At 47.0% G+C, this 68,917-nt stretch overlaps 5 protein-coding genes across 9 annotated transcripts; 2 read left to right on the top strand and 3 right to left on the bottom strand.

Moving 5' to 3' along the window:
- The first annotated feature begins 565 nt into the window (after positions 1-565).
- Positions 566-4,698, top strand: LOC120703952 (RNA-binding protein 38-like). Of its 2 annotated transcripts, none has more exons than XM_039988167.1 (8): positions 566-1,141; positions 1,756-1,879; positions 2,929-3,055; positions 3,289-3,325; positions 3,420-3,645; positions 3,764-3,880; positions 3,955-4,054; positions 4,171-4,698. In XM_039988167.1, the coding sequence occupies exons 1-6, from the start codon at positions 902-904 to the stop codon at positions 3,850-3,852; spliced, it is 843 nt and encodes a 280-aa protein (XP_039844101.1). In that variant the 5' UTR covers positions 566-901; the 3' UTR covers positions 3,853-3,880; positions 3,955-4,054; positions 4,171-4,698. The 2 variants fall into 2 exon arrangements, with proteins under 2 accessions (XP_039844101.1, XP_039844100.1); XM_039988166.1 differs by having other exon boundaries at positions 571-1,141; positions 2,926-3,055.
- Positions 4,649-14,600, bottom strand: LOC120703951 (brefeldin A-inhibited guanine nucleotide-exchange protein 1-like). Of its 2 annotated transcripts, XR_005687326.1 has the most exons (12): positions 13,427-14,599; positions 12,454-12,771; positions 11,422-11,755; positions 10,909-11,331; positions 10,548-10,840; positions 10,194-10,467; positions 8,695-9,197; positions 8,265-8,586; positions 7,814-8,159; positions 7,036-7,679; positions 5,051-5,809; positions 4,649-4,951 (listed from the first exon to the last, which is right to left on the bottom strand). XR_005687326.1 is itself a non-coding variant. In XM_039988164.1 (11 exons), exons 1-11 carry the CDS (start codon positions 14,452-14,454, stop codon positions 5,201-5,203), a joined length of 5,094 nt encoding a protein of 1,697 aa, XP_039844098.1. In that variant the 5' UTR covers positions 14,455-14,600; the 3' UTR covers positions 4,677-5,200. The 2 variants fall into 2 exon arrangements, 1 of the variants encoding a protein (XP_039844098.1); XM_039988164.1 differs by having other exon boundaries at positions 4,677-5,809; positions 13,427-14,600.
- Positions 14,601-27,267: 12,667 nt separating this feature from the next.
- LOC120703950 (bZIP transcription factor 50-like) lies at positions 27,268-29,004 on the bottom strand. Its single transcript, XM_039988163.1, has 3 exons — positions 28,566-29,004; positions 28,115-28,335; positions 27,268-27,865 (listed from the first exon to the last, which is right to left on the bottom strand). The coding sequence occupies exons 1-3, from the start codon at positions 28,934-28,936 to the stop codon at positions 27,618-27,620; spliced, it is 840 nt and encodes a 279-aa protein (XP_039844097.1). The 5' UTR covers positions 28,937-29,004; the 3' UTR covers positions 27,268-27,617.
- Positions 29,005-29,363: 359 nt separating this feature from the next.
- On the top strand, positions 29,364-52,786 carry LOC120703948 (cell division cycle protein 27 homolog B-like). 2 transcript variants are annotated; one of them, XM_039988162.1, is made up of 16 exons: positions 29,364-29,688; positions 30,547-30,619; positions 31,116-31,225; positions 32,188-32,234; positions 32,322-32,419; positions 32,897-33,195; positions 38,647-38,793; positions 39,728-39,866; positions 49,017-49,231; positions 49,316-49,381; positions 49,965-50,084; positions 50,166-50,242; positions 50,592-50,711; positions 51,126-51,345; positions 51,564-51,845; positions 52,093-52,513. In XM_039988162.1, the coding sequence occupies exons 1-16, from the start codon at positions 29,584-29,586 to the stop codon at positions 52,144-52,146; spliced, it is 2,172 nt and encodes a 723-aa protein (XP_039844096.1). In that variant the 5' UTR covers positions 29,364-29,583; the 3' UTR covers positions 52,147-52,513. The 2 variants fall into 2 exon arrangements, with proteins under 2 accessions (XP_039844096.1, XP_039844095.1); XM_039988161.1 differs by having other exon boundaries at positions 29,421-29,688; positions 39,728-39,974; positions 52,093-52,786.
- Positions 52,787-57,197: 4,411 nt separating this feature from the next.
- On the bottom strand, positions 57,198-63,602 carry LOC120703947 (AT-rich interactive domain-containing protein 6-like). 2 transcript variants are annotated; one of them, XM_039988159.1, is made up of 13 exons: positions 62,849-63,602; positions 62,719-62,758; positions 61,554-61,606; positions 61,356-61,401; positions 60,628-60,720; positions 60,252-60,374; positions 60,131-60,179; positions 59,980-60,052; positions 59,469-59,535; positions 59,137-59,187; positions 58,920-59,012; positions 58,700-58,830; positions 57,198-57,639 (listed from the first exon to the last, which is right to left on the bottom strand). In XM_039988159.1, the coding sequence occupies exons 1-12, from the start codon at positions 63,445-63,447 to the stop codon at positions 58,729-58,731; spliced, it is 1,389 nt and encodes a 462-aa protein (XP_039844093.1). In that variant the 5' UTR covers positions 63,448-63,602; the 3' UTR covers positions 57,198-57,639; positions 58,700-58,728. The 2 variants fall into 2 exon arrangements, with proteins under 2 accessions (XP_039844093.1, XP_039844094.1); XM_039988160.1 differs by lacking the exon at positions 57,198-57,639 and having other exon boundaries at positions 58,600-58,830; positions 62,849-63,447.
- Between the last annotated feature and the right edge of the window lie 5,315 nt (positions 63,603-68,917).

Raw genomic sequence — 68,917 nt, 5'->3', positions numbered from 1 at the left:
ATATATGCCAGAACCATTTTGGCGTAGGCCATATCTTCTCGAATAACCTTACAGATAAAACCACACACTTTCAGGCGCCGCATTCGATCCCTTTCCAGCTCCAGCCGCCACCGCTGGCTCGCGGCTCGCAAAGAGTGCTTTAGCCCGGCCACTACGGATAAAACCACATACTTTCAGGCGCCGCATGCGATCACTTTCCAGCTCCATCCGCCATCACGCCTCAAAAAGAGTGGTTCGCGGCCATTACAGATAAAACCACGCATTTTTTCAGACACCACGTGCGATCACTTTCTAGCTCCAGCCGCCGTCCCCGCTCACCAAGAGCGGTTTAGCGACCATTGAAACAAAGAAACACCAATAATTCTAAAAATCACAATAAACAAAACCGCTCTTATACAATAATAAAACAGCGACAGCTGCAGATGGTAATATACAGTTTGGGTTGTATATATAGCCGTGGGGCCGGAGCGAGGAAGCATACCCCAGTTGCAGTGGTGCCCTCTCTAGGTCTCCCCCTCCCTTCCCCCAGTTCCCCTTCCCGTCGTCCTCCCGTCCGGCCGTCCCCACCGCTAGTCCCCTCTCTGTCGCGCGCGCTCTTTCGCGAGCAGCCCGCCCGCGCGGGTTCCTCACCAACATCCGGCTTCCCCCCGCGCCCCCTCTCTCCCGCGTAATCCAACCGCTAATAATAACCGCTCCTCCGATTAGCGCCATCCCCACCGCTATAATTACGCCCCCGCCTGCGCGCGCGGGCCTATCAGCCCTAGCTGAGCTAACCCGGCCGCCTCCGCTGCTCGCGCGCGTGTCGTCGTGGTCGTGTCTAGTCAGCTGCAAGCTAGGGTTAGGGTTTGCTGCTGTTGCTGCGCGCGCGCGCGTGCATGCGCGCGGGCTGGGCGCGGCAGGCATGACGCCGCAGCGGTCGCCGGCGGGGGGCGGAGGAGGGGGAGGGGGAGGGGGCACGCCGGCGCTGCACTACCTGAGCGCGCCGTACGGGGACACCACCTTCACCAAGATCTTCGTGGGGGGCCTCGCGTGGGAGACGCGCAGCGAGGGGCTGCGCGCGCACTTCGAGGCCTACGGGGACATCCTGGAGGCCGTCGTCATCACCGACCGCACCACGGGACGCTCCAAGGGCTACGGATTCGTGAGAACGCCTTCCTCCTCTTCTTTTTTTCTTGTCCGTATCTGCTGTGCTGGCTTTGGGGGGTGCTTGGCCCGTACGTCTTTTTCCTTTTCTGTTGGGGATCAGGGGTCTGGTTCGGTTCTGGAGCTAGAGGTTGCGATTCTCTGTGCGAGGATGGAGTTTGTGGGTTGAATTTGGAGGTTCTGGGATCAGCGGTGGCTGTGGCTGCTGCTGCAATTGGCGGCGAAGGTCTTAGAATTTGGCAATTTTGCATTCCGTGCCCGGAAATTTGGTGGATTGTTGACTCATTAGTGATAGAAAATAGAATCGAGCGGAGGAGTTAGATTCTGTTACAGAGAGGAGTGAAAAGTTCCCCTGTTAAGCATTTCTAGGGTTTATGTTGGTTTTTTTTTTCAATCACTTGGTTCAATTCTGACTTGTCGGAACTGGAATGAAATTTAGTATCCCCCCAACCCCCTGTGATTCAGGGAACTATTTGTATTTTGATAGGGGTATGCTGAAATCAGTGCAACCCTTGGGGTTTCCAAATTCAGCTCAGATATTTCGTCTTTTTCCTACTTTTGATTTTGATTTTGATTGGGTTTCATCTTAATTATGTTTGGAGGTGTGTACAGGTAACCTTCCGAGACCCAGAATCCGCGAGGATGGCCTGCATGGACCCGTACCCGGTTATTGATGGGCGGCGAGCTAATTGCAATCTTGCCATCTTAGGGAGGCCTGGTCCAGCTGTGCCTTTCGGTAGGTCTGCTAACTTGGTTCCCTGTTTTCCTCTATATATTTTTCTGGACACCCTATTTTCCTAATTGCACAGCTGTCAAATGCACATACGATTCTTTCCAGCTGCTTAAGCTCTTGGTGGAATCTAATTTCTTAATCAATGCCCAATTCCCAATGTATTGGAGTCATCACAATCATACATTTTCAATGATTTCGTAGTTACAAAACTTGATGCGTAGGTTTATGCACTGCCCCTTCTTTTCAACTAGTACTAACTAATAGTCTTGTCACTAGTTCTAAAATAAGGAAAAGGACTTGTCAGCAGAGGTGCAGTAGATATTTAATTCCTTGCCTGCACATTCATAGCACCAAAGAAGGCCGTAGGATCTTCTACAAGCTCATGTATTATAAAGAAGCATTAGCTGTTATATAAACAAACCAATACAGCCAGTAGTGCCCTCTGGCAACTATGTTTGGGCCTTTGGGGTTAGTGTTGGACTTGATGAAGGGAATAATTGGTAGCAGAAAGAGTATGAGCTGGTGGGTGGTAGAAAGGGTTGGGGATCATCACTGCTTTTAGATACAAATTGGCTACTTACATGTCAGACATATATTTCATAGTCTGCAACTTGGAATGGCAGATATTAATCATCAGAAGATAAACATCTTTGCTTGTGATGGAATGCAAAGCTTTTGAGATGTTTACTGTTTATTTATGGGCCTAAGTGGATATTTTTCTATACACACTGTCACACACAAAGAGAGAGGGTAGTAAAGTAGCAATGGTTTCTTAAGTTTACTAGAAAATTATTGGCTTGCACCTTTTCTCTCAGAAGATTACTGACCAAACCCATCAGTAGAAAGTCTAAATTGCAATATAACTACACGATCCATGCACCAACAAATTTCCCTTATACTGGATACCTCTGCTAGTCTCTACTGCAAAAGCTTATTGCTAAGAAACTTTCTAATTGCTTAATGTAATGTATGCATGTTTACCATTTTAGCATGTGTTTGTGTGTATTCAATTGTTGTGATAAAATTTCCCCTGCTTTTCAATGTGGTAGTAGCACCTGTAAGGCCGGTCATCCCATACAATGGAGGTGTGGCGGTTCCAGGGGGCATGTATGTGCAAAGCCCAACATATCAGCAACCCCCTTACAACTACTCACAGGCCTTTGTATATCCTTCTTATGGGTAGGTTAACAGTTCATTCGATGCATTGTTGGCAAAGATCATGCACAGCTATGAATTTGATCTCCTGTTAACCTGTGAATATCTGGCATGATGATTAAAGTTGTAGCTAGCCTGGAACTTATGATTGGCAGGATGTAGTGTAGAAAATTTCCCCACTTGCAAGAATACTTTTTTTTTATTTCCAAGTCATCAGCTTAGCTGTTTAAATACTGACCAATTGTTTTTTGATGCAGGCCATCAACATATGGACCTGAATACTTATATCAGCAGGTGGAAAACTCCAGAACCATTAAACCATATTTTTTTCTTGTATAATATAAAGAAATGAAATTGTTGCTCATTTGTTTTGTTTTTAGCTTTGTAGAATGCATATGGTCAATATGTTGGACAACAGTATGTTCCAGTTTATGGTGGCCCCAGGACAGTAGGCCCAGCAGTCTACCCGTATGGGCAGTTTGGCCAACCGGTACCAAGTGATCATGCTTATTCTCCTGGTTATGCGCCAAGTCATGTTCTCCCACTATCGAATCAGAATGTTAATGCTGCAAATGTTGTTCGCATGCCACCTGTTCAGCAACAATTTCCTCCAGGTAAGAAGTCCACTGTTGTGTTCCATCAAACATACTTGTCCAAGAATATCTGTTATATTGCTCAGGACCATCTTATCATGCTCTTCCTATAATTTGTAAAGTACTTTTGTGAAAACAGGAGGCCCACGCCCTCAGCAACAGATTTTGGTCCCTGCTCGTGCACCACCATTCCCACAGAACAACATTTCTGAACAAGCATCGGGCTGACAAGGATGCCAGAAAGTGACAATTTGAGGTGTGTTTACCTCTCAAGTACTCCAACACATGTTCCCATTATTCTGTTGTAACATCTTGTTTCCTTCTCTGTAGGTATCCTATACTCTGCAGCAGGACTAAGAACAGCAGAACCGCTAAATTGGGCGGCATGCTTCTTTTTCTTGCAAAAACTGTTTTCTTTTGCACTCTAAAGGTTAGTTATTGCATTTATCTAACATCTAAAACATGCCCTTCTGTTAAAGAAACTAGGGCATCATATCCTGTTGCATCAGTACTAAATCAATCTATCTGTTTCTCACTATATTCCAGGTTGTCCTTATCCATGGTTACCTGAATTCTTATAATGTGAACGTCTCTGATCTGTCCCGCTGGATGGGGCAGTTAAGTGCTGAGAAACTGAAGATGAAGCCTCTCTTTGCTCAGCTTCTGTCAGTGTCTGTACATTCCCCATCTCCTGCCAGAAATTCTGATAGCTGGTGGTCTGTGCCCGGACCAAGTGGATGCCGGAATTGGAGTCCGGCTTCCAACCTGTGTATAATATAGGTCATGTAGGTCCAAATCGTAGAACAGGTCCATTCTTTCGAACATCTGGTTGTGTATATACATTCCTTTTCTGTCCTTTTTCCGTATCTTTAGTGCATGTTTTCATGTCGTATTAGGGTATAGGTTTTTCAGCGTCACTGTATCGTTGGTGGGTCTTGTACATTATTATCCTGAAACTGTAAAATTATATATCACCTATGTTAACTGTAATCAAATAATGACAGCCCTATCCTGGGAAAGAATGTGATTTGTTGCAAGGATGCAACGACGAAAAAACAGGGGAATATTTCACTATATTGTCAGTCCGTTTCTCTATGAATAAAATACACACATATGACCAATATATGTTACGAAGTAGCGAGCCAGTAACTTAAAACGATTTCGATCATCTGATGTTATGTACACTCAATCTCGGCCACCAGCATTTTGGGTTAAAATTTGCCTCGGTGCAGAACATTGGTTCCATATCCATCAGTCTGCCCTCGGTACTCATTGAAATGAATGCTGCTTAGACTTATCCCAGAATCTGCAGCATTTTTATGGAAGCCTGCGAAGCAAGAGAAACAGCTCAATTCACAATTGACATTCAGATGTTACAGGCTTACAGCACGTTAAGAGAGCACCTAGAACCAAAGAGAGATTCAACCTTGTATTCGATCGTTCCAAATGTATAACCAGTTGCACCTGGGGTGTGCCGGCCTATTGGTTAATCCCTTTTCAGGTGATGGGCTGAACTACAGCATCAAAATGAGTCACAAAACTGTACATTCTGCAATCTGCATGTGACAATCTTCCATTATACTCGTATCATGGGGCCTATAACTGATTGGAAGATATTGTAGAGTGCGAGTTGAACTTCTCCCGAGCTATGCTCGCAGCGGACCAGATCAACAAACAATGGGAAAAAGCAGGGTAATATTTTGCCAAAAGACTCCCTCTCCAGATCGCCCAGCAATTTCATGACTTGAAGGGTTAGCAAAGCCCTAGCGGCCAGTTCCTCTTTCTTAGTAGTACTCAGTGGCACGGCACAATTTAGAGATGGATTTCTTTGAGATGATTCATCACATGGTTCGTGTCTTGCGCACTTCAGATAGGTTTGCAGTATTTTCTTGCAGGTATTAAGTACTTGTGATTCTATGTCCATTTCTTCCGACAGGGAAGGATAGTCATGTTGCAGAGCTTGTAGAAGTTTGAGGTAACTCTGGTAGGATTCATTCTCAAAATGGACAGTAGCTGGCTCAGATACCTCCAAAAGGGAACATGCTTTATGGAATTTCATCTGCAAAGAAGATTCAGAGCTCACTTCACTTGAATATGTCGCAATATCTGACACCATTTCCAAAAGAATGCTCATATGCTCAGCACGAAGATATTTTCTGTGCTCCTCGTATAATTTAGTAATGCTCTGCGTGAAAGAAAACAAAATACTGTCATGTTACTATTGTCTGACAATTTAGTGTAGGAAAGGTAAGATGCGTATAATATGATCGATTGTATTGCAATGAGCCCCTTGGGCGGTATATATAGGAGTACAAGGCTTGGAGGGCAAGGCACCTCACCTAGAGATAAAGGAAAGCTATCACGGGATTACATCAATCCTAAACTACCATATCTGGAGTTGCCTAATATACTCTAACATTTAGAAACTGTCATGTTACTATTGTCTGACAATTTAGAAACAAAGATTGACACTTCCAGATTATATGGACAAATCGTCTAGTCGAACCTAGTCGCCATGGGACCGATCAGACGACTAGTCGCGATTAGTCGTCGATCAGGCCGATTAGTCGAGCTTAGTCGGTCCTAGTCGTCTGCCTAGTCGTCCTATGTGTCCCAGGACCGATATGATATATGTACTACGTATTACTTAATAAAAAGCAAGTATGAAGGCAACAATAATAGTCAATTTTTCACTTATTTGTGAGAGATGATTTGTGAACTGTCCAAACTCTGTATTCCTGTCCCATAGTCCATATTCCTGTCTCTCAGCCTCTATATACCAAAAACCTAATGGGCCACCTTGCCAGCCCATCACCGGCCGAGGCCCACAACTCAAACAGCCCACAAAACAATCTCAAGTCTGATCGTTTTCCAACCTGATCGTGCGACTAATCGCGACTAGTCGGACGACTAGAAAACTAGTCGCCCAGACCTACTCGGTGTCCTTTATCGGGGTCACCGGACCGATAAGCCTGACTAATCGCGACTAATCGCGATTAGTCGGACGACTAGATAACATGGTTGTCCATTAGTTAAAAAGTTTTATTGTGTGACCTTAAAATCAAAATCTAGAATAATGACATGCATAGTGGCATCTTAACAGAGACAAACAGCCCTATAGAGGCAACCGGGGAAGGTTCAGTTAAAAAAGTAATCAGGATATGCCAATGCTTGCAGTTGGACTGCATTGCCACCACCATCACAAAAAGGCCCAGTCAGTCACAGCTGATAGCCTGACAGCCTGAAACCAAGGGCGATTAGGACGTACTCAGCGGCTTTAAACCAAAATCTGTTAGTTTAATTACGCCATTCTATCTCCAAAAGTTTGGTTCTTATTCCTAGATCAATTTTATTAAAGCCAACCGGTACATAAGGGTATGCATGGCACTTTTGAAAAAAAAAAATCAATACCTGAATCACTACAAGCAGTAGGGCCATATGATTCTTCAGTTTGACAATAGCATAAGAAGCCGTCTCCATATTTGCTTCCTCTTCATCATTACTGTACATTTCATGATCCAAATATTGCTCAGTTTCTGAATAAGAATCAAGTCTATCTGGGATTTCAATATCTTGCATCATCCTTAAAATTTTAGATAATATGACAAAGGTATGTTTCACCGATTCTTTGAAGCAAACCAATATCTCTTTCCATTCCTCCCCAGAAAGTTTGTTACCAACCCCCTCCGTTAAACGCATAATTGCAGATACACCAGCGGTAGCACAATGCTTGTAGGGGCTTCTGACAAAATTTGTGACGATGGATGCAGTTCTAGCAAGTTCTGGTCGTACCAGATCAAAGAAATTAACAAACAAACCGACCAAGCATTTCATTGCCAACGTTTGTGTTTCAAGATCAGGTAAATTAGATGTTGAAATCTGATCATTGGGAGTGGACATTTCACTGTTAAATAGAGGATAAACAATACGTTCAAAGATATCGATCCAGATCGTCTGTGAAAACAAGTGTCCATGATCCTTTAAAATATCAAAAAGTACTCCTACAGCACCCTTCTTAATAGTCATTCTTGGATCAGTTGTCAACTTGGCTAAACCTGAAATGGGAAAAAAAAGGGAGGGTATCGATTTAAAATGTTCATGTGCTTCAGAGTATCATCATCAAGAAGATTCAACCTGCACGATAAATAAACCAAATATTATAATTTCAAGGTGCAAAAGAATGCTGTACCCGCAAGGAGAGGCACCCAGAGGGAAACAAAACCATCTTTGTGCACAGTGGCATTTCCACCCAACATGTCTGAATTCCTGGGTCGTTCAGCACCTCTATCTTGACAAACAAATCCTTCCTCAGCAAGTTTTACAGCACAGAATCGGAGAAATGCGATAGCATTGAGATTGGCATCACTGTTAAACTGGCTACTTGTAAATGCAATAAGACAAGTAACACAATCAGTGAATGTTGTAGTCTCCGTTTCAGTTATGTGATGAAAATAATCTCGAATAATTTTTTCTACAGTCTCAAATGCCAATAGAACTGTGCTTCTTGTATCATCAGCAGCAGCAGAAGTAAAAACCTGTAAGTCGATGAAATTTTAAAAGACAGGACACAGCAGCACTAACTTGCAGATAATTTTGAACAAAAATATCAGAATGAACTAAGCATAAAGATCAATACGTACCATAAAAACACCTTTCCACCCAGACTTTATGTTATGAACTCGACTCAGAACCATCTGTGAGACACACCTAACAATAAGCTCTCGTACTTCTGGAGCATTACTCCTCTGCATGACAACCACAAAAGGTCTAAGGAACTCATTTTGAAAGTTGTAATTTGCCAATTCCTCCCTTTCTAGAAACTTCATGGCCAGCTGCCTCAGAGAGTCCATCACAAATATAGAGACAGAAAGATTTTCCAACAACCCAACAGACACAAAAAAGTCTGACAAAACTTTCCAAATCCGTGACCACACCAGACGTATGCGGTTCATATTGTAGTGCCTGCAAAAACAAAGTTTGGAATTAGAGTAGCCAAAAGGCATCAAGTCACGGCTGCTGTTGCCATAAGTGAAGATATGATCTTGTAGGTGGGTCTGAGAAATTTCTTACGCAATCTCTACTATTTTTGTAAGGCAGAAGATACGAGGGTCCATTGGAGACTGCAACTCAGTCATTGAGACCTTGCAAAGAGCATTCACAAAAGCAACAATAGCATCACTGTTTAATCTTCGGCTGTGGGCAAAGATATGATTTAACTCAACAATGCCAATCTGATCCAACAAATTTATGTTTGATAGGAAATTATTGATCTGCTCAGGAGTGACCAATGCTGACACACTGGCTTTTGCTACTGTGCTGTCATAAGTGCCTCCTCTAACAGCAGCCATCACAGCAGGATTCTGAAGAGCATTGGTTTTCTTGGAAGATAAAACAGAAGCAGACTTCTGACTTTTATCTTCTGATTCAATCAGAGGAACTGTCAGAAATGAAGCATCAGTAGGAACCCCTTCTCCAAGCAGATGTAAATGCTCAAACCGTGATAAACAAGTCAAGACATGCTCCCAAGCTTCCTGCAAGTAATTGCCATCTTCGATTGCAATAGATATTATAGCCTGTTTTCATGAACACAAGGAAAAAATTATCATCCCACTACTTTGAAACAGCCAGATCTGCTAAACAAATGTCTCAATAAAGTATAGCATAAAGAACTATTGCAGTAGTTCAACAATTATGTATCACAAATATTGGATAGTATTGAGTTGCATGCACCAACCAATTCAACCCAAAAGCTTAAGCTGATGGGAAGAGGTGGGCAATTCACTTATACTTCAACACCCCCCCCCCCCCCCCCCTCATGTGCAGGCTACCTCAAGCCTCAAACGTGGAAATTAGGAGTTGGCTGCAATTATTTTATTTAATCGTGCCCGCTAGGATTACAACTCTAGACCTTTGGCCCTGATACCATATTGAGTTGCATGCGCCAACCAATTCAACCCAAAAGCTTATGCTTATGGGAAGAGGTGGGCAATTCACTTATACTTCAACAGATAGATCCTCGACAAAATAAAAGGAACCCCCAAATAATTATGAGTCTGCCCCTACTTTGAGGCCTACTATGAGTTTGCCCTCCTTTCTTCACTTTGCCCAATCACTCCTGCTGTTTCTGAAATGTTTGAACCATTGCCCCTGCAGAAACAACAGGGACAATGGTGCAAAGTGGGAAAAAAATTCCAAAAAAGGAGGGCAAATTCATAATTAGGCCCCAAAGTTGGGGTAGCATGCAAATGCTCCGAGGAACATTCAATAAGTTCAAGATTCAGCAGATTCATCTCTCTTTTTTTTCTTTTGAGACATGAATAAGCATATTTGTTGATAGCCATTCATTACATATTGGAGAGAACATCAGAAAAATCCAGAATATCACTTTTTCGATGGTTTGAACCCCCACTGTGCTAGAAAGTAAAGCATCATTAATTCATTATATTTTGCAACAAAATCTTACGGGGACAAATAAGCCTTAATACACCTTACTAAAAATAGACTGCTCAGCAACAAATTATCAGAAACCTTTAAATTAGAAAAGCAATATGCTTTGTGTGGCCTCTTACCTTCATAGCATCAACATTTTTTTGCTTCATGTCTGCAGCAGAATGGAGGGATGTGAATTTAGCTATGGATGTTAAGAAAGCATCCCTCTCTGTCTGCATGCACATAACAGAAGTGATATGCACAGAAAATCTTAATCCCTTCAAACATTGTGATGTGGCAGCCTTATCGTCACACTGATCAATAAGGACACTGAATGCAGCCATCATAGGAGCCCAACACGACTCCATCATGAATCTTAAAATGGTTGCATCAGAAACAACATAAAATGTGGACCTGTATTATGCACAACCTCAAATTAATAAATGCCGCTAAGGGCATAAGTACTTGAAATGACAAAATCATAGTGATCTTACTCTAATTTCCCACGCTTTGCTTTGAATTTTTCCTGTATGTGCTTGATGAGCAAGTCATTGGCTCCTACAGCCTTGTCTTCCACTGGTCTCCAGTTGACAAAGTTGATAATATTGTCCAAGCCTAGAAGCCTACTTACACTATTGGATTGCTTGGTTTGTGCAACTGATGAATCAGCACTCATTTTGATTTCATTGTTGACAATCTGGTCATAAAGTGCACTCAGATAATCTTCTGGCAAATCCTTCCCATCATTTATTCCTCTGTTGTTGCGCATAAAATCTGCCTTGGACATCTGCACAAGAAAATGTAAATTACTTCATGAATCATTGCCAGATGCTAGAAAAATTACCATTAACTCACCTTGTTCTTCACCATTGGATTATGAGCATCAGTGTTTAGCAAGATCACAGAATAAGCAAGAACATATGCTGTATCTGCACTAGTAAAAGCATTTGGATTGCATTTACAGTAGCATTGAGCAAATTTCTCCATGATCCGATCAATTTTTTGAGCTTCTCCTGGTAATCTGAAACCTTGTAAGAAGAACCTAATTGCCTGACCAAAGTCCATCCCTTCGAAGTTTAATGCGTCCACATAAGCATGCATAACTTTGAGGGGAAAGTCATCTCTTTCACCCAAATAGTCGCCTACCATTGTTGCATTTAAGCCAGCAGTATTTCTCAAGAAAGAAGCCACATCTTCTGGAGACTGGCCTATCTTCTTGCTCCGCATGAGAAAATCAATACCTTTCGAAGGTTTTTTATTGAACAGGGCGATTCCTTTCTGCAAAATGAAAATTTAGACCTATCAGTAATCTCAAAGACAGACATAGTTTAATTGAGGAGAAAGCCAAATTCAAGTAAGCAAGCAAACCTGAAGTTCCATCTTGTAAGCACGTCGCTGCTCAAGCGAGGAAGAGTCAGTTACGTCTGAATTACTAGTGTCAAACTGCAGTTCATAATCCATCCCACTCCCTTCTTCTCCATTATGGATATTTTGGCTGTCCATTGAATTTAGATTTTCAGAACTGCCGGGAGAAAATTCACCAATTCGAAGTTGTTGGTCCATCCATGCGCTCATCGACTTCATAATAGTTGCAAGGCACTTGACAGACCCAATCCTAAATGTTTGGTCTTGTGCAACAGTTAATGTTGTTGTAGATCCAGCAGGGACACCTAAAGCAGTCTTTAGCAGTCCATTGACAATCCTGTGAAGATCTGATAGAATTAGCATGCTTCACCGTATACATAGGGAATAGCAATTGTGGTATAGCAGTAGTAGAAGAGAACTATGCTCATTGTCAATCTATTATCTTATTATTTGGCCAACAAAAGGAGCCTCCACGTTCGCTCTCAAGGCCTACAAATTATCACGTTAATCGGAGAAAAATAGCAAAATAAAAATTACCCACCACTGCCATTACGATAAAAATTAGCCTAAAATACCCTTGTGCCTAATTAAAAATCACCCACCAATGCCATTATGAAAAATTAAATATAAAATACCATTTAGCTATGTATCAGTTACAAATATATACTATTAATAAAAACTAAAGCTAACAACAATCAATCAAAATAAAATGAAAATAAGAATAATTATCTGCATAATATTATTAAAGCTCAACAAATCAAATTGTTATTATAGGTAGATCATAGTTGAATTGTTTTAATCAACAATAAGACATAATTTACAATAATAAACAGGATGATGTATGGTAAAAAAATAGTATAACCTTTAAGTAAGGATACAACGACATGCAAATTTTTGAATTTTCAATACTAGCCGCGCAAATGCGCGGGCTATACGCCTATTTCGTTATATTTGATAAGAAACTTAACGAGTAATACTGATCATAAAAAAGAAACTGAAGGAGAATGCCCATCTGGAAAAAAAATTATAACGTACCTTTCAAAAATATTTGGTGCATCGACATCACAATCGAAGTTCACAAAAATATCAATAATAACCTGAGGTTCTTTACATATCTTCTCCAGAAAGTTTAGGACTGTCATCTTCTGCAAAAAACTAGGCTGGAGGACATTTTCAAGAACTCTTAAGATAAGCATAGGAAAAAACATTCCAATTTCCTCTTTCAAACCAGATCTAAACCTTGATATTAGACTCATAAAAATGGAACACAATAACTGAAAGACACTCATTGCAGACAAGGCACTGTTCTTCAACAAGGATAAGCAAAGGTACTGCTTAACAGCTTCAAGGTACCTGCATTAATAGGATAAAAAAAACTGTATCAGTGATCTGTACTCTGTTAGTGCCCATCAGTACTTGCAGTTCTCATTCTAGTCATATGACAAAACTAGTTGAGTATCAATAGCTGGAAGCTTTAGCATGTACATGAGTACATCAAGGGTATCTGATATAGACACTAAATCTGTCCTTGGAAAACACAATCATTGCTCCTTTACCAGCTAGATCCTTGCCGGAACAACATTTATGACAGCTAATTGATGGAACACCGTCCCGATACTCCCAGATAGTTGATGGAACAATGACCTTGCTAACACTCTCTTATTACCTGACCCAGTGACTAAGTGAAAATCATAGACCTTGCTAACACTCTCATGTGTATGCTGGGAAGGGCTGGGATTCAAATCATAAGGGTTTACTTCAAATTCAAGCCCTAATTTCCTGGACAATGCATCTTGTTCAAACAGGCCATCTGATCATTGTTGTTATTATAGATAGCAGTAAAATGTTTCTACATATTCCACTTTACCCTTCCTGGCTTCCACAGTTCTACCCTTATCATTTGCACTCTTCAAGACTCATTGCAGCAATAACACAAAAGAAGATAGTTGATGGAACATTGCAATAAAATAGAAATCGATGATCAGAACTGTCTTGGTATGGTACATACTTTTCATTTGTCTTCCAGAACGGTCCTGCATTGTCAACAACCATCCTAACCAGCTCGAGTGACAAAACCTTCCCCCGCAATAGCATTGGATCATCAGGGCTATCAGGTGTACCAAACTTCATCGACAACTTGCAGATGTTCTTGAACAAAGCCAGGCCGTCCTCCCTAATTTTGCTCATTCCACCATCCTCCCCACCGCCTTCCCCCTCAATTGGTGCCGCATCCACAGGGGGTGCCTCCTCTGGCAGGTCGCTCCCCTCCATGGCCTCATTTATGAACACCTGCGCCGCCTGGACGACGCTGGAGTCGTTGAGGCTGCGGTCGGAGAGGTCCATCATGTCGGCGGCGGAGACAGTGCGCACGCGCACGTCCATGGCGTCGGCCTCGACGCGCGCGAACACGATGGCCAGCACCTGCGCGATGGCCAGCTTGGCGCAGAGCTGGTTGCCTCCGCTGGCGCTCCCGAGGTAGACGTTGTAGCACGCCTTGACCACCTGGCCCAGGCACTCCCCGCTGACGGAGACGGCCGGGCACCGCGCGAACGCGACGAGCACGCGCAGCCCGGCGAGCTCGAGCGCGTCGTCGCCGCCGCCGCCGAGTGAGACGCAGGAGAGCACCGCGGCGAAGAGCCTGGAGACCGGGGAGGGCGGCGAGGGGGCGGAGGGGTCCGCGGCGTCGACGTCGCCGTGGAGGAGGCGGAGGGAGAGGAGCCCCGCGACGCACTCGAGCGCGGGCTCGGCCACCTTCGGGGACCCCGGGTCGAGCGCGAGCAGCAGCGCGGCGAGGGCGGCGTCGGCGGCGGGCGCGGGGAGGCCCGGGACGGGGGAGGCGGGATCCGAGGGCTCGCCGGGCCCCGGCACGGGCGCGGAGGAGAGGAGGTCGAGCGCGGACTTGGAGGCGGCCACGAGCGCGGCGTGCCGGCGCCAGGAGGAGTGCTTGATGACCTTGTCGAGCGCGCGGGCGAGCACGCGGGAGCCCGGGGAGGCGCCGCCCGGGGCGCCCTCGGCGTCGGGCTCCGACGACGACATTGGGGGCGGTGACTGCGGCGCGACTAGGCGGCGGTGGCGGGCGGGCTCATCGGAGGCGGGGGTGGGAGTACGGGAGATCTGGTGGCCGGTGACGCGTTGCTCTGCTCTGCTCTGCTCGGCTGCTGTTTGGTGCCCGGTTCTGGAAAGAGCGTGGAAGCGGAAGGGAAGCAGCGGAGGTGACTTGGAACGGATCAACGGAGTCGGAGTACGCTGCGAGTATTCGGGATGGTGTCGTGCTGTCGCCCCCTGCTTGCTTCGGGGCGAGGGCTCTCCGATCTCTTGTTGACAGAGTTTCCTCCAGGTTCATTTTGATCTGCTAGTATTATAATCTGGCCCAGTTTAAGTTCCAGCGCAAAAAAAAATTTGCGTTCGAATCTTACTAATTTCAAGTATTAAATAAAATCTATTTATAAAACTTTTTTACACAAATGGATTGTAAATCGCAAAACGAATCTAATGATTTTTCCACCAAGGACTGCGCCCGAACTTCATTACTTCAAGAAGTAACGAAATTACAGAAGTACCAGTTTATAGGTTCTGCAAAGAAAAGGAATGGAGTAACCAGCAGATTGCTAGCCCGACCAAAAGTCTAAGGAGCCAGAGTCTACCAAGCGGGGGACACAGCCACCCAAACCGAAACAAGACCAAAACCTAAGCCAACAAAGACTACCACCAGCCGGGAATGCAGAGGGCAAAAAGTACTGAAACTATCTCCTGCAGAAAGAGGGAAGCCAGCTCGCGTCTACCGAAGAAGAACCAAACCCGCGTCTTCAGGGGGAGCTTCCTGTGGGTGGAAGGACATAGCAGTGTTCTTTAGAGCTTCAGCACCCATCATCAGCTCCAACTTGCCTTGGAGCTTTTGCAATCCTGCCCAATAAGAGAGAAAAGATGATGCCAAGCAGATGATCTCAGTAGGAGATCGACATTTCTTATCTTCAAAACAAATAGAGTTTCTTGTTCTCCATAAAGCCCAACAAATGGCTGCCAGACCGACCATGAAAATCTTTTTATGATGAGGCATGTATTTAGCAGCCCACACCCAAAATTGTGAGAAGGAGGATGGTCTACAATCAGCTCCAATTACAATAGAAACTAGACTCCAACAGTATCTGGCCATTGCACAACCAAAGAAAAGATGCTCAATAGTTTCTGGAGTACTGCAAAAGGAGCAAGTTTGATCTCCCTGCCACCCTTTTTTGGACAAATTGTCCTTAGTGAGAATAGCATTAGACTTCACTAGCCACATAAATACTTTAATTTTCAGAGGGATTTTTGCCTTCCAAAGATTTTTATTTTTATCTTCAGTATCAGCTGCCCATAGAGAACCATATTGGGATTTGACTGAGAATTTACCATCTCTTTCACCCAGCCACTTGGGATAGTCTCTTTCACTTGACAACGCACAGGGAGCCAACATATCCCTCAGCTTTCTCACGCTCTCCTGTTGTCTCTCATCTAGCCATCTTCTAAATGACAGGTTCCAACCTCTATTTGCAAAAAGGGCTACTGATCCTGTAGTCTCATTACATATGTCAAATAAATCTGGGAATTTCTCTTTGAGAGAGATCATGCCACACCAAGAATCCCTCCAAAAAATCAGTAAACTGTCTATTTCCCACACACATTACTCTTCCTTTCAAATAAATGTCCTTTATTTTCAACAGATCGTTCCAGACCGGCGAGTTCACTGGTTTTACTTTCAGCTGTGCTATATTTTTATCCTTCACATATTTTTTCATAACAATTGTCTGCCAAATTCCCTGGCAAGCCTCCAACTTCCACCACCACTTACACAGAAGGCTGATATTCAATTTCCAGAGATCTTGGATGCCCAACCCGCCTTTATTTTTTGGTCGGGCTGCTTTTGTCCATTTCACTAGATAGTATTTCTTTTTTATTCCACCTCCCTGCCAAAATAAACATTTTCTTGTTTTGTCTAACCTCTTGTGAATTGTTTTTGGTAGCATATACAAGGACATACTATAAATTGGTATACTGCTAAGACAAGAATTCAGCAGGGTTAACCTCCCCCCAAAGGACAGTGAATTCCCCTGCCAACCTCCCAATCTTTTAGTAAGTTTTTCATCAAGAGGCAGCCAATCCTTTATGTGAAGGCAAGAACCACACACTGGAACCCCCAAGTATTTCATAGGCCACTGTCCAACTGCACAGTTGAATAGCTCTGCATATCTCAAGGATTTTCCTTCATCTTGCGATATCATAAGCACTTCACTTTTTTCAAAGTTGATCTTAAGACCAGACAACTGTTCATAGAGATAAAGCAAAAGTTTCATATTTTGAGCTGTGTCGTCCTCATCTTGCAGACATAGAATTGTATCGTCCACATATTGGAGAATTGCAATGCCTTTATCAACATAATCAGGTACCAGGCCTTGGATTAGATCGTTTTTTTGGGCCTGTTGTATCATTTTTGCTAATGCATCAGCTGCAAGGTTAAACAGTAAGGGAGATAGAGGATCCCATTGTCTCACACCTTTGCCACTTTGAAAGTAACTTCCCACAAGATCATTTGCTTTTACACTCAGAGTACCCCCAGTAACCACCAGCTTAATCCAACGACACCACTTTTCACAAAAACCTCTCTGCCGCAGGCAGCTAAACAGGAAGTCTCAATTTAATTTATCATAAGCTTTCTCGAAGTCTAACTTCAAAATAAGCCCATCTTTCTTTTTAATTTTGGTATCATGCAACACCTCATGAAGTGCCATTACTCCATCCATAATGTTTCTTCCTTTAATAAACGCTGATTGGCAGACGTTTGTAATTCTACTCATACAATTTTCAAACTGAAGCATCAAGGCTTTGGTAAAGATCTTGAAAGTCACATTTAGTAAGCAAATGGGTCTATACTGTTGAATTTTGGTTGCTTCTTTCAGCTTGGGTATGAGGGTGGTAACTTCATAATTGAGTCTCCCCAAGTCTAAATTGTGAATTTCAAACTCCAAGAACATATCTATAATATCCTCTTTGATAATCTCCCAGCAGTTTTGATAAAACTCCAATGGAATATGATCTGGTCCAGGTGCAGAATTTTTTTCCAAAGAGAAAATGACTGTTTGTATCTCATCTAAAGTGAAAGGTCTACAGAGGAGATCATTCTCTTCCTGTGTCACTTTATCTTGTTCATCCCAACATAATGAGTCTAGCTTAAAGGTAGGATTTTCTGAGGGATCAAAGAGATCTTTATAGTACATAGTAGCATGTTCCAAAATCTTTTCATCTTCCACTATGGATTTCTCATCTTTTTGTAAGCAAAAAAATTTATTTTTCCTCTTTTTTTCATTAGCCACTTTCTTAAAGAAGGTTGTATTGTTATCACCTTAAAGCAGTCAATTCAGATTGGACCTTTTATGCCAGTATTCTTCCTCTTCTTCCAATAATTTTTGCAATTCGGTTTGAATAAAAGTTTTCTTGTCTAATAAATCTGCAGGTAAACTAGAACTTTCCTCCCTCTTCTCTAGTTTGGTTAATTCATCCTGTAAGAGATGTTTGTATCGTCGGACTTGTCCTTTCAAATTCAGTCCCCACCCTTTGAGGAATTTTTTAACTCTATTTATTTTTATGTACCATCTCTTTACTGCAGAGCTAGCTATGACTTTTCTCCCCCAAATTTCCTGTATTTTGATAGAAAGTCCTCCTGTTTAAACCAGGAATTCTCAAAACTGAAGGTTTTGTTCTTCTTGATTTTGTCTTGATCTGTACACAACAACAGAGGGTTGTGATCAGAAAGGTATCTTGGGATCTTTCTCAGATTGGACAGAGGGAAGAGAGATTCCCAGTTCTCGCTCATCAAACATCTATCAAGTTTTTCCAGTGTAGGATCCTCATGATTGTTGCTCCAAGTATATAACCCACCATTCAAAGTCAAGTCCCTTAAAGTATAGGAGTTGATAATTAAATTAAACATGTCAGAGTAACTATTGGGTCGAAAGTTTTTATTTTTCTCATCACTGAATCTTAAAATGTTAAAGTCTCCCCCTAGCAACATAGGGTCTTTGTTTTCATAACAAATTTGAGCCAATTCAGTCAAAAAAACTTCCTTTCCTTCATCTTGAGCTGGTCCATAGACATTTACCAGGCAAAGGTTTTTCCTCATTTTTTGTCAAAAACTTTCACCATTATAAAATAAGTGCCTGTTTTAGAGGAGAGAATATCAAATCTTTCTGTTTTTATTCCACTTAAGATTCCTCCAGATCTACCTCTAGATGGAATCCAGTGCCAGATATATTTTTGTTGAGGATCAATTTTTCTAAAAAAGCTCAGAGGGTATCTTTTTTTGATGGTCTCCTGGAAGCCCACAAAATCAGCCTGGTGATCACATAGTAAATCTTTCACAAAAGTCTGTATACCTTTTTTTGCCACCCCCCTACAATTCCACGTAATGCCTATCATTTTGGATAATTGGTTTCTTTTCGAGCCACTCCTTGCCTAAGGTTATAGCCAGAGCTAGTCATGGCTATTCCTTCTTCAGGATGGAGATCACCATCAGGAGGATTGGTTTTCCCATTCCTGGCTTTCGTAACTTTCCTTTTCCTAAGTTTTCTCTTTGATTTTTTATTCTCAACTAAAGTGAAGCCTTCCTGATCAGAGCAATCTGATTCCCAATCTAAAAGTTTAATTTCTCCTAGGGGAAGATTTTCCTCTAGGTTTACCTCTGTAACAGCCTCATCATTTCTATCCTTATTTTCCAGACACATTCTAACATGTTCTAAATCTTTGATAATATCGAATTGTTCTAAAGCCAACTCTTTAGTATCAACACCCATCTTATTAGATCTAAGCATTAAATCTAAATTACTGAGAACAGAAAAAGAGTTTTTAGAGTTGAGTTTAGTACCTTCTAGATTCTTTTTAATCATGGTAGCCTCTGCTTTATCAGCAATTTTGATATCCCCCAGTCCTTGTTTCTTCAATCTCTCACTTTGTCGCATGTAGTTTTGTTTCATATCAGGTGTCACAGAGTTGACCACATCAATATGGGTCTGTCCAGACTCAAAAGCATTTGGAATATGACCAATACTAGCTGCATTTGGGTCTACTGTGTGAACAACATTTGTTACAGCTGCCACCAGATTAACCACAACCTTCTCAACCAGCTCAGAGTTGATGTCTAGCTCAATAGGGAGGGATGGTTCACCATGAATTATCTCTTCAGTCACAGTAACTTCTTTTTCAGTCACAGATTCAGCAGGTTCCCTATGAATGGTGAATTCTTGAATTTCTTGTTCTTCTTGGCTAGACACACCTAACGTAGGAGGCTCTTGTGTCCCAGTAGGAAGGGCTAGGACAGACTGCATTCTCCTGTAATTGTTGGCTGAAACAGCCCTCAATTTCTGTGATTTTGTCATCCCCTTTTGTCATCCCAGCCTCCATAGGCTCATGGAGTTTACCAGTTTTCAAAGCAAATTTAGCTTCAATGGCAGCTAGAGGGTCAAATTTGGAGCCAAACAAGTTTGTCCCATACTCATTGATAGGTACTATAGAGTTGTCAGCAAGTTGCATGTGCCAAATATTCTTGATCTCCATGTTTTCAAAGGTCCCAAAATTCAGATGTTGTCCACCAGGAGAAATGATGTCGTCGAAACTGAGCCCCTGATCCTCACTTTCCTCTTCACTCACATCTTGTGATTTTCCTTTGTTTGTATCAACAGATTGCTTGTAGTTTTCTTTTTGGGAAAGATTTTCTTCAGATAGGGTAGGCATTTTCCCCAATGTTACCCAGATTGTTTTGTTGATGAAACGGGAGAGAGTTTGCTGACTTTTTCCCTTCATTTCTATCCCTTTTCTGAGTAGGTCGCTCTCTTGGTTCCTCATCAGTTTTTGGCTCACCATTTACAGCTTGAGATTTATGTTGCCTTCCTTGGTGATAATCTGAAGGACCAGCACCAGCATCACTTTTACCACTTAAGTTATCTTGCCTAGCACCACCATCACCCCATCTTGGTTTTTTGGGAGAGGGATTGTCATCATTAGCCCTATCAGATTTCCTTATCCATTGTGTGCCAGCAGAATTAGTAATGCCCTCCACTGGAACCTCTCTTTGGAAAGTGAAGTCATAGAAATGAAAATCCATTAATCCTTCTACAACTGTTGGTACTTCAGTCACATCTTTGCATCCTATCTTGACTCTGACAAATTCCCTCCTCTTGAGATTGATTGAGTCTACCTCCAAAGGAATTCCCACCAGAGAGCCAATTAAACTCACTCTTTTAACAGATCTTCCAAAGGAATCCCAAAGATTCTGAACCAAGCTGAGTCGATTTCAGATTTAGCCCCAGCATTGGAATTCCACTTTTCAACTTTGAAAAACACCTCAGGCACTGTTCTCATTTGCATACCAGAGAAAAAGGAGAGTTCCTCAACTTTTTTTGCAGTAGGAAATCTGAGTTGGTACACATTTTCAGCAATTTTCTTAGCAAACCACCTCCAGGTGGATTGAGGACCAACTTGAGCCTTAAATTCATTTTCAATCTGTTTGGAGTTAACTTCTCCTTTGGTAATTGTGATCAAGGCACAGTTTGCCATATCTTTCTCTCTGTCTCCACAATCATCTTCCTGAATGATGTGGAAACCCTGTCCATGTGCAGCAAAACCACAAAAAGGAGCAATATACTCCCAGGGTATAGTTTCTGAACAAACCCTTTGAAGGTGACCTTCCTTACTGCATCTGTTACAGACCACTGGTTTTAGACAATCTTCAGATTTGTGACCAAATCTCCCACATCTAGTGCAGCTACCCAACTCTCCAGATTTTCCTTCCCCTTGTCTATTCATGGTATTTTTTCCCCAGAAGTCTCCTTCAACTCAGCATCTTCATTTTCCTTAGTTTCAGAGTGAGTAGTGTCCTGCAATTTCTCATCTCCTTTCCTTCTCAGCTCGTCCTGGAATCTATTATCCCTTTCCCTGTCACGACCATGATTAAGATTGTTTCTTCAGATCAAACTGCGGGTCAACGTTCTGCTGATGGAAATCTCCCCTACCAGGGGCTCTCTGCCTCCACTGAAAGTTAGGGAATCTACCACCTCTGAAACCTCCTCTTCTATCATCCTAGTGCCCTTGATTGAAACTCCCCTCATACTGAAAGTCTTCTCTCCTACCTCTTCCACCCCCAAAGTTTTCTCTCTCGTTAGGGTGCTGGGGTTTGCGAGTACCGAAATTTCTAGAGTCCCCCATCCCTCCTGTACGAGAAATATTTGATTTAAGAACTTGCGCGAAAGAACGAGTATCTCCCCCAATGGTGGAGAAACTCACAGACCTAGCATCACGGAGGGATGCAGGCTTCAGAGAACAGCTTGGGGAAAACTTACCGGAATCGAAGAGCAGACCCCCACGGACACGCTGCATTTCCAGAGGTGCTCTAGTCGGTCCGCCAGCACCGGATTCTCCTCCCAGACTCTAGATCACCGAGGGTTCCGAGAGGAAGGAGCCCCCTCCTGAATCTTCGCCGATGAACACGGAGGGTTCACCGGATCCCCAACCCTAGAGATGGAAGGCGGCGCAGGGAAGAAAGGGGATGCCCCTTTGCCGAAGCAGAGACAGGAGGCGAAACCCCTGGTCGACCCCCCTCCCGTTCAGGACTCGGGCAGCTCTCTGACTGTAACACCCGGTTTATAAAAGAACATAAACCGAGCAATCATATACGTGCCAGGATCAAGTCACACGTATATACAACAGAATGAACAGTATATCACAGCACATATCACGAATAAGACATAATAAATCGAAATACGAATGTTATTTATTACATTAATGACAAAAATGTCTGATATAGTGGAAGCGAAGTACAAATACGATAAAACTCTCCGAAGCTGAGCAGGGCGCCACAGGGACGTCGACTGGGAGACGAACGCCTAGAAGTCCTCGTAGTCCTGGTAGCTCTGAGTGAACTCCCTCGCCTCGGCAGGAACTGAGCAGCAGTAGAGTATCCCAAGAGGAAAAAGTATAGAAGAGGCAAGAGTGAGTACACAACCGTACTCAACAAGTATAACACAAACTATGAGGCTCTAAGGTTGGCTGACTCAACTGCATTAGCTTTTAAGTCTTGGCAAAATTTTATTAAAGCTATTTACTACAAGTTGGTGAATTACCATGAACCCAGTTACATAGTAATTAATCAGAATTAAACATGAACTACTGAGAACCAAACCGAACCAAGCCACCCGGGGAACCTGCCTCGCCAAAGGAAGATAACCCCACTAATCAAAAGGAGGATTTGGGCCGCTCATGACCGTGAGCACGGCTAGTATATCGGTTTTACACTCTGCAGAGGTTGCACATCTTTACCCACAAGTCGTGAGCTACGCCAGTTGTTCATCACACTTCCTTAGGTGAGATGACTAGCGACTCACTACGAGGCCTTTACAAAGAATCTCGTTGGTAAGGAGTAACCGCGAGGGTCGGATCGGCGACTATGGAGCAGGTCTAGTGGGCGTCAAGCACAAATCACAGACGAGGCCACTCAGTATGAGGGCCATAGAAGCTTACCACCCTTGCCCCGTCGGTAAGTTACTCCCGACCAAAAAAGACCTAATTAGTCATCCAAGACCGTCCCATTCCAGTCTTGTGGTAGCGCTGTTGTCCCAGGTTGTCGCTCTATGAACCAGTCCTTATGGAGAGTGGCCAATCAGGCAGTAAGCATCGTGCTGGCCCCCTAAACCATGTTTCTAACAAAGCATAATTTTAACGAGACGTGAGCCCCTCAAGCGAGCCACTCTCAGGATTAAGTTGCATAAACCATTAATCAAATTAATTAAAAAGGACCATTATGTGTGAGAGCGCAACAACCTAGCATAACTAACCAAAATGTAACCCAAGGGATATATACAGGATATAAAGTGGCTAGGAAAGTCCTTATAGGCATACAATATTAAAATGCAGTATGAAATTGTATTTAAAGGTGATAGGTGGTGTTCATGTTATACTTGCCTTCCTCAAAAGTTCTCCTGCTGCTCAAACTGCTCTGAAGATGGCTCTTGGCTCTGGTATTGATGCTCCTCCGGTAGCTCAACGTCTACTCACGTTCGCAACGCCAAAACAAGTCCACAACATATACATACATGCAAACAATAGCAAAAACAAAGAAACAATACAACAATACATGAAAACAGCGCACAAAACTAGTCTAGAACTATTCTATGCGTTACAACGATCGCGTGGACATAAAGAACGCCTAAAACGGAGCTAAAACGCAAAATCTAGGCTAAAAATAAGATCCAGGGACCTATTTGTAAGAAAACTGGAGATTCCAGGGGTTTCTGGGCAAAACTGAGGACTAAAACATAATTAAAGGTTAGCTGCAGGGGTTAGCACGCAAAACTGCCAAGGGTGGGCTGCGGGTTCTAATTTAAAGGAACTCAGGGTGTTAAGTGCTAAAAACAGGACCTAAATCTAATTTCTTTTGAACTGGTCGGAGCTCGGGTTGAATCTAGGAAAGATGGGGGTGTCTTTAGCAAAACCGCCACGGCTGACCGGTACACAGGCAGTCAAACCGCATCTGGACCGTCTGATCTTGATCGAACGGATCTGGACCAAGAGGTACGCTAGATCTAATCGAGGCCGCTGGTCTTTGATTGAGCGGTGCGGGTTGATTCGCACGCGGGGAGCGGCGGCGAGCAGGGCGGTGGTAGCTTGCCGGACTTCACCGCAAAAAGTGCTCTGGAGCTTGTATCGAGGGAGTTTTAGGTCGGGGGTGGCCAACGCGACCTGGGTAATCCACCAGTGGCCGTAACACGGGCCTACAGCACGGCGGAGCGGCAGCCCGACGGCGGGGCGGATCAGGGCCGCGCCGGTGAGCAAAAACGGGCAGGACCGGGAAAGAACCGAAGGGTAAGGGACATAGTGAAGTTCTTCACCTCTTCGCGTGGCGCAGATGACGGCAGAGGGAAGGGCGTCGGTGCAGGGGTTCCACGGCGGCGTCGCAGCGGGTCCAAGCTCGGCAAGTCGATGGCGCACGGGGAGAGGCCGCGTGGACGGCTCCTTGAGCGTCTGCTCCGATGGCAGCGACACGGGGTCGTTCTGCGAAGTGACCAAACGGGTCAGTATGGCTGGTTTAGGGTTGACGGCGTGGAGCATCGGCGAGGAACTCACCGTGGGGCGGCCGGGCAGAGCTCGAAGGTGGGGCAGCGTTGCGCTAGATTCTAGGGGAAATTGAGGTGGGGTAGGGTTTGGGGAGGTGCAGGGCGCGTTAAGAAGGCGATGGGGGGATCCTCAGCGTGCGAACCACGGGAATTGCGGCGCGAGGATTTCGCGGCGGACGCGGGATAGAGCAGAGCAGATCAGATTCCCGGTTTGGCTTCTAGAAGGAGGATGCGGCTAAGTTGGCGTAGTTTTCGGAAGGCTAGTGCGCAGGGTGTAGCGGGGCCAGCAGCAGGGGGAGAGGCACGGAGCGGCGGAGGCCCAGAGAGCAGAGGGGGTCCGGCGAAGATGGTGGCAGAGGAAGGGGATAGCTCTGTAGGGTGGGACCAAGTCGTCAGCGAGCGGGGCGTGCGAGTGTGCTGGGGCGAGCGCACGGTGACTCGGGCCGACGCGCGGAGCGGTGGAACGCAGGCCAGCGCGTGGGAGAGGAGTGGAAAGCTGGGCCGAGCTGACGGCTGGGCCGTGAGGGAAAAGGAGAGAGAGAGGTGGAGCGGGCCGGGCGGAGCCGAGCGAGCGGGCCGCGCGGGGTCGAGCGCGGGGAGGCGGGGTTGATGGGGCGCTGGGCTGCGGCAATGTGGGCCGCGCGCGGGGGCAGGTGCGTGTGCTGGGCCGGCTCGGGCTGAGCGGGAGAGGTGGGCCGCAGGGGAGAGTGGGTGGGCCGTGGAGAGAGGGAGAGGGAAGCCGGGTTGGGCTGCTTTGGGCTGAGGGTTGGGTTTGGGTTTCTTTTTCTTTTCCTTTTTTTTTCAAACTCACTCAAATCTAAATGAATTCAAATCAAATTTGAATTCAAACCCTATGCACTCAACCAATAAAACTTATGCACCAGCATGAATGCACAAACAAATTGAACCTAAGAAAATTTTAAATTACTTGTGAAACAAAATTAGATTAAATGTAAGACTAAGCAAATTAAATCCTAGAAAATTAAATAAAGCCAATTAAATTTATTATTAATTAGGAAATTTAAATTAGGGTGTTACACTGACCGCCATGGCCCAGGAGCAAGATGGTTACCTGATGATGGAAGCGGGTTTGGATCGCCAACCCGTGCCCGAACTGGAACCCGAAGCGGAAGGGAGCCCTCAGACAGACGTGGAGATGAGAACGAAGCCTGAGAGGAGTCGCTCCAGCGGCGCGTCGACGGCGTGGTCGCCACACCGGTCTCCGGGCTCCAGAAGGGAGACAAGCGGACCATCCCTCGAACCTCATTCATTCAAAAAGCAGTGGCATATGGTATGCGACTAGACTTATTTTCTTCTAATGTTTAAAAAATAACTTGCTAAAATTTATTTAAAAATGAACATGTGAAATCATTTGGACAAAAATGCTAGGAGCAGACGAATCTAATGATGCTAATTAATCCATGATTAATCAATAATTAGCGGATAATTACTGTAGCATCACTGTTGCAAATCATGGATTAAGTAGGCTCATTAGATTCGTCTCGCGATTTACAGCCCATCTATGCAAAAATTTTTGTAAATAGACTTCATTTAGTACTCCATGCATGTGTCGAAACATTCGATGTGATGGTTTTTTGCGTTTACGGGGTTTATGGGGTGGGAACTAAACAGGGCCTTTGTCTGAAATGCATGAATTCTTATGGGAAAACAGCTTAATTTTGTCCGTGAGTCATAGAATGGTGCAAAGTCATCGCGTTCAGAATAGGACTAGCTTGAAATGTTTGTAATTTGCACCGAGCGCTCACCAAATCAGTTGTCCGAAGACCAGCTTAGCCTACATGGGAATCACAAAGCGATTCCCTTGTCTCAAAATCTAACTAAACTACACTAGTAGTATAGATATATACTGGGCATGTAAAATCCCTGCTTGATTCCCAGCTATAAGCCTAAGTTGTAGAAAAATACCAATAGATTCGCGCGTTATTATGGTCATGTTTGAATCCAAACGCTAATAGATGAAAGTGCTAAACTTTAGCGATAGGAGAGCTAATGGGTGGGCTGAATTTTAACGAAGACTCAAAAACTTTAGCAAGAATGAGTACTGGATGCTAAAGTTTAACACTCAAACTTTAGTTCATCGTAGATCGAATGTCATACTCTAATCATTGATTTGTTTTTTTTAAAAAAATACTCTAATCGTTGATCATTGCTTGCTAGTCTCGCGGGAGTTGGTTGCCCCAACTCTGACGTCTGAAGTACTCAAATTCATCCACAAAAAAAAAACTCTAATCGTTGATCATTGCTTGCCAGTCTCGCGGGAGTTGGTTGCCCCAACTCTGACGTCTGAAGTACTCAAATTCATCCACCTAATGTATTTAAAATAAACTAATTGGTTCGTACAAATTGTTGCATATTTATTATTTAAAATGCAACTAGGGTAAAAATTTACCCAAGTGCACAAAGATATGTTCCAAAAAACAGAGAAGGGGAATTTGTTTGTAGTCACCTTTTCCTGCCGTGTAAAACAAAAACTTTTAAAACGGAGGAACTAGATTGCAAGCCGCATGCGGGTGACGCACTAGGCGCTCGTTTGCGCAAGGATGCTCGGATACAAGAATAAATGGGTTTGGATTTTGAATGTTGAATTTGTGTAGACAGCAAAGTTCATTAAAATAGTGGTTGTACCGGTAAACGAACCAGCCCATACTGAAGAGTGAAGACAGTCATGAGTCAATTAAGCAGAAGCATAGATTCATGATTTTCTTTTTGGTCCGGATTACTGTCAACTAAACCATAGACCTCAACGAGCTTCCCTGGTCTTGATAATTTTATTACATCATATCATACTGCACTAACACTTCCAAAGATTCACGATCACAGGAACTTCAGATCCAGGAACAAGATGCTAATATACGAACACAAAAGCCCATATTTAAGAATTACTACGGAATCTCCAAAAAAGAACAAAAGAAAAAATCCAAATAGAAAAGAAAAGATATTCCATGGATATCAACTGGCTGCTGCATGACACATATATTAGCAGGCATGCTAAGGTTGGCAAGTACACTACATACTGGATGCTTGCAAAATAGGCCTATGGAAAGGCTAGCAAGCAGCTACTGCATGAAATGGTACTGTATCTAGCTTGATTTTTGCCCTTGTGCTCTTGCAGCGCCTTCCATGGAGGATGAGTTCCAATATCTCTGGGTTTTCACTGCTTGTCTTTCCGGCTACCATCCCGAGACCTCTTCCGGCGCTGCTTGGAGCAGCTGGACTTCGGTTGGGCAGACCGGGCATCAGGAACAGGCACACGATGCTCACTAGCCAAAGCAGGGAAACCAACGGCAGGGTTTCTGCAAATATGAGATTGTATCAGCATCAGGATTTATGAACCAATCTGCATATATAGCAAAATTCTAATAAAAATCCGGTGGCACTTGTACTTCCAAAAGATCCCTTGCTTTAGTAATTATCAACCGTGTTCGAGGAAAAATAGTAGTTATTGACTGATCACTAGAGCCACAGAGAGGACCAATATGGTAACAATGCAATTCATATTCCTCAGAGAACGATAAGAGGATGGAAGGCTTGATGTGTCTTACCCGTGAGTACGGCAGACTCCTGCATGGCTGTGGGAGCACCAACAGGCCTATCCTTCAACAAGCTCTGGCGCAGTACCATGTTCTCAGTTGCATAGCACTGGAGTGCATAGCTGAGCCGGCGGCACTCTGCCTCCAAATACTTGCTCTTCGTCTCCAAGTCCTTTATGTACGACTTCTTCCTCTCCCTCGATTTCATGGCGGAATCTCTGTTCCTCATTTGCCTGATAAATTCACAAGGCAGATCCCCTTTTATATACGAGACAAAATGCACAACTAGACAAACCTTCTACTGAAATCAATCACAGAAATCTTTTCCATTATGTACAGTTCACAATAAACACCCATATATACCTAAGCAATAATCCACACGGATCTATAGCATACTCCTAATTTCACAGGAAGCCGAATAAGAAGGATACACAACATAATAGGGAGCAGGATAATAACATACCTCATCTTCTTCTTGCTGACGGGATCATCGCCGTCCACCTCCGGCGTTACAACCTCCACCACCTCATCCCTTCCGGAATCCTCATCCGTGCTTCCACCCGCCTCGCCCTCCTTCCCCTCCCCGCCGTCGTAGAGCGCGTCGAAGAACTCCTCCACGTTGATGCCCTCTGCCTCCCCGCCCAGCTCCGCCTCCCCCTCCTGCATCAGGAACCTCTCGATCTCCATCAGCGCCTCCCCCCCGGGCGGGCTTGCCCGGGAGGTCACCGACTCCGGCGACCCCGCCTCCGCATCGCGCGCCGGCGCCGGCGGAGGCGGGGACGGTACGATGAGGTCGGAGACTCCGGCGGGCTCCCCGAAGAGGTCGAGGTCCATGGGGATAGCGAGATATTTTTGTCGCCGTGATGCGGCTTTATAAAACGGACCCTCGCGTTCGGATGTTTTGCTTCGCGAGGAAGGAGAAGAAGGTTCCTCGAAGTTTAACGGGTGGGGCCCACGCGGGGTGGTGCCGTGGCCTGGCCAATGGGAGAGGCGGAACGCGCCAGGTCAGCCTGCGGGTTCCTTTGAGAAGGCCCGGGTTGGGTTCGTGGAATGGGCTTCCTGTTGATGGGCCGAGGGATAAGAAGAAGTAGCTGCTGCGGCCCGTATGAGAAGGCCCAATCTTCTCGCAAATATGGCCGAAGCTGATCCAATCCAACGTTCACATCGCACGCGGCCTGCCACTGACACCCGGTCCCGCTGATCCAATCCTCGGCGCCTGCCAACTCATCACACGCCGCCGCTCGCGACGCCAGAGAGGCACGCCGTTCAAACGCCACGGCTCCAGAAGCACACCCACGCGACGCACTCGTTCGAACCGAATCCCCAATTCAAATCGCATCACACCCATCATCAACCCAACCAAGAGCCTGCCGGATTCAAACCTCCGATTCAAACGACCCCTCCCCTGCTGCCTGCGCAAGCGCTTCGGCCACCGCGGCCTCCCCTCGCCCGCCCGCCCGCGCTCGCTGCCGGCGGCGGCGATGGAAACCCTAATGGTGGACCGCGTCCACGGCAGCCTGCGCCTCTTCATGCACCGCAACGCCGTCTTCCTCTGCGAGCGCCTCTGCGCGCAGTTCCCCTCCGAGGTAGCTGCCCCGCCCCGCCCCTCCCCTCGCCCCCCGCACCTCAGCTTGGCTAGTGAGGCTAGATTCGGCGTGATTGCTGGTGGGAATGGTTCGGTGCGGGTTAGATCGGGACTGTGGTCGGCGTGAGGCCGCGATTTGGCGCGGGGTCTCACCTGCGGCGCTTCGATTTACTGTCCTTTCGTGTGTGTGTGTGTGTGTGTTTTTTTTTACGTGACTAGGGATGCATTTGAGCTAAAGCGGTGGGATTTGGGTGTAGTACGGTATATGGGGGACTTGAATCAGGCGGCTCTCTCTAGCTGTTTTCTAGAGTGGTTTGAGTTGTAAGGAATTGGAGTATCTGTCCGCGATTCGTCTAAGGGTTATGGAGAATTTTGCTGGAGAGTAGAGTGAAACCCCAAATTGGGAGCAATTTTAGGTACCAGCTCCAGTGGTGTTAGTCTGTAATGACTATATGCTCTGCTGGCCGCTTGGTGTGTTAACTTATATCTGAATCTTTAGGTGTCCATCATTGAAGCCATTCTAATTGATGACCCTCTTTTCTATCTTCTTAATCCTATAGTTGCCCGAGCCGGCTTTAACTTTTTATTGGGTTCTCACAGTTGTTCTCGGTAATTGATGAGGGGTGAGGTTAGTCAAACTCTTATCCACTAATTTTGCTGTGTCGAGTGTTGTGTGTGTTTGGTTTCTTAGCAGTTGTTAGCCTAAAGGTAGACAATGAGTGCTAACGTTAACTTTCCTGTTATAGGACATTTCTTTACTAATTTTCCACATTAAGTTAGAGTGTATTTTATTTTGTAAGCTTGTTTACTTCCATGGCTGATACACTAAATGTTATCTTGCTCTGTACCTTTTGTGCAGACCAATGTGCAGTTGTTAGCAACATGTTACCTCCACAACAACCAGCCATATGCTGCATACCATATTTTGAAAGGTAATAGAATCTGCTCACCATATTACCACTCTACAGTTCATGTTTACTACTGTGTAGTAATGTCCTTAAGGTTTGACTTTTTGTGTTTGAGAATCTAAACAATTGGAATGTTGGCCCAAATGAAATCTATTTCTCTCAACCCAAAGGCCCAAAGGGCAGTCTTACACACACACACACGCACACGCACACGCACACGCGCGCGCGCACACACACACAGCCAAGTCACCTTTTTAACCCTATTACTACCTAAGCAGCCACAGGAGGCCAGTAAATCCGCCGTGTGATCCAATTGACGGTCGAGATGCTATACCTAGCCCTATGTAGTAGTATAGATAGATACAGGGGCGCACTAATGTGAGACTTTTCTAACATGGAACATATTTTCCATCTTGTGGGGATATTTCTTATTTTGCATTTTAGACTATTTTTCTCCTTTTATGTTGGCGTTAAAGTAGTGTGGATGATTTATGGATTTTGTTTCTACTGTACTATGAAGGGAAGAAGCTGCCAGAGTCCCGGTACTTGTTTGCTATGTCATGCTTTCGGATGAACCTCTTGCGTGAAGCAGAAGATACACTATGTCCAGTCAATGAACCAAACATTGAGGTATGCAGCGTATTTGTTAAACGATTTGTTTATGTTGTTGCAAATTAATGTATAAAGTCTTAGTGTTGTTTTTGTGTAGAGGGTAATACAGGTATTGTTCATGCAGTACCCTAGGAACTGCACATTACTCATGTGGGACCCACTATTTTAGTCAGAAAATATAGACATAATTTTCCATCGTTGGGTTTGCTTCTCATTAAACACATGCATTATTCATTTATTTGTATGTATTTCTGAAGTTTATATATTACATATAGGGATAGCATTTGGTAAACCTAAGAAAACTAGTTTCTAAAACATGCAATGCGTGTATAAGAACCTAGCCTCAACTATTAACAAAAAGAAAAACCAAGTTAGTGTCTCTGGGTCCCACATGAACAATGCCTGGCTGCTATGGTGTTATGAGAACAACACATTCCTGCTAAATACCCCTCTAGTACATTCGATATTAATTGTCGCTGTAGACAATGAGTTTCACAAAGTAGCTTGTTCTAAGAGAATATTTGCTCGATGATGTTGTGTGGGCTTGTTTATGTAAACTAAAAATTCCATAGCTAGAGTAGCACACATATTTCCTATTTTTACTAAGCCTGGTTGATCTTCCTTGCCGGCTACGTCATATCTAAAAATTATGTTCTTAAGTTCAGACCATGTGTATGTCCATTCTCCTATTGTGCTTCTTTCTTGAGTGTTGTGCCAAAGCCCAAAGGAGCTTTAAGCCATTAACATTACAGAATTAATGCTTGTTGCTGCATGGATTGGGGAGGCAACTTCTTTTCCTTATCATTTTCTCTTATGGGCCATGGCATATTGATATTCATGTGAAGTTTCCTACTATTATTGATTCTACAGAGGTGAAGTATTAAGTGAGAAAATAAAAGCGATCACATCTGTGTTTGCTGTTAATCCTGTTATTCCTTTAGGGTGATTTGTTAGTTCTACTGGTTTTATCCTTTATGCAGGTTCCCAATGGAGCTACAGGACATTACCTCCTTGGAATGATTTACAGGTTCATTATTCATGGTTACTGAATCTGTGCTGCTACAAATTCTCATATTGGCAGAGTTCACTATATTTGTCTCATATATGATTGCAGGTGCACAGGCAGAATGTCAGCTGCAGCTGAACAATTTACACAAGCGTTGACTCTAGATCCTCTTTTATGGGCAGCATACGAGGAATTGTGTATACTTGGTTGGTTCGTTGTCACTCATCTTTGAAGTTCTGTACTAGGTCTATACTAAATGTGTTTTATTACAGTATCAGAAGTACTTAAGTGTTACCTCATCATATTATAACTTTTGAAAGGTTTAGAAGAAGAAATGAAAACAATGGTGATTTTGCAGGATGTATCTTCCAAAATATGCTACTTCTAGTGAATATTGAATATTTCCTTCATGTACATCACCTCATAGATGACTGTCTTCTATGTTAACATTTTTTTTTAAAAAAAGAGACACTCCACTTGAGTGTCACTGTGCTAAATTTTGTATACAAATGTATTCAAACATTATCGGCTAGCTTGGTGTTTGTTCTTATTGGTTGATTCCTAGTGTGCTAATTGCAATATGGTCCTTTACCTGGCAGTTATACTATGGCTCAATGATAATGATTCATCCTTATTTAAAGCGTGAAGTCATACTGAATTCACAATGTGTCACCATCTTGTAGGTGTTGCTGAAGATGCAGATGAATGTTTTAGTGAAGCAACTGCTCTACGTCTCCAGCAGGAACACGCATCCACATCTGCTCTGGAAAAGTCAAACTTTGCCAATGAAAATCGAATTCTATCTTCCAGTCTTCCCTCTAGCCTCGGGGATATTATCCCTAATCAAATGAAACAGCTTCATGCTAACAACACAGCAGAAGTGCCTGGTTACCCTCATGCTAGAGCAACTGCACTGCGTGTACAGAACAGCACAACCTCTAACGTAGCACAGTTCGACACCCCATCACCAGCTGCAACACAGGTCAGTGTGTACCTGAGGTATTAAGTGTAATCTGCAGTTGGTATAACCATGCTAGGTAGCATTGGTGTATTATATGTTTCACATTCTTTGGCACTGGTATCCATAGCTTATGTATAAACAGAACATTCATGTTTGAGCTATTCTGACATATTTATCTTCGTTAAAAAGCCTTCTTTGCATCAGTATTATCTGGTCTGCCTGTCTTGTTAAATTCTGATGATAAAGAGCTGTCTGTCTTGGCAGATCATAATTATTTTTTGTTGTAGTTGTTTTCAATCGTACTGGAGAACTATCAAATCTTGACTATTGAAACATGTAATGATGTAACACAATTTGTAACCAGTTGTGTTTGAAGACCTCATTTCTTGAGTTATGGACTTATGGTATTAGTTTGTGACTAGTCTTTAGTGATATGTGATGAGTAAGTCTTAGCTTAAGGCACTAGCAGCATTGTATAAGCTGCACATATAATCCTGTGATGTCACCCATGACCTATATTAGTATATGAGGTCAGCAGTGACATGTAGTTTCCTTAACTAGCAAGTATATCTGCTGTCCACAGCAGAAGTAGCAGTAATCAACTTAGTTTTTTCCACCTCAGGCAAGTAGTAAGTCTACTGACTTGTACCAGTAAGCATTCTGCTTCTATACTTTCATTTGGCACCAGAGCTAAAAAAATTCTGAGAGACCTGTGCTCCTTGCCGTGTTGCTTTCTTCCCTGTCTTGCTGCTGAGAGAGTGAGGAGCCATGACTTCAGCTCCAGGCGATGTCCAGTTCTGCACCTATCGCCGCCGTTCCCCTTCTCCACCACACCGGCGTGGCAGAACGCAGAGACAGACCAAAGAGGTGGTTGTCCAGCGCGTCGTGAAGGAAGCCAGCAGCACCCCTTACCCGCAGCTCACTCGCACAAACTATGAGGACTGGAGCCTCTTGATGCGGGTGAAGCTGGAGGCTAGAGGGTTATGGGATGCAGTGGAGCATGGCGATGCTGACCGGCAGGAAGACCGGATGGCTGTAGACGCCATCCTCTCTGCTGTGCCGGCGGAGATGATTCGGCCGCTGGCCAGCAAGCGCATAGCGAAGGAAGCTTGGGAGGCGATCAAGTCAATCCATGTTGGCTCTGATCGTGCAAGGAAGATGACCCTGCAGCGCCTCCGCCGCGACTGGGAGCTGCTCTCCTTCCGCGACGGCGAGCAGGTTGACGACTTCGCCCTACTCCTCTCCGGGATGATGAGCTCGCTCTCCATTTATGGTGAGCAAGTCTCGGAGCAGAACGCCGTCGAGAAGCTGCTTCGAGTGGTTCCAGACAAGTATGCGCAGATAGCTCTGTCTATTGTTACGCTACTTGACACCGACACTCTCACCATTGGGGAGGTGACCGGGCGCTTGAAGATGGTGGATGAGCGCCCTGCAGCAACCTCTTCCTCGGTGGATCAACCTCAAGCGGGAGGCAAGCTGTACCTCACTGAGGAGAAGTGGGAGGCACGTTGGAAGGAACGCAACTCCGGTAAGGGGTCTTCTGCTGGTGGCTGCAGGACCACCCACACCGGCCATCACCGACCGCCATGCAAGCAAAAGAAGCAAGGTGGCTCAGGAGGCTACAGGGCGCCCCGCCGCGATTCCTCTCGCGATCCACCTCGCGATCAGAGGCAGTCCTATCGGTGCCTCAACTGCGGCAAATACGGCCATTGGGCCAAGGATTGCCGCAAGCCTCGCCGGGAACGGGCCAATCTTGCCGAAGAGGAAGATGATGGCCCAGCCCTGCTCATGGCGGAGGTCTGTGCACCGCTGGAACAGAGCACTTTGCTCTGCTGTTCCAAAACAGAGGAGGCGGACGCTGCTTCACCAAAACAGAGCACCTCTGCTCTGTTCAAAATCCATCTGGAGGAACCACGCGCCCAACTCCACCTCAACTCTGATGGCGACCGCCATGCTGATAGGTGGTACCTTGATACCGGCGCAATGAACCACATGACTGGCCGGCGAGATGTCTTCTCCGAGCTCGACCAAAACATCACCGGCACGGTCCGCTTTGGCGATGGTTCGCTGGTGACCATTGAGGGCCAAGGCACGGTCGTCTTCTCCACCTCCAGCGGCGAGCAGCAAGCTCTGACAGGCGTCTACTTCATCCCGCGCCTGAAGAGCAACCTCATCAGTGTTGGGCAGCTTGATGAGAGTGATGCCACGGTGGAGATCAAGCGTGGGGTCATGCGCATTTGGGATCAGCATCAGCGGCTACTGGCCAGGATCGAGCGGGGCTGCAATCGGCTCTACACCCTGCACCTCGACATCGACAGGCCTCTATCCCTTGCTGCCCGCGCCGACGACAACGCCTGGAAGTGGCATGAACGCTTCGGCCACATCAACTTCAACGCCCTGCAGCAGTTGGCGAAGAAGCAGATGGTCTACGGCCTGCCAGCGATCGAGCACGCAAATCAGTTCTGCGACACTTGCGTCCTCACCAAGCAGAAGCGGACGCCATTCCCTGCTCAGGCGAAGTTCCGCGCTGAGCACGCCCTCGACTTGGTTCATGGCGACATCTGTGGCCCCGTCACGCCTGCAACTCCCGTCGGCAAGAAGTATTTCTTGCTGCTGGTCGACGATCATAGCCGTTTCATGTGGCTGCTTCTACTGGAAGCGAAGAGCGACGCACCAGCAGCCATAAAAAGGTTCCAGGCTGTAGCAGAACTTGAAAGCGGGAGGAAATTGAAGATCCTACGCACTGATTATGGTGGGGAGTTCACCTCCCTCGAGTTTGGTGACTATTGCGCGGCGAAGGGAGTGCAGCGTCATCACTCGGCGCCATACTCGCCGCAGCAGAATGGCGTTGTGGGGCGGCGCAATCAGACCGTCATGGCGACGGCGCGCAGCCTGCTCAAGCAACGCAGCATGCCCGCCAAGTTTTGGGGAGAAGCCGTGTCAACAGCCGTGTTCCTCTTGAACCGAGCGCCAACCAAGGCGCTCAATGGCAAAACGCCATATGAGGCATGGTACGGCAAGAAGCCGGCCGTAAGCTTTCTCCGCACCTTCGGGTGCTTGGCGTTCATGAAGAAGACGCGGCCTCATCAGTCCAAGCTGGAAGATCGCAGCACTGCTGTTGTCTTCATCGGCTATGAAGCTGGAACCAAGGCATACAGGGTGTTTGACCCTGTGTCCCAGCGCGTCCACATCACGAGAGACGTGGTGTTCGACGAGAAGAGAGGCTGGGACTGGAGCAAGGTGGAAGAATCAGCAGATGGCGAGTGGCGGACCCAAGAGTTCACCGTCGAGTCAACCACCATGCTGTATAATGCTCCAGCACCTGCTGCTCCAACACCAATAGCAGCAGCATCATCGACTCCAACTGATGGGGGTGCAGAGCAAACAGCTCATTCACCACTACCAGCGCCATCTACAGCACCTACTGGAGAACAAGCTCCGGTGGAATTCGCCACACCACCACCTTATGCTGAAGACCAGCTTGAGCCTTGATGCAGAGCACAGCGACACGCCTGTGCGCTTCCGCCGCCTGGACAATGTCCTCGGCGATGACGCACCACTGCCCGGCATGGCGGAGCGTGAGCTGGCTGAAGGTGAGCTGCACATGGTTTCATCACTGGAACCTGCATCCTTTGCTGAAGCAGAGAAGAAGTTGGAGTGGCAGCAAGCAATGAATGAAGAAATCAGGGCAGTCGAGGAGAACAAGACATGGCGGCTTGTTGAACTCCCACCAGGACATCGGCCAATTGGGCTCCGGTGGGTTTACAAGGTGAAGAAGGATGCTGCTGGCAACATTGTTCGCCACAAGGCCCGGCTCGTCGCCAAGGGATATGTGCAGCGCGCCGGCATTGACTTCGATGAAGTGTTTGCGCCGGTAGCCCGACTTGAGTCTGTTCGGCTCTTGGTCGCTACAGCTGCACACGCCGGCTGGTCACTCCACCACCTCGACATCAAGTCGGCTTTCCTCAATGGCGAGCTCCGAGAAGAGGTCTACGTCGAGCAGCCGCCGGGCTTCACCATCAAAGGCAAGGAACACCTTGTCTATCGGCTGGACAAGGCCTTGTATGGCCTACGCCAAGCACCACGCGCATGGAACATCAAACTTGATGCCAGCCTGCTGGAACTCGGTTTCAAGCAGTGTGCACATGTGGCTGCAGAGATCAAAGGCTCCTAATAGGGGTCTATGTGGATGATCTCATCATTACCGGCAGCAATCCAAGGGAGATTGAAAGATTCAAGGCAGAGATGAAGGCAAAATTCAAGATGAGTGACTTGGGACTGCTCTCCTTTTACCTTGGCATTGAAGTGAAACAGGAGAAGGACAAGATCACCCTATCTCAGTCTGCCTATGCTGCCAAGATCCTCACTGCTGGTGGAATGCAAGGCTGCAATCCCTGCATAGTGCCCATGGAGCCACGGTTCAAGCTGAGCAAGGTTAGCTCAGCACCTGCAGCAGATGCAACCTTGTATAGAAGCATTGTGGGGAGCCTGCGCTACCTCACACACACTCGACCTGACATCAGCTTTGCTGTGGGCTATGTCAGTCGCTTCATGGAAGCCCCAACAGCAGAGCACCATGCTGCTGTAAAGCGCATTCTGCGCTACCTAGCAGGAACTCTGTCCTATGGGCTCCAGTACAAGAAGGAAGAAGAAAAGAAGAACATGAAGCTGGTCGGCTACACTGATAGTGATATGGCTGGTGACATTGACACTCGCAAGAGCACGAGTGGCTGCATCTTCTTCCTCGGCAGCTGTCCTATCAGCTGGTACTCGCTGAAACAGCGAGTTGTGGCACTCTCCTCATGTGAGGCAGAGTACATTGCAGCCACATCTGCTGCCTGCCAAGGCATTTGGCTGTCAAGGCTGCTTGGGGAGCTCCAAGATGAAGAACCTGCTCCCTTTGAGCTAAGGATGGACAACAAAGCAGCAATCGAGCTGTGCAAGAATCCTGTCTTCCATGAGCGCAGCAAACACATCGACACAAGATACCACTTCATCAGGGACTGTGTTGATCAAGGGAAGACAAGGGTGAGCTACATCAACACTAAAGATCAGCTAGCTGACATCCTAACCAAGGCATTGGGAAGGATCCAATTTGAAGAGCTACGCAGCAAAATTGGCATGATCAAGATTGCAAAACTAGAAGAAGCCAAGACTTAGGGGGTGATTGATGAGTAAGTCTTAGCTTAAGGCACTAGCAGCATTGTATAAGCTGCACATATAATCCTGTGATGTCACCCATGACCTATATTAGTATATGAGGTCAGCAGTGACATGTAGTTTCCTTAACTAGCAAGTATATCTGCTGTCCACAGCAGAAGTAGCAGTAGTCAACTTAGTTTTTTCCACTTCAGGCAAGTAGTAAGTCTACTGACTTATACCAGTATAAATATGCCCCTTTGGGCTAGCAATGAAGTAAGCATTCTGCTTCTATACTTTCAATATGCATTTTTACTTGCCTTATTCTTGCAGACTTCTAGTATTGTACCTCCGCCACTCTTCAGGAACGTCCATGCTTATCAGACTACAATAAGTGGTGATGCTCCCACTAAACAGAAAGCTAATGGAGCAAACCAGCCACTCAGAAGGAAATACTTGGATGAAGCAAGGCTAAAGAAGGTTAGGTTCTTACCATTTGATTGAAATCATGCCGCTACTTGTAACTTCTGTTCTTGTCTATTTCCCTATTTTGGAACTTATAGGGACCTTAACATCTAAATATTTACCAATTATCACACCATTCCCCTTTTTGATTCTAATCTGAAAATTATAGAGTAATCAGAGCTGGATGATATTTTCTATTTACTCATACTAATGCTGTTTGCAATGTGATGGCTAGGATCTAGCCAGGTAGATGACGATAGAGGAGAGGGATCAAGTCCCTTCTGCTCCACGCTTGAGTAGATTTAAAGGGAAGAGGAAGATACTTTCATTGCTTGAATGTTTCGAGATTACACGGCTGGATATGCACCCAGCATTGTTGCCTCACGCACAAGCCGCTAACAAAACAAACTACTAACCAATTCTGCTGGCAAACCTTATCTGAAGCTAACCGAGCTAATCAAGCTAACAACCATATCTAATCAATCAACTATCCCGCCAACTAACCAGAGATAAGACGTGGCCTAACCTGCCACCTTCTTAGCGCAACGCACATAATGTTTGCCTTGCCCCACATAACATGCAAATGCTTCATTTTAAACTTCAAGTTCCTGAAGTTACTGTGAACTTCCAGTGATGTTCCTTTGTATCAGGTTACAATGTCACATCCCTTTTTGTCACTCTGGCATTCCACAGTATCAAGATCACAGTTATGTTTTGCAGTTTTTTTTTGTTACATGATGGTTTTTGTTTGTTAATGAAAAAAGTCATGAGTTTAGTTGCAAGTAGATCAATATTTCAGTATATCTTTGTTTTTGTAGTTCTGTAGATTATATAATCTGCCACTTAACCCTTTCCTTATGTTCTATCTTTTTCTAATTAGTATACTGTTTTTAGTGCATGCTTTTAAATTATTGCTTATGGTGACATTAGAGTTGAAGATGTTTTCCAGGTTTCTGGAAGGCTTTTTAATCAGAGTAGTGATTCAATGCCTCGAAGAAGTGCAAGGCTTTCTCGAGAGACAACAATAAATTCAAATTCAAATTCAAATCTCTCTCAGTTTGGTGGGAATGGAACAGATCACTCGTCAGGTAAATTGCGAGTAAACTCGTCCACACCATCAAAATTGTGTTCAACAGCCGTACGTTCCGTGCAAGTTAGGAAAGGGAAACCACGAGCTACAGAAAATTTTGATGAAGGTGATTATCATTTCAATGTGGAGGATTCATCAAATTATAAAAGTAGAAAAAATGTGCTTGATGTGTATGTGTTGTTATGTACCTGTGTGGCTGTGTGATCAAGATCTATCTGCATATTTGCTTGATGTTTTGGTCCATTTTGTTTACATCAGTTATATCTTATGTACTCATATTACGCTTTTGTTTCTCCTGGCCATATCAATACGGTGACTGTTATCAGAATGTTATCATCTTTGTTTTTTTCTTCTGCTCATATCGATATGGTTGCAGTACTTCTTTTTGGAAATCACAGTTATGATTCCAAGTTGCAAAACTTTAGAATTCTGTTTTACTAATAAGGTGATTTCTCCTAATGTCCCTTCAAATGGTCTAAAATGCTAGAATAGTACTACCACAATGACCTGTTCTCTTTGTTCCTTCAAGTATATTCATGTCTTTATATTCTCAATGTTGGAGTATATTGAGCTCATGTATAGAGGTCCATCTAGAGGCTCATGTATAGGATCTATATATCCCACCCTTCGAGGGTTTGGAGGAATACAAGCCATTATTCTCTCCTACATGGTATCATTAGCCTAGCCCTCTCTCTCCCTCTCCCCGGCTGCCGCCTCCCTGGCCGGCCGGCCGCCGGCCCTCTCCTTCCCTCCCCTCTCCTCCTTCCCTCCACTCTTCCCTGCTCCTGGATCGGGTGCAAGCCCCTCGGATCGGGGCTCCCCTACCGCCGCGGATCCCCTGGATCCCCTGCGGGCGTAGGCGGGGCCGCCCCTGCCGCTGCGGGCGCAGGATGCGGACGGCGCCGCTGCTGTCGCCGCCTAGGGCGCCTGGCGCGCGCCTGCCCTGCCCTGGCGCGCCTCTAGCGCCGCCGGGCCGGCCCCTGGCGCCGCTGCCTCTGGATTCGCGAGCGCCGCCTGGGCCGTGGGCGCCGCCATCGGCCCGTGGCGCGCCCTGGAGGCCGTGCTGCACGCCGGGGCCGCGAGCCTGGCCGCCGCCACCCAGGCTAGCCCTGCGGGATCCTCCCCCACCGCCCCTGCCGTGGCTGCCGACCCTGCCGCGGGCTACCCCGCCGGGGGCGCACCACTGCCGCAAGGGCCGCCTCCCCCTGGGCCGGCCGGCTATGGACACGGACGGCACCGCTGCAGCCGCCTTCCTGCCACCGAGGGAGAGCCGTGGGTCTCTCCGGTACCCTCCTCTGGCGCGCTTCCGGCCGTCCTGGGCGGACCCACCCTTGCCGCCGCGGTGTGCCCCTGCTGCGCCGACCTCCAGCAGCAGGGCGTGCCGCCCGGAGCCCCTACAGCCGCGGGTCCTTCCCCCGCCGCTGCCCATGCGGGCGCGCTGGGCGCGTGGCCCCCCCCGGCCGTCCCCGTGGCCCCGTCTACTCCGGCCGCGGGTGTGTGGTCTTGCCCGGCCCGATCTGCCGCCGCTCCTCTGTTTCAGGCCGCCGCCCAGGCTCCTCCTCCGCTCCATGGTGCGGGCCGCGCCGCCGCCGCTGCCGCCTCCCTCGTCGCCGCGCAAGCCGCCATCGCGCCCGCCGCGTAGGCTCAGGCCGTTGCGCCCGCAGACCTGGCCGCCGCCTTTGTGGCCGCCGCCTCCCTCGCCGCCGCGCACGCTGCGCAGGCCGTCGCGCCCAGGGACCCCTCGCGGGCCGCTGCCTCTCTCGCTGCTGCGCAGGCTGTCGCGCTTGTCGCGCACGCCACGCAGGCCCAGGCCGTTGCGCCCGCCGCGCAGTTGGGGGGCCCTCGTCCTCAGCCCCGGCCGGCTGCCATGCTCGCCGTTGCTGCTCCCATGTTCGCGCCGTTCTGGACCCCGCCCGCTCCACCCAGCCAGCAGCCGACCTGGCCTGAGGGGTGGGACCAGACCACACTGGCGCAGTCCTTCAGCGCCATGGGGCGGACGCCGCCGGTCAGCACCGAGTGGATCGCCGACTCGGGTGCCTCCTTCCACACCACCCCACATGCCGGTATCCTCTCTTCTGTCCGACCCCCACACCCCTCTTGTTCTTCTTCCATCATGGTTGGTGACGGGTCTTGCCTTCCTGTCACCGCCGTGGGTTCTGCTTCTGGCTCTTTTCGTCTTCCCAATGTCCTTGTTGCTCCTCAGATGGTTCACAACCTTCTTTCCATTCGTCAGTTTATAGTTGACGATTCTTGTTCCATCGAGTTTGATTCTTCTGGCTTCACTGTAAAGGATTCAGCCTCCCGGCGTCCGCTACTCCGGTGTGACAGCACGGGGGCCTTTACACCCTTCGTCTTCATTTTTCCGCTGCACCACTCTCGCCTTCTTCGCCCTGGCCGTCTTTGTCTGCCGCTTTTGCCGCGACGTCGTCTTCCACCACCTGGCACCGCCGCCTTGGTCACCCTGGCCGCGACGTTCTGACTCAGCTCAGTCTTAGTACCGATGTTCCTGGTACTAGGTCTCCTGCTGAGCCCCTCTGCCATACGTGCCAGCTCGGTCGTCATGTTCGGCTTCCTTTTTCCTCTTCTTCTTTGCATGCGACGCATGCATTTGACCTTGTTCACTGTGACCTGTGGACCTCTCCTGTACTTAGACTTTCTGGTTACAAGTACTATCTGGTGGTGGTCGATGACTTCTCGCACTACTCTTGGACGTTTCTTTTGCGCGCCAAGTCTGAGACCTTCCCCACCCTCCTCCACTTCTTTGCTTGGGTGTCCACTCAGTTCGGCCTCACCGTTAAGGCCGTCCAGTGTGACAATGGGCGTGAGTTCGATAACTCCACCTCCCGTTCCTTCTTCCTCTCTCGGGGTGTTCAGTTGCGTATGTCTTGTCCGTATACCTCTCCCCAGAACGGCAAGGCTGAGCGGATGATTTGCATGACGAACGACGTCGTGCGCACCCTTCTGATCCAGGCCTCTCTGCCCCCGCGCTTCTGGGCGGAGAGCCTCCACACCGCCACCTACTTGCTCAACCGTCTTACGTCCACTGCTTCTCCTGCTCCCACTCCGCACCACGCTCATTTATGTACCCCTCCTCGCTACGACCACTTTCGGGTCTTCGGGTGTGCGTGTTACCCTAACACATCCGCCACTGCTCCTCACAAGCTGGCGCCCCGCTCGACTCGGTGTGTTTTCCTTGGTTACTCCCCTGACCACAAGGGGTACCGATGCTTTGACCTCACTTCTCGCCGCGTCCTGATCTCCCGACACGTCGTCTTTGACGAGTCCGATTTCCCCTACTCCACCTCCTCCACACTTTCTCCTGACCCCGAACTGGAGTCTCTGTTTCTGACTGACCCGGTGGTTCAGCCACCGTTACCTGTCTGTCCTTTTCCTGCAGGTTTTACCGGCACAACGGCACCGCTTTCGGTGATCCCTACTACGCCGAGCGCGGCCCCGGTGCCCGCGGTCGCGCCACGCGCGGCCCTCGGACATCAGGTCGTGCCGCGCGCGGACCCGGTGTCTCCCGCTGCGCCATGCGCGGCCCCGATGCCTTCCCCGGCACCTGCGCGGTACGCACAGCCGGTGCAGGTGTACCGGCGTCGCTCGGCGCCGCAGCGGTACGCTGAGCCGGTGAAGGTGTACCGGCGTCGACACCGGTGCCGCCTCCTGCTTCGGAGGCTCCTGCGACGCCGACACCGGAGCCGAGCCGGAGGTGTACCACCCGCCAGTCATCCATCGGGATCCACGGCATATCCATCCCATGGTGACTCGGCGGATGGCGTCTCAGGCCGCGACTCTCTCCGCCACCGAGGGAGAGCCGTGGGTCTCTCCGGTACCCTCCTCTGTCCGCGACGCCTTGGCGGATCCTCACTGGCGTCGCACGATGGAAGAGGAGTACGTGGCTCTTCTTGACAACCAGACGTGGGACCTCGTGCCGCGTCCGTCTGGTTGCAATGTGGTGACAAGCAAGTGGATCTGGACGCACAAGCGTCGGGCTGATGGCACGCTGGAGCGCTACAAGGCTCGCTGGGTTCTCCGAGGGTTCACTCAGCGGCCTGGTGTGGACTATGATGAGACCTTCAGCCTAGTCGTGAAGCCCACTACGGTGCGCACGGTCCTCTCGCTTGCGCTCTCGCGCTCTTGGCCTGTGCACCAGCTGGACGTGAAGAATGCGTTTCTTCACGGCACTTTGTCAGAGACTATCTACTACTCTCAGCCAGCGGGATTTGTGGACTCGAGTCGTCCGAATATGGTCTGCCAGCTCAACAAGTCTTTCTGTGGACTGAAGCAGGCTCCTTGGGCTTGGTGTACTCTCGGTTCGCCACGTTCTTGCTGACATTGGGGTTCACCGAGGCTAAGTCTAACACGTCTCTCTTCGTCTATCGCCGTGGGGATGAGACTGCCTATCTGCTACTCTACGTCGATGACATTGTGCTCACAGCCTCCAGTCAGCGGTTGCTTCAGAGTGTCATCTCCTCTCTGTAGCAGGAGTTTGCTATGAAGGATCTAGGTCAGCTCCACCACTTCTTGGGCGTCACTGTTGAGTCTCGCCCGTCTAGTCTTCTCCTTCACCAGCGGCAGTACGCACTCGATATTCTAGAGCGGGCTGGGATGATTGATTGCAAGCCCTGCTCCACTCCTGTCGACACTCAGTCGAAGCTGTCTGCTGATCTCGGTGATCCGGTGGCTGATCCTACTGCCTACCGGAGTCTGGCAGGCGCTTTGCAGTACCTCACCTTCAGCAGGTCGGACCTCACCTACGCTGTTCAGCAGGTCTGTGTCCATATGCATGATCCCCGGGAGTCACACCTTACTGCACTGAAGCGTCTCCTCCGGTACGTCCGTGACACTGTGGACCTCGGCCTGGTGCTTCACCGCTCGTCCTCTGCTGAGCTGGTGGTCTACACCGACGCTGACTGGGCTGGCTGCCCGGACATTCGTCGCTTCACTTCAGGCTACACCGTCTTCCTGGGCGGTAACCTGGTCTCCTGGTCGTCCAAACAGCAGCCGGTGGTCTACACTGGAGCGCAAGCGAGAGGACCGTGCGCACCGTAGCGGGCTTCACGATCGGGCTGAAGGTCTCATCATAGTCCACACCAGGCCGCTGAGTGAACCCCCGGAGAACCCAGCGAGCCTTGTAGCGCTCCAGTGTGCCATCAGCTCGACGCTTATGCGTCCAGATCCACTTGCCAGTCACCACATTGCAACCAGACGGACGTGGCACGAGGTCCCATGTCTGGTTGGCAAGAAGAGCCGCGTACTCCTCTTCCATCGCGCGATGCCAGTGAGGATCCGCCAAGGCGTCGCGGACAGAGGAGGGTACCAGAGAGACCCGCGGCTCTCCCTCGGTGGCGGAGAGAGTCGCGGACTTGGACGCCATCCGCCGAGTCACCATGGGATGGATATGCCGAGGATCCCGATGGATGACCAGCGGGTAGTAGACCTCCGGCTCGGCTCGAGAGGGAGGCGGCGGCGGCGACGGCTCCGGCGTCGGCGTCGCAGGAGCCTCCGGAGCAGGAGGCGGCGCCGAACGAATCCAGTACACTTGCACCACCTGAGCGTACCGCTCAGGTGCAGGTGAAGGCACCGGGGCCGCGCGTGGCGCAGCGGGAGACACCGTGTTCGTGCGCGGCACGACCGGAGGTCCGGGGGCCGCGTGTGGCGCAACCGCGGGCACCGGGGCCGTACTCGGCGCAGCAGGGATCACCGGAAACGGTGCCGGCGTCCCGGGAAAACCTGCAGGAAAAGGACAGACAGGTAACGGTGGCTGAACCACCGGGTCAGTCGGAAACAGAGACGCCAGCTCGGAGTCAGGAGAAGGTCTAGAGGAGGTAGAGTAGGGGAAATCCGACTCGTCAAAGACGACATGTCGGGAGATCAGAACGCGGCGAGAGGTGAGGACAAAGCATCGGTACCCCTTGTGGTCAGGGGAGTACCCGAGGAACACACAACGAGTCGAGCGGGGCGCCAGCTTGTGAGAAGTGGTGGCGGAGGTGTTAGGGTAACACGCACACCCGAAGACCCGAAGGTGGTCGTAGCGAGGAGGGGTACCGAAGAGAGCGTGGTGTGGAGTGGGAGCAGGAGAAGCAGTGGAAGGAAGGCAGTTGAGCAGGTAGGTGGCGGTGTGGAGGCTCTCAGCCCAGAAGTGCGGGGGCAGAGAAGCTTGGATCAGAACGGTGCTCACAACGTCGTTCCTCGTGCGAATCATCCGCTCAGCTTTGCCGTTCTGAGGAGAGGTATACGGACAAGACATACGCAGCTGAACACCCCGAGACAGGAAGATGGAACGGGAGGTGGAGTTATCGAACTCCCGCCCGTTGTCACACTGGACGGCCTTAACGGTAAGGCCGAACTGAGTGGACACCCAGACGAGAATGGTGCAGCGGAAGAAAGAAGGCGAAGGGTGTAAAGGGGCCCGGTGCTGTCACACCGGAGTAGCGGACGCCGGGAGGCCGAATCCTTTACAGTGAGGCCAGAAGAATCAAACTCGGTGGAACAAGAATTGTCAGCTGTAAACTGACGAATGGAAAGAATGTTATGAACCATCTGAGGAGCAACAAGGACATTGGAAAGACGAAAAGAGCTAGGAGCAGAACCCACGGCGGTGACAGGAAGACAAGACCCGTCACCAACCATGATGGAAGAAGGACAAGAGGGGTGTGGGGGTCGGACAGAAAAGAGGATACCGGCATGTGGGGTCGTGTGGAAGGAGGCACCCGAGTCGGCGATCCACTCGGTGCTGACCGGCGGCGCCCGCCCCATGGCGCTGAAGGACTGCACGAACAGGGGAGCAGCGGCGGCGAGCATGGCCGCCGGCTGCGGCTGACCCTGAAACGGCCACATCGGGCCAGGAGAAGGAGTGGGAACCGGAGTCGGGGTCAGAGTGCCCCGACGGCCTCCACCAGTACTACCAGAGGTAGCACCGCCAGCACCACCACCACGTCCGCTCCGACGACGACGCTCGCGGCCTCCCCCACTCCCGGTCTGGCCGGTGAGAGGAGCACCAAGGAGGGGGTCGGTCCGGGATTCAGATCCAGAGGGCGGAGTCTGGTGGGTCTTGGCGGCGACGAGGGCCGCGGCGAGAGTAGCTTCGGCCGTAGCAGCGCCGTAGCAGCGCCGGCGGCGATCGGCTGCCCGCTGAAGGCGGCGGCGGAGAACGGCGCGTCCGCGGGGGGCATCCCGAACGCAGGCCACGCAGCGGCGAGGGAGGCAGCGGCTCGCGCGGGTCCCTGGGCGTGCGCGGCGTGCGCGATGGCCAGGGCCGTAGCCTCCGCGCTGTAGGCGGCGGCGCTGGGTGCGCCCACGGCGGCGGCGCCCGCACCTAGGGCGGCGGCAGTGGCTGCAGCCGAGTCGGCGGCGATGGCAGCGGCGCCCACGGCGTGTGCGGCGGCGCCCGCGGCGGCCACAGCGTGCGCGGCGGTAGCACCCGGAACGGCCAGAGGCGCGGGCGCGGGCAGAGGCGCCGTGGGCGCGCTCCTGTACGCGCTGGACACCCGGTCCGACAGCGGCGTGGCGACAAGAGCTGGCGGCGTCGGCACAGCAGTGGCTCGCGCAGCCATGAAGGTGGCAGGGGAGGCGGGACCAGTGCCGAGAGGAAGCACGCCCGCGGCTGGAGCCAGCGCGCGGGGCTCCCAGAGCAGAGGCTGCCGGGATCCATGCAGAGGCAGGGACGGCAGCGGCCAGCGCGAGGGCCTGCTGAGGTCGAGCAACACCGGCGCCCAGACTTCCCAGAGCCACGGGATCCGCGCGGCGGCCCGTCCCAGGCCGCGGTTCCGCGCCAGGGTCCCGGGCGGCGGCGCGCGGGCCCTCCACCGCCGGCGGCGCGTCGCAGGCCGCGGGATCCGGGCCCGCGGACCTGCGGCGTAGGGGGTGGCGGCGCCCATGTAGGAGGGCACGGCGGCTGCCGCGGTGGAGGCCCGGGCGACGGCGGCGCGGCGCGGCCAAGCAGAGGAGATGGCGGCATCCACGGCCTGGATCCAGGCACCCGCGCCGGCAGGAACAGAGGAGTGGACCGGCGGCGGCTGCCGGCGCCGGCTTACTAGAAAGGGAAGGGAGGGAGGGAGGAGAGGGGAGGGAAGGAGGAGAGGGGCAGCGGCAGCACCAGTGGCCGGCCGGCCATGGCGCCGGCGGCGGCGGCTGGTGGTGCCAGCGGCTAGAGGGAGGGAGGGAGAGGTAGGCTAGATACCATATTGGAGAGAATAATTGCCTTGTATTCCTCCAAACCCTAGATGGGTGGGTATATATAGACCTATACATGGGCCTCTTAATGGGCCACTATGCATGGGCCTCCAAACAGTTTGAAACATATAAGGTGTGGCCTGAGAATTCTTATGTTTTCTTGGTTCTGTGCTAGTGTGAGCTTATCATTCATACTTTAAAACATTGCTCTAATTGCTATGATTAAATGCTGATGGCAGTTTCTTTTCACTACAAAATCCTCTCACAAATTCTGGCATTTAGTTTTTTCCTTCACAAGTTTCTCACAAATTCTGGATCATCCCCAATGCTTTCACCTTAGCCTTTGCTATAATACTCCCCCTGATCACAAATATATACAATTTAGGAGATCAGCATGGTCGATAGGGTGAAACTTTGACCATCAATTTATGTACAAATATATAATTGTTAATTTCACAGAACTACATCTGGGATCAATTTCACATGGCTACAACTAATCACGCCCTTAGTTTCACAAGCCTACAACATTTTGCATGGATCTGCATATGGACTTGTGTGGCTGACATGTGGGTCCATGCAGAATATTGTAGGTTTGTGAATCTAAGGGCATTAGTAGTTGTAGGTATGTGAAACTGATCTAAAAAATTGTAGTTCCTTGATAGTTTAGTGCGCATGGTTGTAGTTTTGTGAAACTAATTCAATATTATTTTTTAAATACAAAAATTACTCTTCCTGATGAATAATATCAATCTTAAGTTGCACTGTTTGTTTTTTTAGTTATTGGTTGTTGATGGTCAAAGCTAAAAAAGATTGCTTGGGACAAACCTAAAACTGCCTATATTTCTGATCAGAGAGAGTATTGTTTATTGGGGTTGTATTTTCTAAGTATGACTTTTCGCATTAGCTATTTGCTGTATAGAGTAGCATTTTCTGCTCTTTAGGAATGACGAAAGTGATTTCTTGATTTTAGGAAGCAGATACGAAGTTATTGATGAAATGTGGACAGATAATGTGCCAGCAACCTCATCTACTGCAAGTACGACTGAGGGAAGATTCTTTGAGCAAGATAAAGCTGAACGAATTATGTCGCAAGAGTCCAAAGTTGCAATTGGAATCAGGGAGCTACTGGGACTTTTGCGAACACTCGGGGAAGGTTTTAGGCTTTCTTGCTTGTTTAAGTGCCAGGTATGATATAGGGTGTTCAACTTACAGACAATAACCTTCTATCCAGTGATGTCACTAAACTGATTTTGTTAAATAAATGGTCAGGAAGCATTGGAAGTCTTCAGAAAACTCCCTGAATCGCAATTTAACACTGGTTGGGTTCTATGCCAGGTACAACCAATGCAAGATGAGTGGAGACATACAAAAATGCTATTGATTCTTGTAGTGATAAAAGAAGTCTTTATGACCTAAAGTAATGGTGTCAACCTATCCGCATCCTAATGTGGGAACTTTTGGGGGGATTTTATTTTCGTTGTTTGTTTCTGACCTTTTAAATGACTTAGTTGAACCTTATGACATGATGAGTTCATGACTGACTGTTTATTGGAAAATTATAGTCCATGCTGCTTTTTAATTTGTTTATCAAGTTAATTTTGGGATTGGCACTGTTAATTGTACAACTCAATAATGAACACAATGAATCCTTTAATGTCCATATATTTTGCCCACTTTCTTCAAAAGTGCTCTACTCTTTAAACCCTGTAATTTCTTAAAATTAAAAGATACTTCTTAAACTTAATTTCCTTGTCTTTTCTTGAAAGGGCAGTAGAGATAAGACATTACTGGATTTAAAGAGTAGAGCACTTTTGAACAAGTGGGCAAAATATATGGTGACATTAAAATTAGAAAATATTTATAAACTTCATTTCTTTTGGTAAGAAAAAGTTTGTGTTCATTCTGGTCAACTATGCAGGTTGGTAAGGCATATTTTGAATTGGTTGATTATTTAGAAGCTGATCATTACTTTGAGTTAGCGCATCGACTGTCTCCTTGTACATTGGATGGAATGGACATCTACTCCACTGTTCTTTATGTAAGTGAAATCACTGCAGTTCAACTTTTGGCTACATTAACATTTATCTACAAGCTTGCATGTTTTGTTATTTTTTTACAGCATCTGAACGCGGAAATGAGACTAAGCTACCTTGCTCAAGAGCTTATTTCTATTGATCGACTATCTCCTCAAGCATGGTATGCCTTTGTTCTACTTTATAAGAACAAAAGTGTTTCACCATTTTATTGTCAGAGTATCTCAATTTTATTTTCCCCCCTACTAAATCTTGTAATGATGACATTTTTGAACTAGCACAAGGTGTCCTGTGTGTATGAGGGGTGAGGGGGATTCAGGGTAAATAAGGCTGTGTTGTTCTTGGTTTGACAATTTCAGATGTAGTCCTGTTGTCATTGCAGTGCAAAACAGGTGCATTAGTCTAGGTGGCAATTTTAAATCTTCAGTGGGATTTGCTTTTAAGCTGGCCCCTCTCGTTACATTACTATAATGTTACATAATCTAATATATCTCTCTGGAATGTGCAAACAGGTGTGCAGTGGGGAATTGCTTTGCCTTGAGGAAAGATCATGAGACTGCTTTGAAGAATTTTCAACGCGCGGTACAGCTTGACTCAAGATTTGCATATGCTCACACTCTGTGCGGTCATGAGTATGTTTTTGCTCCCACAATTTTACTTATATTGATGCTATATTTCTAGTTAAGGCTTGAGTGCACCCTCTGTCCCTAAACATAAGGCGTGATCTGACTTGGCACGGTCTCCAAAATAAGTTTGACTGTTGATTCCTCCTATACTACAATGTTTATAGCAACAAAATTATAGTAATAAAATACCTTTAACTGTCAATCTAGTGATATTATTATTTGTAAAATAAAATTGACATCACGTGAGGTTAACTGTTGGTCAAGATTACAAGATTTGAATCTTGAAATATGTGCGTGCCTTATATTTTGGCACAGATGAAGTTTTTTTTAAAAACAAACTGGCGCAAGTTTGAACTTCATAAAAATCCATGTCTGAGATTTCAAACTTTTCTAATCAAATACCACTCTTTGGAACTGTAGGTATTCTGCACTGGAAGATTATGAAAATAGCCTCAAATTCTACAGATGTGCACTTCAGGTAGATGAAAGGCACTACAATGCCTGGTATGGCCTTGGGGTGGTCTATCTTCGGCAGGAGAAGTTTGAGTTTGCTGAGCATCATTTCAGGAGGGCATTTCAGATAAATCCCCGCTCTTCTGTTCTTATGTGTTACCTTGGGATGGCCTTGCATTCTCTAAAGGTTGATATCATTGATTGACTACAATAAACTATTGCCTCTGATTCCAAATATAGGTTATAGTAGCCCTTCTGAGTGACTTCTGGGAAATAGTAGAGGAGGTTTAAATGACTTACATTTGGAATCTGATGGAATTGTTTTTGGTTTGCATTTTCCCCTGCTAAATTATCTGTGGGCAATGGTTAAATGAAACCTTTTATTTCTGGATGCAATCTTCTCAGAGGAATGAGGAGGCATTGGACATGATGGAGAAAGCCATAGCTGCTGATAAGAAGAATCCACTGCCCAAGTATCAGAAGGCTTTAATCCTTTCAGGCCTACAAAAATACGCAGAAGCTCTGGAAGAGTTGGAGCGGCTAAAGGAGATTGCGCCTCATGAGAGTAGTATGTATGCACTGATGGGAAAAATTTACAGGCAACTCAACATTCTTGACAAAGCTGTTTTTTGCTTTGGCATTGCCCTGGATTTGAAACCCCCTGCTGCTGATCTTGCTATAATTAAGGTATAATAGAATCTTATCTCCTTACCTTGCCTACCTCCATCTACCTTCATTTTCCTATCTTCTTTTCCAACTAATCTCTGTGTTGCTTACTCTCTTCCTAGAGCGGTCTAGCAACCATTGCTAGTTGATCTGTTGCCTTATTAGGTGTTATGAAGCGTAATTCACTTGTTATGGTTACTGTAATGCTTGTGCTATGGAGAATTCGTTTGCAATTTAATGACTGACGTGCTTGTCTTGTATTTGGCAGTCCGCAATGGAGAAAGTACACCTTCCTGATGAACTGATGGACGATGACCTATAAGTTTGTTCACTCTAAAACACATTGGCAAAGGAACATTTGCCTGTGAATCAGGACTTCATGGCCAGCTTGTGCTGTCCAAGTGGAGCTATGTTCAAAAAGAAAACGCTGCTGATCAGAATCTAGCGATCCAACAAGACTTCTTGTGTCATTACTGTACCATTAGCCATCCAGTTTTGTAGCTCTAGTTGCAACCTGTAGTCAGAGAGCACATGCACGGCAGCTGCAGTAGTTTAGGACTGTTTACAAGTTGAGTGTTGGCGAAATGGCTCGTCTGTACCATTGTACAATTCTCAGATTAGCAAAAGGAATCATGTTGAATAACATAAAGTTTTAGAGGATCAGAATCCTGCTGACTAAGCAGATCATAGACGCTGACTGACCTTTTTAAATTTTCAGTTGTCATCCCAATGGTTGAAACCATTTCCACCCGAGTTAATCCATTTGGAGAAGCCCGAAGAAAGGAGGAATGCTTCGGTGAGTCAGCCTCCTCGCACTGTAAGTGGTGAGAAGCTAAAGCTGCAGGCTTTGTGTGCAAGCAAAGTGTAACTTCCCGTTCTCATGCTCGTAGCCTCTATCATTGCTTGCTGGCAGCATATCCAGGCATCATTAAGAAATTATTCATAGAAAAAAGTTACAGCGATGAGGCGATTTCTGGAAACTTTTACTTTTGCATAATGCGATGTGATAACTTGTTTTATTTCGTGGTGACATGGAAATGATCCGGTAGGATCTGTTTTGTCCGTTCCCCCACCCCCTGGATCATGGTGGCTCTCGGGTGCACAAAACATGATGTGTCTGTACCATTTGAATTTTGAAGCTACATTGCATGGAATTATTTTGCATTACAAACTCAACGGGTAGATCTCAGCCCTGATGGAACAGTAAAATTTGGAGTTGTGATTGACAGTTGTTTCTCACCTCCTTACTGTTAGATTCATTTCCCTCGTGATTTATGAGGTAGATTCATTCCCCCGTTGATTTAAGAGGTACTAGTACTACTAAGTACTAACATTTTGGGCTACCTTTCTGGCGAAGCTTAAACCAATCAACACTGACGATTAAACTTGTGGCCTCGTGTCAATCTACATGCTGCAATTATTGCTCCAGTTCGTTAAATTGTTTTCTATTATTTTCATCTGATTACGCACGAGCATGATACGAAACTTCGCAAAAGGTCTTTCATAGTAGTCAGAGTAAATACTAACCTACGGAATACTCATTCACAACGCTGAAAGTGCCTTTTTTTTTTTTTGAAAGATAACGCTGAAAGTGCCATCGCTTCCCGTCCCATTGGCAAGCGGATCCATGTATGTGTGCTTGTTCTCAAAAAAAAAAGTATGTGTGCTGACAGAAGGAAGCATGTCAGAAAATCTACTAGGGTGCAATTATTAGTGTGGAAGCAATTACGATTCCGACAACGATGTGAAACAGAAACCACGTCGGCTTTGGCCTCTTTCTGCCGGTCCGACGCCAGTCCCGATCAGATTTGTGTGTGTATTTTTGCATGTTGTTGGATTAGGTTTCGTTTTTTTTTCGAAAGAAGGATTAGATTTCGTGTTTTTAACGATATGGTGCGCCTGGTTGGTGAATGCACCGCCTCGCTCTCCTTCAATTTTCGGTTTCGATTTGTTTTTCCTTAGAGTGCCGTGCATGGTTCACGTTACGGTGCCCACTCTTCGTTTCGGTGCGCTCTGCGTTGTGCATACGCACTCACTTCATTTGAAATTACAGATGACTTAATTATTTCGTCTTGTAAGGATAAGCCTTTGGCTACTAAGTAGTACTGATCTATTAGTATATAATTATTGATGCAGAGTTGAAATAACAATTATTTAATTATGATTACAGCTCAATATCACATGAACGAATGCTGACTGGGTAACACTGCTACAAAAACCATTTTCGGAGGCGGGCAAAAACCATTTTCGGAGGTGGGCAGTCAAAACGCCTCCAATCTATCGTCACGGTTAATCTACATTTACGGAGGCGGACGGGTGACCGCCTCGGTTAATAAAATAAAATAAAAAAAAGAAACCCGTGGATGACCCCGCCGAGCCCATCCACGGGCTGCCGCCGCCGCCGCTCGCTGGTGGAGCGCCGCCCTCGCCTGGGGCTCTCTGGGAGGGAGCAGCGCCGCCGCGCAGCCTTGGCCGGCCGGATCCGCGCGCGGCGGCCTACCCGGATCCGCGGCGGGGGGCTGCCGCCGAGCCCCGCCGCAGGCCGCCGCCAGAGCAAGGGAGGAGGACGAGGAGGAGGAGGATCCGGGGAGGCCGCCGCAGTCACTCCCGTCGGGTCCGGGGAGGCCGCCGCGCGCGCACCCGCCGGATCCCGCCCGCCTGCTCCGCGCCACGCGCCGCCGGCCACCCTGCTCCGAGCTCGCCCCGCCGGATCCCGCCCGCCCTGCTCCGAGCTCGCTCCCACTGGATCCGGGGAGGCCGCCACACTTGCACCCGCCGGATCCCGCCCACCTGCTCCGCGCCTCGAGCCGCCGGCCGCCCTGCTCCGAGCTCGCCCCGCCGGATCCCCTTCTGCCGCGTCCGCCGGAGGAAGGGGGAGAGAGAGAGTGGTGGAGGAGAGGAGGCGCGCCGCCGGCTTGTGTAGGAGAGGGAGGGGAGGGGAGGGGAAGGGGAGGCGTGCCGCCGGCTTGGGTGGGAGAGAGAAGGGAGGGGGAGGGTGAATGAAGGGAAACCCTATCTCCCCAATTTATATATGCTTGGTAGAGCTGGGCTCAGATGGGCTTATCTGGGCTTTTCTATTAACCGAGGCGGACGTGTTAAGGCTGTCCGCATCGGAAAATAGGACTATTAACTGAGGCGGACGTGTTAAGGCTGTCCGCCTCGGTTAATTGATTTTGCGAGGCGGTTTCAAAACCGCCTCGGTTAATAAAAAATAACCACCTCGGTTAATCGCATGCATTAACCAAGACGGTTTTTTAAGTACCCGCCTCCGAAGCCTTTTTTAAATGCCTCGCAAAATAGAATTTCATAGTAGTGTAATAATGTCGGTCAAAAGGCTTTGTGCTAACAAAATAAAGTACCTCTTGAAGAAACGGAGGAGTACGTACTCTTGTGTAGAAGTACATTCTACGTATTCATGTGGTGATCATTAGTATACTGAATGTGGTGGCTATGCCATGCCATGCTTCCCTTTCTATAGTCCGTGTAGCCATGCATGTAGCCATCTTTGGTTCATTCTAAAGAGTAGTAACCATAGGTCCATAGCATTGCTTGAAGTACGGGCCTGTTTGGATGAGGGCATATGGAGCGAGCCTTCATGATTTAATTCAAATTTGAACTAAACACAAATACGCCCATCTGAAAGTTTGCTCAAACCGCGTCGATTTTGTTCTTGCATTGTCGCTAATAGCCGAAAGCTTAAAGGCCGCGATTTGAACCAACCCTATTTGTGGTCCGTTATATCCATTGAAATTTGCTTTACATTCCATGATTTTATTGTTGTTGTTGTTGTTGTTATTGGTGAATACTACCACCATATTACTGAACCTGGCATGCATGTGTACCACACCAAGCACGCAGCATCGCATCCCCCATGACGCTAGCTGCTCACTGATAGAGCTATATATGGATATCACTGCACGATGCATATGATGGCCGCAGAACATGCAAGCTGCTGACACTCGGCCACATGCAAATATCATCGATCTCTTTCAATGGAAGCGATTAGACGCACTCCATTTCTGGAGTCCTCTCCCACTTGTCCCTGTCCCCATCTTGCATCCACTCGGTTGATGATTTCTTCTACAGCGCTCGTCGCCATGAATTCACCCACTGCATTGCCCTTTGGCTCCTATATATACCTCATCACCCCATGCATGGCACTGATAGGCAACATCGGGAGCGCATTGGCGATCGAGCAATGAGTGAGCTTGCATTGAGGGTGCGGTGAAGATGGCGGTGTCGGTGAGGAGGAGAGCCCCATGGTTGGGCCTCCTCTTACTCGTTGCTGGTGTGTTGCTCCTGCAGCTGGCCTTGGCGGAGGAGCCGGAGGAAACTTCTGCAGCGCCGCTTATTAGGAACGACAATGATGTTAAGCGTCAACAAAGGGCATGGGGATGGGGGCTGTGGGGTGGTGGTGGCGGTGGAGGGGGAGGAGGAGGTGGTGGAGGAGGAGGAGGAGGAGAGGATGGGAGTAATGGTGATGATGATGGTAACGGAGGAGATGGAGGAGGTAAACATAAAGATCGGAGAAGAGGGTTTAGTCGAGACAATGGCCATGGTCGAGGTCGAGGAATTGATGGTGGGGGTAACGGTGGCAAAGGAGGAGGCAGCGGAGGACATGGCAATGTTGTGGTAGTAGTAGTAGGAGGAGGCGGAGGTGGTGGTGGAAACAGCGGAGGAGGTGGAGGTGGTGGCGGGGGAGGTGACAACAATGATAACGGTGGCGGTGGCAGTGGAGATGGCAGTAGTAGCTACAGCGCCAAGCACATCGATGGGCATCACCAGGACGTCAAGGAGAAAGGCCACCTCCCCATTGCGAAAGGAAACCCGGGCACCGGCAGGCGTGGCAGCAGCCGCATCCCAAAAAAGAAGCCTTGAGTGATGACGGTCCACACGTCGCGTGGTAATGGCATGCGGCGTGAGCAGCACTCGGTGAAAACAGCGTTGCACCAGGAAACGAGCATGTTCTTGTCTCGGTGTTTTATCGTATCTGTCAGTTGCAACAGTGTCTTGTATGAATAATGGTCGTAGCTCATGTTCAAGTTCAATGCTAGAATGGCTAGCTTGTTTTCAATTCAAGACATTACTTATGGTATGTATTCACAAAAAGTGGAAGTGACAGCTCATTGTTTTACGACTCCGATTTATGCTAAGTACAATAAAGTTTGATCTGAATGATATGGACACGTACTCCTGCACAACAGAGTTGAAAATTTCAGCAAATAATGAATAGGACCGGACAATCCTCTGCAGCTGCAAGCATCAAAGTTATGGCCTATCAGAACAAAAAACATTGTTAGAATCCAACAACCATTGTTCCTCAACGCAGTCTTCCATGATGCTACCTGTTTCAGCTAGTACCGAGGCACACAATTAAGAGTTTTAGACTGTTTGACCATACACGTTGAATAGCAATGAGTAAGGCAACAGTTACATACAATGAATCCAACTGTAACATGTCTACATGTTCTGACAACTCAAATACTGGGAACAAGCTACATGCTACATTGCTACAAACAGTACACTTTATGCCGGTTAAATTGAAAAGAAAACATGAACATGTTGGGCATCAGGCTATTAACATTCTAAACTAAAAGGCTTTTAGTAACTTAGCTTTAGCTACAAATCACAGCCAATGAAGACAACTGAATACAGACAGAACTATGTCAACTAATGAGTTTAATTGATACAGGAGAGATCTAGCAAGGAAGGAGTCTTGAAGCATTAGAATCAACAAGGAACTAGTTTTCGACGAAGATCAGGGTGAGAACTTGTAAGCTCATCACAAGCACCTAATCCCACCCATAAGGCAAACCTGCAGTAGAGACAAAAGTTGGTTAGGCATGTGGGAAACAAGTGCCAAATCCACAGTAGTTAGACAGGTGCGAACTCATTTGATGGTATTAGTTTACCTGGAGCCTGACAGAAGACAAAAAAAAGAAGAAACTCTTGTACTTAATACAAATAATAATTCAGAACGTAAAATCTATTGCAAATAGTTTTCGATTTCATGACTCATGAACAAACAACAGCAGACACTTTTAAAGCACCAACACAACCATCTTTTTTCTCGAACACGCAGGAGAACTATGTATCTTTGTATTACGAACAAAAAAGGTAGAAAGCCCTTACAACACACCCAAGGCCACAGGCACCGACACAACCATCCATACAACAACAACAACAACAACAACAACAACAACAACATAGCCTTTTTTCCCAAGCAAGTTGGGGTAGGCTAGAGATGAAACCCGAAAGAAATAAGTTCAAGGTTCAGGCACATTGATAGCTAGTTTCCAAGCGCTCCTATCCAAAGCTATCTCTTTAGAGATATTCCAATCCTTAAGGTCTCTCTTAACCGACTCATCCCACGTCAGTTTAGGTCTACCTCTACCCCTCTTTACATTATCGACCCGCTCAAGAACCCCATTACGCACCGGCGCCTCAGGAGGCCTTCGTTGGACATGTCCAAACCATCTCAGCCGATGCTGGGTAAGTTTCTCCTCAATTGGTGCCACTCCGACCCTATCCCGAATAACTTCGTTCCGGACTCTATCCCTCATTGTGTGCCCGCAAAACCACCGCAACATCCGCATCTCTGCTACACTCAGTTGCTGGACATGTCGCCTTTTTGTAGGCCAACATTCAGCACCGTATAACATCGCCGGACGAATTGCTGTCCTATAGAATTTGCCTTTTAACTTTTGTGGCACCCTCTTGTCACAAAGGATGCCAGAAGCTTGTCACAACCATCCATATATGCGGATTTTAATTATACTAAATTTTTGTTTTAGTTTCCATTCTCAATAGATGACAGTTTGAGTGAAACAACATAGAATTAGCGTATGTTTATGAAAACACAACTGGGTGCATACTTTGTATTATTGTGCTTCATGTGGCATCATTATTTTGATTGCTCAAATGGTGCACGCACAAATAGCTGCCCATGGAGAGTGACAACTGCAGAGGTTTGGTGAGGATCAATGCGGGAAGGCAAACTAATGACCTGCAAAGGATGTGCCAGTTTCAGTACCAATGAGTGCAACCTTAAAACAAAAAACAAGTATCATCATACAATTCAAATGGTTAACAGACCTTCTTGAATGGAGTAACACCCCATGGGTTATCTAGTTGCTCAGGCTCTCCAGTAACAATCAAACGACCAGCAGGATCAGACTGAACATGTACCTGCATCAAAAGATGCATCAGCATTCTAGAAGCAGCTTCAGCAATCCAACTTATTGCAGCACATATGAGAAATCATGATTAGAGAGCAATAACAAACCAGTCAAAACCATTTGCATTTACTTACCTCTTCCCGCAGAAGGCCAGGAACCAATGCGTAGACTTCATAGCAATCTTTCTGCAAGAGAACAGGAAACATCTTTCACGGAATGCCCATAAGTGATCACAGTTTAACTGATTTCTTCTTGACCCATGGTATTTTTTAAAACGTCCATAACAACCACAAGACCAGGTATTTATTCATTTCATAAAGAACCAGCTGTTCAAGTAACACAACTTTTAGTGCTTCAAAATGTCCTTTTGGAATTAATGGAAAAGAGAACTGGGGAGAAAAACAGCAAAGGCGTACCAAACAACATAGAGCAATAAGATTTGTAAAACTGAGATAACGATACTCACGGTTCTCCTAACATTTATCTTCACCCAATCAGCAGGAGGGCCCATGTCAATAACCATAGAGTCATTTCTGCCAGATAGCAATAATTCATCCAATCAATTGAAGTCCAAGGAGCAAGAAGGAAAGAGAGCTTTGTTCTTATGCAGTGCCAGGCATAAATAGTTATTCAAATGGATATTATGCCCCATAGCTCTACCATTTGCGATGCAAAATTCGCCTTTCCCAGGCCTGTATGTAACCTAACCCCCCCCTCCCCCCGGCACATGTGTTGGGGGAGGGGGTGGAGTGGTGTCTGACTGTCTGTACGGCTATTTTGGCCTTTTTCTTCTATCTTAATGCAACGCTACGCAGCTCTCCTGCGTATTCGAGAAAAAATTTGCAAGACAAAAGAGCAGAATGTAGCCTTTGCCGTGAAGCGATGCTGCAACTCTTGCTGATTTTGACAGCAACAGCAAGGAAATGAACATAAGGTTTGCGTTAAGATTTATATACAGAAGTGCACAAGGGATTTACTGTAGCTTATCGGATTTATATGGCACCACCCTGTCATCTTCCAAGGATGGAGTCCTTTTCCTCTTGGCAGAACCTACACAAATCCAACTATTAGTATTTAGTAAAGATGGAACTAATGGAAGTTTAATGGAAGATAATGCAGAAAAGGTACCACTGCTTTTAGGAGTTTTATCCTTCTTCAAGACAATAGTGCCTTTATCCTGGAGAAAGAATAAAGAGGTTATTATACAACAAAATAAAGATTGCTTGTGACCTTTGAAAACAACCAATACCTTAATTATAGGATCAGCAATTTCACCATTTCCTAGTAGACGCTGAGAATGCCAGCCTTGCATAGCACGAGTTGCAGATTCTCTTCTGGCCCTTCCAGAGATAGATATATGGCTTCCACCCACCTAGGGAAACATACAACGTCAACTTTTAGGCTCCTTCCACATCTCAAAGGCAGCATACCCTTCCTATGTTTTACCATGATCAAATGAGCATCCTATTTGCATTTAGCAGTTCATGGAATGACCATTGATCTTAGATATAAAATGAATCCCATTGCATTTGAAATAACTTTGTGTTAAATGATCTACAAAAAGGCCTAATTTCTATTTGATTTCCATATCAAACAACATTTTTCTAGACCAAATAAAACTGTACCTGGCTCTCAGAACCAATTCGATCTGCTAAAGTAGATGAAGCTACTTGGAACTCTCCTGTTTCAACTTTGTGTTTCTCATATTCAAGTAGTGCCTGCAGGAGAGAGAGAGAGAGAGAGAGAGAGAGAGAGAGAGAGAGAGAGAGAGTTGAAGATGCGGTAGGAAACAGAGGGGAATCAGTGGTCACTAAAGAATTCAAGCACTCTTGACAAAACTAGCACTACACTTAGCAAAGGTATTGTACCGTCTTTTTTTTTCTTGAACGCAAAGGTATTGTACCCTCAATTACATTTCTACTGAAGTACTGAGAACAGTCCTTCTGCAGTTCTCGGGACAACCTAGGTGGATAAACTAGCAGAATATGTTTACATCTTGCCCCAAAAATCCTACCGCTAAATAGAGCTCTACAACATCTTTTGTAAAAAAGGGAAATCCACAGTGTAGCCTCAAATTTGATCTGCTCTGTGCCAATTAAGGATATTAACTTTAGTGCATAATCTTATGGTAACAGCTTACAAAAACTTCCAACGAACAGCATTTTGTGAGATGGCAAGAATAATTTGACATGATCATGAAGAATGTGTTTAAATGAAAGGTTTTATATTCAACCAACTGCTGTAGCAGCTGCCAAACATGGCAACACTAAGTGCTAAGAGAATCCTGAAACTAGAGAGCTATTAAGGCTGATCAGGTAGTTCCACTTCCACAGACTGGGAAACGTAAAATTACCTTCTCATAGAAGTTTCGGAACGTCCATGAAACAGTTGTGCATGTCCTGCATAAAACATGCCGGTCAAATCATGGGAGAGATTGCAGAAATTAGAGTTCATGTCAACTATGTCCCAGTTTCTGTTATGTAAAGTGACAGATGAGGGCCATCAATTGAGAAGCCATGAATGGAACGATTGCAGACTATTAAATTCGTACTTTGGAGGTTTGAACGACTCCCCCACTTGGCGCCATAGTTTACATGATGTCACCTGTCAAGTGTTGATGCAACTAGTTAGCAAGCATACTATTTAAAAACAAGTATAAACAAGATAACACAATCAAAATCACTCTTAGAGAAACAGGGGGAAAACAATCACAACCACAAATCAACAGATACATATTTTATAGTCCCACAAAGAAATAAAATAGGTTAAATATCACATTTGTGGACAGAATAAAAGGCAATCATGTCAATCCATTTGGTAGCACAGAGGAAATTTTCCACTAAAGCAACACAGTATTTGCTATTTTATGACTGTATAGCCCATGGTTACATTTCAGCAATGAATTATGAGCCGTATAGTTATTTACTCTGCAAATGGTGCTTTCTCAAATAGAAATATTCATGCCTATAAAGGTTAAGTTGTGCAACCTGTTGAGATTTTCACCACCATATGTAAACGAAAACAATGCCAAGGAGGTTAACAAGAAGAGGGATGATGTATCGCCGACCACCTGAGGTGGACAGGAGCACCTAGTGTTTCATAAGCAGGCTACACAACAGTCTTTTAGAACAGGCACTAGAAGATTTGAACATGGACACATAATGCAACCAACAAGGTGAACATGTTAAGCATATTCCACACCAAAAAAAAACAACAGAATGATTGTCGTGTATATGACTCTGGAAGAGAAAAGGGTGAAATCAGATAAATAGTAGGCCCAAGTCTCTGCGTAGGGTATGTGAAACCAAGACAATTTGATGGTCAAATAAAGACATATGTAAACAATATTGGCAACCTAGTCAAAATTCTTAACTCCCAATTGAGGTACAAAGTTAAAGAAGAATGATATGCTAAAAACCAACAAAGGAAGCCAAAGCCACATAGGGTGAGGAAATTACTTAGAACTAAACTCTAGTATGTAGTAAGAGGATCATTCCAACACATTTTTCAGACACAGTGCATTTATCGCTAGCAACAACAACAACAACAACAACATAGCCTTTTGTCCCAAGCGAGTTGGGGTAGGCTAGCAGAACAAAAAAATTAATGACTGAGCATGTGCAATGCAAATGAACTCATAACTCAACCATCCCCAGAAAATTAAATCATTTACATTTTATTCAACGAAACAGAAAGGTGTAAATAATGATGAGTACCTGATCATAGCCGCCCAATCCAGTAACTTGTCTCCACAATCTAATGGTAGTAAGATACGGTTAATTCATTCAGCATAGTCAGAGGTCAATGAATAATACAAGAAAAAGTGTCTCTCGTGTGCACGCTTACTTGAGGCAATTCAATCCTTCGCCGTAGAACTTCGGGGGCTTGAACTCCATCATCTTCTCCCTGTAGAACCGCTCGAGCTCCTTCATGAAGTCAGCCTGCTCCTCCTCAGTCCCTGAGTCATCACCACCAGTGGAGTAATCGAACATGAAGGAATTATTTGAGATCTTGAACATGGTCAGGTCCTCCTCAGCCGACACCAGCACAAGCTGGTTCTCAGCTGCCTGATTCTGACCATCCACGCCCTTATCATCACCGCCATCTGCAGCATCTCCCACCAGCGAGCCTCCCTTCTCCCCGCCCACCTTCACGGGCTCATCCCCGTTCTCCAATTTCTCAGCCTCGCCAACGGAATCCGCCGCTGCGTCACCGTTCAGCTCCCCGTCCCCCTCCTCCGCGCCCGCTGCTTCGGGCTTCACCGAACCCTCCACGGAACCAAAGGTGCCGGCCGCCCCGTCCGCGGCGCCCTCCCCCGTGACGGGTTCCTCCTCCTCATCATCCACCGCCGCAGCCTCGCCCATGGCGACGTCGGCGACCGGCGGTGCCTCGCCTTCCGCCTGCGGCGGCGGCGGAGGATCCTCCCCACCTTGCTCTTGCGACATCACTGGTCCCGGCGGTGGCAAGGGCGAGGAGGGCGTCGGGAGCGGCGGGGGTGGAGCAAACCCTAGCCGGAGATAGGGAGACGAAGGGAGAGGAGCGGAGGGAGAGGCCAGGAGGAACAGTGGGGAAATGATTTGAACTGAAAGTCTGAAACCGGGCTGACGTGGTGGGAGCGTAGCGCTCCCAGTTTTACCGTTTTTGTCATCTCACGTGCTTTTCCTCTGTTTTATGTAAATTTTATTGTTATTATTTAGCGTTAAAAGTATATTTAGGTTTTATTGTTTCAAAAAAAATATTCTGCTAACTACTACTAAGCATTTATCATAACAATGTAGAGATTTAATAAGGAGAACAAAACATTTCTATATAGAGGAAACAGTCTATGCACTCTTTCTAGCTCTTGAACAAGCAATCCAATTAGCCCTGGTAATGGGTTGGAACCCGCACCATACCCAACCCCACCCAAAATTAACATATTTAGATACTCAACCCCACCCAACCCAATTAGTTAATTTCTCAACTCTAACCAACCCGCCCCATTATAAAGGGGTAACCCATAAAAACCCATGGGTTCTACTATACATAGGAATTTAGTGGTTCTACACTTAATGTGGGGACCACATATATGTCTAGCCACACTACTTTGCACAGAGCATCTGTCAGTCATATTGACTCATCTCTAAAAATTTCAGTCAATTTCGATAAAATTTTATAGTGTGAACGCGAGATTTTAATTCTAGGGTCCGGCTCTTGATGTGGAGCCCACGTGTAGTTCTAGCCACGCTGCTTTGCACAGAGTAGCTACCAGTCGTCCTGAGTCATCTCCAACAAATTTCAGTCAATTTCGATAAAATTTTATAGTGTGAACGCGAGGTTTTAATTCCAGGGTTCGGCTCTTCATGTGGGGCCCACAGGTAGTTCTAGCCATACTGATTTGCACAAAATAGCTGCCAGTCATACTGAATCATCTTCAACAAAATTCAGTCAATTTCGATAAAATTTTCTGATATAAACACGTGGTTTTAATTTTAGAGTCCAGCTCTCACGTGGGACCCACATTTATATATAGTTATACTATTTTGTAAAAAATATCCATTTCAACCCACCCCAACCCGCCTCAACCCGCATTTATATAGAACCCGCCCCAACCCACCCCATTAACTAATACAACCCATTTTAACCCATCCAAACACACCCCATTTCAAAACCCACCCCATAAAACCCATTTCAGCCCAACCCATTAGCAGGCCTAAATCCAATCTTCTTTTTTCAGGATATCCATCTAGTAGATACTATGGAATGAATTTAATGAAGAGAGAGAGAAGGCAACATATTAATATGGTAGAAATTTAATAAAGAGGAATAAAAGAGCATATCCATTTAATGAATTTAAAGGAAACCAAGAGCATCTACAACCCTCCAAGTAGGATAGTCTCTATATCAATAATTGCACTGCTAAATAGGATCCTAATTTTAGTTTATGTGACACTATAAATATGAGAGAGATAATAGAGAGGGCAGAAAATCAGATCTCATGCAAGATTTGGTTTCAACGTGAAATCCAATGAAATAGACACTATTAAATTTGTATTGGGAGATGATAGTGTCTTCATGATAGATGAAGGATGTAATAGATGGAGAGGATAGAAAATAAATTTATTACTAAGAAATCATAGTGTAGTTTCAAAAAGAAAAGAAACCTTACTGATGTGGCAGAATAAACACTACCTAAGTATATTAGGAATCATGACTGCCCTAAGATACACTTAAAGTGTAGGTATTTCAAATGCTTTTCTTGGGTACAAATGCTACGAAGAAATTGGATGTACGCTTCTATCATTTTCGGACAGATGGAGATGAATGAGCTAGACAAAGCACTGAAATATGACACAATTAAAGAAGAGTGTTGAAAGAATAAATGTACGTAGTATGTGCTAGATTGGGCAGCTGAGAACCTCCAAGCAAAGAAATCGTCATTTCTTGGGCTCTACTAGTGTATAGCAACCTTCCTTTTTTTCATTTTCCCGAAATAATTTTTTTATATAGACTTTTCGAGATAAAGAGATATGAATATATGACTAGTCAAAAGAAACCTCAAAAACTCGGTTTTATGCATCCCATAGACTGGTCACCATCCTTGCTTATCGGTCAACCTCTTCCTGATCTTACTATTAGACCAATTAGGAGAAATGGGATGAAAATTTACTTAAAAAGAAAATATGCTCCTCAATTACATATAATCTAGTCAAAGTTTAGAGAAAGATATGCACGACCCAACATCCTTAATCAATATTTCAATACTGTGCATCTTGATCTACACTCTATCAGGTAAACTTTACCATACCCATGATTATCAATATCTGTTCATTATCAAGGGAAAAATTACATAACCAGTCATTATTTTTCTTACTCGCGAAAGACGGTGCAGATGTTGATGCTCAAATACTCATAGATTTTCGCGACCGTGCCCGAGCACGTTTTTCATTAAGAAGAAAGCAGTTACAGACACAATCTTGATGCGGCCAAACAGAACTTGACCAGCACAAGAGTACAAAGGACTAAAAACAGAGAAACACTGAAAAAATGCACACACAAGCGAGAAAACACAACGACAACACGAACAACAGCAAGCAACACGGGGAGCACAACGCGCTCAGCCCACACACCAAGGGAACTCACACCACTGCTACAACCGAATCTTGCAAAAAGAACACACAGCACCACAAAGGTTGCACAGCCTCCGTCGCAACACCTGGATCCTCAGTGGCAAAGCATCCACCAAAGATGAAGAAGAACCACAGCGGCAAAGCATCCGCCCGAACCGAGATAGGTGGCAAAGCATCCGCCAGACGGCACGACCAGTTATAACCCCGACGACAAAATATCCGTCCGAACAAAGTAGAGGTGGCAAAGCATCCACCTAAATGAACTTTCAACTAGCAAGGCGGCAAAGCATCCGCCTGACTAAAGCGACCTGAGCAACCCAAAGTGATGGCGGGAAAGATGAAGCGAAGGCAGGATCGGAGGGTCAGCCGCCGCGACGCCCGGACAAGGTGGAAAGAGTAGGCACCCAATGGCCCCAAAGTCGGCAGAGCGCTGATGGCAAGGCCTCAAAGGAGGAAGTGACGCCACTTGCGCTACCATTGCCATACCAGAAGGTCAAAGTTTTCACCCAGGGAGCTCGCCGGAGAGGAGGGAAGCCTTCAACAAGGTAGACAGCGCCCGAGGGCGTCGCCGTCATTGACCCACAAGCGGGCATGGCTTTCGCCTGAATCCCCTTCTTCCATCCCACAAGGACGCAACGCCAACGGCAGGCGAAGCGAGCGACATGGGGCCAAGGAAGCCCACCGGCGTTCCAGAGAGGGGCACAGGCACCAGGAAGAGGTCCCCACAGAGCCGGACGCACGCCAATGCCACGGCCGCCAGGGGCGGCAGCGGGCCACCACGACCCGCGCGAGGCCTGCGACCTGCGCGAGGACCCACGCCGATGCCGGACATCGCCACCGCACGCACAAGCGCCGGCAGAGGAGGTGGGGGCCGTGCCGGAGTCTGCAGCGAGCGGGCCACCCGCGACACGCCACGCGCTGCGCGAGGTCCAGGACCCACGCCGGCGAGCCTCGCGACTGGACGGCACCACAGCGCAAGCCATTGCGCGAGGGGGCGGGGGAGCGGTGCCAGCACCGCAGGCGAAGAAGAGAGCGACCCCCAGCCGGCCGGGCGGAGGAGCGCCGCGCCACGCCAGATCCGGCGAAGGAGTGGGCGGATGCGGCCATCAGCGGTCGCTGGCGACCGCGACGGAGGAGGAAGGGTGCCCTAGGTAATGGGGCTGAGGGGGAGAGAACGCTGAGGGAGAGAGTGGACAGGGGAGGAGGGCGGCTAGCCGACTTCGGCGTAGCCGTGGGCCGCCGCCGCCGCCGCCGGCGGCCGGCCGGCCGGCCTGGCAGCGGCGGCGGCCACAGTGGTGGTCGCCTGGGCGGTGGGGAGGGGGGCTGCAGGAGGCGAGGGAGCGGGAGCTTTGGAGAAGTGTAACACCGAGCTCTCTTCTCACTCAGGAACTTCAAATACTCATAGTCGTAGTGTGCAACCAATCCTTCCCTAATTATGCCATGAAGAATGCCGGAAGAGTAACAACAATAGCTCCAATCATGGAACAAAAGACAGCGAGGCTAATGTGACAGAACCGCCAAATTAAACCGGCAAATTAAGCATAATGGCCATCATTTGCACACATCAGGCGTATTAGTTTAATTAAACGTAACTTGATGGTCTGCTTCCAACCCACGGTCCGATCGAAACATCACCAGTAGTCTCGCATAACGGCGAGCGCAGAGAGTACAAGCATGCATAATTTATAAAAGTAGGGTACAAAGTGACATAATTACAAAACATTCTTAGAAAATTTTAGAATTTACATAAATGGTGACGGCAGCGAAAGAAACTTAAACTAAGTAGAGTTTTCAGAGAAAACAAATACATAGAAAGACGGTAACTACGGAGACGCGGGGACGTCACATCTAGCCCACAGATGTGAATCCGGGTTAGCTTCAACCAGCAGCAGCTACCTGAAAGCAATATAACCACAACCCCTGAGTATACTAATACTCACTCAGCAAGTCTTACCCGACTATGGGTATACTTAGCCTATTATCTAGACATGCAAAGCTTTTTGGCTCTGGAGATTATTTTGCGGAAAAGACTACAAATGGTGGATCCTTACTTTCAAGATTTTAGCTCAATTTCTATATAGATTAAACATCAGCTATTGTTTGCACAACTAACTAGAGCAAACATGGTGGAGTATTAAATCACAATTCCAAGTAACCAACATCATATATATAATCCATATTCCAATGATTACACTATGATGCGACAGAGAGATCAAGGGTCTCTTAACCGAGAGGACGGCGAATCGATCCGATTTAACCTTGCAAGGTGGACCTAACACACACATCACATATAGGCCCTGTCGGACCCTACGTGGCAACCCTTCACATATGCACACCGAATAGCCGAACTGCCCTGCGACTCGGGACTGCTAGCCCACCGATACCACGAAGGGTCAGCCATGAGTTTGTATGCTAGCTCCACTGGTGAAGACAGTATCAAGTCCGCCTACCGGTGCACATATGGTACTGAGCTTACCGGTTTCGACTACCTCCTACTCCCAGCATGTGGTTAGCACTGTTCAAACCTCGATCAACTGTGCCAACAACGGACGGGCCTTAACCGACATAGGCGGAAGCTTATTCTTTATCCCTTTCATATCCATAACCATATTACTTTCCGCCCGGTCTCTATTTTCGTACCTCTCTACATCATTTCCAACAATCTCATCTCAGCTGAAAAGTTTCTATACCATGCGAGTGACAGAGAATCCCTCGACTTCATCCTATATCTCGCGGGTGACAGGAAATCACTCGTCTTCTACCGATTCCTAATTAAGCTTGGCAGAACTAACGATCTACACATGCT

This window comes from Panicum virgatum, chromosome 4K (genome assembly GCF_016808335.1).
Source record: "Panicum virgatum strain AP13 chromosome 4K, P.virgatum_v5, whole genome shotgun sequence".
NCBI classification, from domain to species: Eukaryota; Viridiplantae; Streptophyta; class Magnoliopsida; order Poales; family Poaceae; genus Panicum; species Panicum virgatum.
This window is presented reverse-complemented; position numbering and strand designations above follow the sequence as displayed.

What these genes read in the sequence shown, in the direction of transcription:
- LOC120703951 (XM_039988164.1), bottom strand. Translation starts at nt 14,454, where the DNA reads ATGTCGTCGTCGGAGCCCGACGCCGAGGGCGCCCCGGGCGGCGCCTCC. An exon ending in ACAAAAATAGTAGAGATTGC is followed by an intron (nt 8,587 to 8,694) that starts GTAAGAAATTTC and finishes TTGTTTTTGCAG; the next exon opens with GCACTACAATATGAACCGCA. An exon ending in GGTGGAAAGGTGTTTTTATG is followed by an intron (nt 8,160 to 8,264) that starts GTACGTATTGAT and finishes ATCGACTTACAG; the next exon opens with GTTTTTACTTCTGCTGCTGC.
- LOC120703948 (XM_039988161.1), top strand. Translation starts at nt 29,584, where the DNA reads ATGGAAACCCTAATGGTGGACCGCGTCCACGGCAGCCTGCGCCTCTTC. An exon ending in CTCCTTGGAATGATTTACAG is followed by an intron (nt 32,235 to 32,321) that starts GTTCATTATTCA and finishes ATATGATTGCAG; the next exon opens with GTGCACAGGCAGAATGTCAG. An exon ending in CACACTCTGTGCGGTCATGA is followed by an intron (nt 50,712 to 51,125) that starts GTATGTTTTTGC and finishes TTGGAACTGTAG; the next exon opens with GTATTCTGCACTGGAAGATT.
- LOC120703947 (XM_039988159.1), bottom strand. Translation starts at nt 63,447, where the DNA reads ATGTCGCAAGAGCAAGGTGGGGAGGATCCTCCGCCGCCGCCGCAGGCG. An exon ending in GAATTGGTTCTGAGAGCCAG is followed by an intron (nt 60,375 to 60,627) that starts GTACAGTTTTAT and finishes ATGTTTCCCTAG; the next exon opens with GTGGGTGGAAGCCATATATC. An exon ending in TATAAATCCGATAAGCTACA is followed by an intron (nt 59,536 to 59,979) that starts GTAAATCCCTTG and finishes GCTATCTGGCAG; the next exon opens with AAATGACTCTATGGTTATTG.
- LOC120703952 (XM_039988166.1), top strand. Translation starts at nt 902, where the DNA reads ATGACGCCGCAGCGGTCGCCGGCGGGGGGCGGAGGAGGGGGAGGGGGA. An exon ending in TGGTCCAGCTGTGCCTTTCG is followed by an intron (nt 1,880 to 2,925) that starts GTAGGTCTGCTA and finishes TCAATGTGGTAG; the next exon opens with TAGCACCTGTAAGGCCGGTC. An exon ending in CTGAATACTTATATCAGCAG is followed by an intron (nt 3,326 to 3,419) that starts GTGGAAAACTCC and finishes TTAGCTTTGTAG; the next exon opens with AATGCATATGGTCAATATGT.
- LOC120703950 (XM_039988163.1), bottom strand. Translation starts at nt 28,936, where the DNA reads ATGGACCTCGACCTCTTCGGGGAGCCCGCCGGAGTCTCCGACCTCATC. An exon ending in GTCAGCAAGAAGAAGATGAG is followed by an intron (nt 28,336 to 28,565) that starts GTATGTTATTAT and finishes TGAATTTATCAG; the next exon opens with GCAAATGAGGAACAGAGATT. An exon ending in GGAGTCTGCCGTACTCACGG is followed by an intron (nt 27,866 to 28,114) that starts GTAAGACACATC and finishes TCATATTTGCAG; the next exon opens with AAACCCTGCCGTTGGTTTCC.